The 70,099-nt window shown below is 51.3% G+C and overlaps 2 protein-coding genes, 2 long non-coding RNA genes and 1 pseudogene across 15 annotated transcripts in view; 1 reads left to right on the top strand and 4 right to left on the bottom strand.

The window, feature by feature from the left end:
• Window positions 1-14,819: 14,819 nt before the first annotated feature.
• Window positions 14,820-49,811, top strand: BEAN1 (brain expressed associated with NEDD4 1). 3 transcript variants are annotated; one of them, XM_034638777.1, is made up of 5 exons: window positions 14,820-15,074; window positions 24,717-24,823; window positions 41,395-41,658; window positions 48,314-48,464; window positions 49,396-49,811. In XM_034638777.1, exons 2-5 carry the CDS (start codon window positions 24,799-24,801, stop codon window positions 49,733-49,735), a joined length of 780 nt encoding a protein of 259 aa, XP_034494668.1. In that variant the 5' UTR covers window positions 14,820-15,074; window positions 24,717-24,798; the 3' UTR covers window positions 49,736-49,811. The 3 variants fall into 3 exon arrangements, with proteins under 3 accessions (XP_034494668.1, XP_034494669.1, XP_019654386.1); XM_034638778.1 differs by having other exon boundaries at window positions 41,398-41,658; XM_019798827.2 differs by lacking the exon at window positions 14,820-15,074 and having other exon boundaries at window positions 24,210-24,823.
• LOC117795205 lies at window positions 16,491-20,557 on the bottom strand. 2 transcript variants are annotated; one of them, XR_004619091.1, is made up of 4 exons: window positions 20,489-20,557; window positions 19,627-19,747; window positions 17,745-17,812; window positions 16,491-17,140 (listed from the first exon to the last, which is right to left on the bottom strand). It is a non-coding gene; the product is annotated as an uncharacterized LOC117795205 (long non-coding RNA). The 2 variants fall into 2 exon arrangements; XR_004619090.1 differs by having other exon boundaries at window positions 19,627-20,556.
• On the bottom strand, window positions 32,552-33,608 carry LOC109489501 (annotated as a pseudogene).
• On the bottom strand, window positions 41,621-46,766 carry LOC117795206. Its single transcript, XR_004619092.1, has 3 exons — window positions 46,643-46,766; window positions 45,749-45,881; window positions 41,621-42,711 (listed from the first exon to the last, which is right to left on the bottom strand). It is a non-coding gene; the product is annotated as an uncharacterized LOC117795206 (long non-coding RNA).
• Window positions 49,812-61,327: 11,516 nt separating the features above from the next.
• TK2 (thymidine kinase 2) overlaps window positions 61,328-70,099 on the bottom strand; it is an 87,096-nt gene continuing 78,324 nt past the window's right edge. For 5 of the 9 annotated variants that reach the window (XM_034638773.1, XM_034638772.1, XM_011223888.3 and 2 more), the window contains 2 exons: window positions 69,806-69,886; window positions 61,328-68,643 (listed from right to left, as the gene is read on the bottom strand). In XM_034638773.1, the coding sequence (XP_034494664.1) occupies window positions 68,545-68,643; window positions 69,806-69,886 (180 nt within the window). In that variant the 3' untranslated portion in view covers window positions 61,328-68,544. Of the gene's footprint in view, window positions 69,542-69,805; window positions 69,887-70,099 lie in introns of all 9 variants that reach the window. The other 4 variants (XR_855841.3, XR_004619088.1, XM_034638776.1 and 1 more) reach the window with 4 other exon arrangements.

The following is a 70,099-nucleotide window of genomic DNA, read 5'->3' on the forward strand; positions in this document are numbered from 1 at the left end:
AGACTACATATTTTATGATTCCATTTATACAACATCTGAAAAAAGGCAAAACTAGAGCAACAGAGAACAGATCGGGATTTCCAGGAGTTGGCAAGGAAGAAGGATTTGATTAACAAAGAGAAGGTGCATGAGGGAGATTTTTGGGGTGACAGAACCATTCAGTATCTTATCTGTGGCAGTAGTTAAGAAAGTCTATTTGTCAAAATCATAGAACGCACTCCCCAAAAAAGTGAATACTACTGTATGCAAATAGTAAATTTTTTTAAATCAACATTTTTTTAAAATGGAGAGATATTTCATCAGGGTCTCATTTTATTTTATCTATTTTATTTTATTTTATTTTTTAGAAAGACAGAGTGTACACAAGCAGGTGGGGAGGGGCAAGGGAGCTGGAGAGAGAGAAGCTTAAGCAGGCTCCATGCCCAGCACAGGGCCCAATTCTAGGTTCAATCCCACAACTGTGAGATCATGATCTGAGCCAAAATCAAGAATCAGACACTTAACTGACTGAGCCACCCAGGCGCCCGTGTCTCATTTTAAAAGTGTTTGGTTATTGGTCACATCACTGGCCCACAACACCCAAGGATATGTACTTACTAACTTCTTTATTCTGTCTCTAGAATATCTGTTGAACAATGTGCTAATGAACAAATTCCCTTGATTTTACTCCTTATGTCTCCTGAAACCCTCTCCTCTAAACTGTGTCAGCCTTAATTGGAGCCCTCTTCCTTCTCTACTATGGTATTCCCCAAATTCCCTTATTGCTCTTTCTACCTCTAGCCTCAACTCCCACCAGCCATTTTCCTGCTGTCACTGAAATTATTTGTCTAAAGCGCAAGTAAGATCTTGTACTCCCTTAAACACAACAGAATTTTTCAAACTTTCCATGGCTCTCCACTGTCAGATGACTGAGCCCAAACTCTTCAGCCCACTACCCAAGGCCCTGCATAATCTGGCTTCTCCTTAACATTTTAATCTCTGTATTGAAATATCTGCCTTCATGCCAAACACTCTGTCATATTAAGCTGTTAGCCTTTCCTCAGACAAATGGTAGGTTGTCTTATTGGTCAAAATATGCACTGCCCTTCTCTTGGGAGAATTACACATCTCTAACCCATTGATGTCAAGCTTGGCCAAGTGATTCAGTTCGTTGAATGTGAGTGAAAGAGACACTTGCCACTTTGCAGCAGAAACTTTAAGAATCAGCTCGTGGTTCCACCATCTCTAGTATACTAGTCTGCCACCAGCAATGAACATATTACATGAGTCAAAAATTAACCTTCATTTTTGTGAGCCACTGATATTTGGGGGGTTGCTTGTCACCACAGCATAACTTAGCCTAACCTGACTGAAACACCCCATTAGAATATAGGTTCCATAATTGTTCACTTTGTAACCCCCATACATAGTACAGACACATGGCTGGCACTCAGTACATATTTGCTGAATGAATGGATATAGTCAGTGAATGAATGAACACTTGAGCTCTGGGCCTTTGCACACATTGTTCTCTCAGTAAAGAGTGACCATCTCTGCTTCTTCACTTGCCCAATCCTACTCAGTTCAAACATCAAAGATACCCTCCTCCTTAAGAAATCCTTGTATATTTCTGCTCTCATAATAGCTGTCTGTCTTCTTGCCCTAACTATAAGACCCCTAGGCAAGGCCAGATCCACCTCCCCTTGGGGCCCTGTGCCCAGCACATATGGCCCAGAGCAAATGGGTGGATTAATGAATAAAGGAGTAAAGGAGTAGGGAGCTTTCATTTCCTTCAGGTAATCACAGGCTTTCCCCACTTCAGGCCTTTGCTCATGCTGTTCCCCTGGAAAATCAGTCCCTTCCCCATTTGCTAGCCTAACCCTTCCAAATCTTTTAGGATCACCTGTCCCATCCACTACATATCCCTGTCACAGTTACGGCAGTCACTCCCCCCTGTTCCCACAAACTTAATACATCCCTTCAAGAGAACCCTTATCACATGGCACTGAGGTCTTCTATGGTCTGTCTTTATGAACACTGTGAGGGCAGAGCCCAAGTCTGATTCATCCTTATGTTCCTATACCTAAGACTTAATCACAAAGACAGCAGCAACAAAGACAATAACAAAGATAACAAAGAGGCTATGCTCTGGTTAGATAAACAGATGAATGAATATTTGAGTGAATGAATGAATGTGAATGGGTTCTAGCATGTTCTTCCATTGTCCCTCAGAAAGCCCAGTCTCATCACTAGAGGAGAACTCTCTGAATATTATGGGGGCTGAGCTGGCTGATGCTTTGTTACCCCAGCTGACTGTTCTTCCAGGCCCCTGCTCCTGTATCCAACCTCAGGGGCCACATGACCCCATCAGTGAGTGCAGGACATTGTAAGGATCAGCACACTGTCCCACTTCCCAATCCACCACTGAAATCCCCCCACCCCCCACCCCAACCTGGCAGAGGTGTCCCAGAGCGTGACTCCAGGGAAGTGTGTGTGCCAGGCCAGCCCTGGAGCCTCCTCTAATCTGTCACCAACAGGGGACAAATGGAGAGGGGAGGAATGGAGAAAGAGTTGCCGAAAAGGAGGAACAAGAGGGAATCTACGTCCATTCCAAAGTCAACATGCATGGCTAATTGCGTAACTGACAGCAGATGTGATCAGGAACTCGGAATATGACAGCGAACACCCAAGGTCAAGAAACAATAACCACCTCCACATAATGCTTTCCCTCCTCTAACTGACTCTTGTTCCAGAGAATCCCAAGGGAACCAAGGAGAATGAGAGGGGTGAAAGAAAAAGAAGCACTTATCCAGTACTCATCCTAAAGGCAGACCTCCAGGAACTTCAATCATCTGAAAACCAACTGGGAACCAGAAGCAAGTAAAAAGCTTCCATGTAATTGATCAGTACTCATCAGAAATGTCAGGGTCATGAAAGTAAGGACAGAAGAACTTCTTACAGACTGGAAGAATCTGAGGACAGACAACCACCATGAGCAATGTGGGATTCTGGAGCAGATCCTGAAACAGAAGGACATTTGAGGAAAACTGGTGAAATTCACATAAGGTACAACAATTGCTTTGTACCACTGTTAATTTCCTGGTTTTGATCACTGGACTATGGCTTTGGAAGTTGTTGTCATTAGGGGAAGCTGGATGAAGGATACACATGCACTCTATTTCGGCAATATTTTTAGAAGTCTGGAAAGTATCTTACAATAAAAAGCGTGCTTTGTTTTGCCTTCCGAAGGACTTGTAAGCAGCCATCAGCCTCCTGGTAAGAATGCAGTCACGCTCACCAAACCTGGTTTTGCTGAATTGTCTGTGAATCTAGCTTATTTATTTAGCAGTCATGGATATTATTCTCTCAAGACACCTACAGTTCTTCTGTAAAGCTTTGAAGTATCAAATGGGAGGAGGAGGAGAGCTGAAAGTGATACATTGAGAAGCCGCAGGGAGAGAGAAAGAGCTGCAGTGAATTCATGTGGGGCTGTTTAGCACCGGGGCCAATCTGTCTGGGCACCTGTAGAACCCCAGAGGCAGCCCCCCGACCCGTTCCAGCTCAGTTGCAGGTGTCTTGAGGATCCAATTCCATTTGTGCAGCAAGTGTTTATGGAGCTTTGAGCCAGATCCTGAGATGGGGACACTGGGTTCCTGCTCTCCAAAAGCTCACAAATGGGGAGGCACAAACACAAAAGCAAGCATTACACAATTTCTAGCATTCTGAAATGTAAAGCGCATTAAGGAACCTCAGAGCCCTAATACAGAGCAATTGATTGAACCTCAGAGAAGACATGGTCAGAGAAGCTGCTGAAGAAGGGGGTCTTTGGAAGTTAGAGGTGGCTAGAGCCCAGGGGGTCAGGTGGAGAGTAGTTCCTAGCAAGGTGGGCAGAGACCAGATCAGAACTTGACTGTCATTTCCAGTGTGGACTTGACACTTAGCGAGAGGAAACTACTGAAGATTTTAAGCAAGGACATGGGTTGATTTAAGGAAGCTCCATGGTTGCAGTGTGGAGGGGTGTCCTTTCTTCAAGACTGAATTGAGAATTTATATCAAGGCCACTATGTGCTCTGTTTTAGGGGGCAGAATGCCTGCAGCACGCTGCGTAAGGGTGAAAATGAACAAGGCAATAGTCCAAACAGAGATGCTGAGAAACAGCTCCTTCCCCATAGGGCTGAATTCATACAACTCTGCTGTCCACCGGGCTGCCCTGCCTTTCCCCATGTGTAAAGGCTCAGCTGCTTCATGCTGGGGTGTGAATGGTTCATGCACTGTGCTGCATTCAGATGGAATGGTTACGATACTTCTAGTGGACAAGTTCTCCTGGCAGCATTTCAAATCCATCCCACTCAGCTCAAAATGAATAGCAGCCAGACTGCCTCCTAAGGGGGGGGCAATGGGGGGCCCTATCTCTTTCTGACCATCCAGGCTTCTAGCTGTCTCAGCCCTCCTAAGTCGCCAAGCTGCGGTGCTTACTTAAGAGGGGCAGGTGCAGGTGGCAGCAAAGCCCCCCAGAGCAGTCAAGTAGGCTTAGGATTCTTTGTTCTGAGTCTTGTGGATGTGTGTGGATGATATGGAGATGTTCCTGAGTCCCCAAGAGTCACCAGAACTCTTGACAGAGAGGACCAGGACAGAAAAGGGAGGCAGGGTTAAGAGTTCCCTTCACACTTGCTAGGTGCGCCAGCAGAGGCAGCTATAAGCTGGAGATGCTGGAGACCCAGGTCCCAAGCAGCACCTGCATAAGACCCTTCTGCTGGACCCAGGTACTGAAAGAGCAAACGATTGGCTACAGGAAGCACAGCAGGTAAAGGGCAGAGTGGGAACAGAACCAGGTTTTCTGGCTCCAAACCCAGAGCTCCTGACCCAGTCCAGAGTGAGCTTCTCCGTGCTTTCTGGAACTCAGAGAGAGCAAAGGCCTCACGCAATTCCCTATGTTCCAGCCCTCCCTCCCACTGTCAAATGCCTCACAAATGCACCAGGAACCTACTGTGTGCCAGGCCAGCACCTCCTGAATCCTGTCTCTCCCCTGTAATTATCCTCTAAAACGGGTGGTAGAATTGCCTGACACATAGGTGGGTTTTCTACAAATGTTTTCTGCACCACCGGTTTATTCATACGCCATCTTCTTCCAAAGAGAATCAAAGTCACTTAAAAACACACACATACTATGTATAATGTTTTCTCTAACAAGTGAGTAACTAGGAGCAAAGGAAACATACACACATCTGAATTTTTTTAAATAAGTGAGTGAATCAGGACAAGAGAAACACAGGCGTTACAATTTTTTTAAATAAATTAATGAATTGGGACAAAGGAAAAATAAGGATAAGAAATAAAAGGAAACACTCAGGATGACACTGAAAGACAATCCCTGCATTTGCCAGAGGTGGACCCCAAAAACTGACTCTAAGTAACAACCACTGGAGGGAAGCATCTTCTGTTGCAAAATTCACAATATTCAAGGGATATCCAAAAATAAACAAAAAGAAAAAAATGTCGTTTAGAAGAAGTGAAACTGTATTTGTTACTAAGCACGGAAGGAAAGTTGACTGATGGACTGAATAGGTATTAGCTCCTTCCCTTTGCCTCTCTGCCTGAAATCCAATCTCTCCTCCACCTTCCAGCTGGGAGCCAGCCTGGACTGCCACAACTGGGCAGAGGCACAAAAAAATGGGGCACTCTTTTGCTTTTTTAAGACCTTTTCTCAAAGTATAATATACATACGTTAAAATGCACATCAGTGTACTGTTCAGTGAATTTTCACAAACAAAATATGCCTGTGTACCCAGCACCCAGATCAAGAAACAGCATTAGCAACACACCTAAAGGCCTCCCCCAGCCAATGCCTCACCAAGGGCAAACCGCCCAGACTTCTAACACCATAGATGTGCTTTTCTTATTTTGGAGGATTACATAAATAGAATCATTCAGTGTCTGGCTTCTCTTGCTCCACCCTGTTTGTCAGTTGTCCATACATTTCTTGTAGCTTTCTTCTCATTGCTATATTCCATCATGTGACTACCCACAATCTATTCTCCTGTAGATGGACAGGTTCGTCCATTCTTGGTCAGGAAAATAAAGACAACCGCAGGTTGCACATGGCTATTTTTGACTAAGTTAATTAGTAATTACTTAATAATTTAAGTACTTGAGTTCAGAAGATGCCAATGTTATTTTTCTAAACTTTTAAATTAGACTCAAATGCACCATCTGAAAACTGTCAGTCTGGCAGCTGTCATTATTTTGATCACTGAGATCTATTTTTGTAACCAAAGATGTCTCATTCCTGTGGCCAGGGAGCCAATAAAAACATATAGAAAAGCCATACAATTTTTTTTTTTGCTCTTTTGCAATTAGACATTCAACATGTGTAGGCAACATTTATTGAGACTTCACTATGTGTCAGGAACTGTACTAAACGTTTTGCGTGTATTATTCCTTTCAACTCTGACAACAACCCTGTGGAACAGTTTCACTTTTATTACTCTCATTTTTCAAGCTTTGTCCTCAGCACTTAGTGTAGGATCTAGTACAAACCAGCCACTCAGTAAGTGCTTATTAAGCAAGGCAATGAATGAATGATAACAGCTACCACATATACAGCCCATAGTATATACCAGAAACTGTGTCAAAAGTTTACATTCATTATCTTATTCAATCTTTCAGAAAAAACCCTGAGATAACATAGGAGACACCTTTGGGAGTTTTGTCCAACTCACAAATCCCCCACTTTCTCTGGGAACTACCCACTGCTTATGCACATGTCCACTAGCTGCCACATTTGTGCTATAAGACCCCATCCCTCTGGTCACAGTTGATTGGACCAGAAGTAGACACCTAATGTGGCTCAGCCAATCAGATTCTCTCTTGAGAATGCGGACTTGACATTTTAAGATGGTCAATTAGTTTCACTTGTGGCCAGAAATGAGGTGCAAGGAACTCACCCCCAAGCTGGAGTGTGGACTTTTTATAGAATAATGGACAAAGAAGAGAGAGGTGCAGAGGCAAGAGGTAGAGTCCCGCTGGGTTCTTACCTGCTTCTCTGTTCCCCACTCTAGGACCTCAAAAAGCCCAGATATGGATAGGTAAATATTCTCTTTTGCCTTCCATGTATGAATAAACTGAAGCTCGCAGGAAGTAAAGTGACTTGCCCAGAGTCACAATCCAGTGAAGGGCAGAGCAAAGACTTGAACCCAGGTCAGCCCAAGTCTGCAACCTGAGCTGTTTCCCCTTCCACACACTGGCATTTCTTGGTCCAGATCAGTGGGAACTCCCCTCCCCCAGGTCAATATTTCATCCCTGCTATAAGCTTTTTGAAGGCCAGGGCCACATCTGACTCATTGTAGCATCTCTACCTGTCCTCAACACTGCCAGGTGTCAGTGGCCAGCCACCAGCATGGAGATTCACGGGGCCAAAGGAAACTTCATGGCGTGACTGATGGGAAGTTAATGGGTTTTGTGAATATAAATTATAGAGGCAAAAAGTGGGGCATGGAACTGAGATACTTCCTAATGACCTTGACAGAGAAGCCAGTGAACAAATGATGAAAGCCCATAGCAGCCATAGCAGGAGAGGGACCACCACAGCACTAAAGATGGTGTGAGGGTACAGTATGCCACCCTGGAAAATAGAGAATACCTAATTCCTCCTCGTGCCACAAACCTCAGGCTGCCTGCCTTGAGTTCACCCTTGGCCAAATAAATGAAGTGAGAACTGAGTTTGGGTCCAGGCCAAATGTGGGGGCCAGGCCAACCCCAGGGGCTGAACCCAGAGCACATCATTGGCCAAAGTCTTCATTCTGCAGAGACTGGACGATTTGATCCCCTCTGCACCCACATACTCCACCCCATCTTCCACAAGGTAGCCAGAGAGATCTTCTAAAACATGAAACTGATCAGGTCACCCCCTCCAAAAAACCCTCATATGGTCCCCGAGGCCCTCAGCCTGTCATTCAAAGCCTTTATGACCTGCTGTGGTACAGTGAGAAACAGATTTTGGTCTTTGGCTGGGTTCCTGGCACAAAGCTCCTAAAACCCTTGTAATCTGCAGGGTGTTAAGGGTGATGGGAGCATCTTTTGTTATATTGGGTTTTGTGCAGAGCTCCTGAGATTCTCAGAATTTCCTAAGTAGTAGGAGAATATTTTTTATTCATTACGAGCCCTTTTGATCACACCTAAGTTTATGCGAAGGAGGTGATTTCAGATGGGGCTCTTACATAACCTCAGAATGGGTACAGTCATCAGAAAGACCAAGTGGTGGAACTTTCAGCTCCACCCAATGATCTACAGGAAGAGGAGTCAGGCAGGATGGGGCAGGGTGGCGGTGGGGGGCTGGCTGGAAATTAAGCTACATAAAAACGCTTTAACAATGAGATTGATGAGCTTCCTAGTAGATGGAACATGTCAAAGTGCTGGGAGGGTGATGTTCCCAGACAGAACACAGAAACACCACACACTAAGCCCCCAAAAGCTTGCACTATGTGTCTCTTCCATCCAGCTGTTCCTAAGTTGTATGCTTTGTAATAGACTGATAAATATAAGTAAATAGTCTCCCTGAGTTCTGTGAACTCTTCTAGCAAATTATTGAGCCCAAGGAGGCAATCGAGGGAAACCTTTATTTAGAGCCAGAATTGTAGCCTTGTGACTGGGATCTAGAGTGGTGAGCAGTCTCGTGGTATTGAGCGTGTAAGTTATGGGGTGTCTATGCGAACCTCAGGTAGTTAATATCAGAATTCGGTTGAATTGTTGGACACCCAGTTGGTATATGGGGAGTTGGAGAATTGGTTGTTGGTGTTAGAAAACACCATGGACCTGCCTTTTCAGTCTTTGCTCATAACACACTGCTCACTCACACTCAACTTTACTCCCAATATTCCAAGTTACTGCATCCCTAACAGTTTAAATGAACTTTAAACTCAACTCAAGGAGCACAACCTCAAAACAGCCTATTCTAACCTCCTCAGATTGGGATAATTGTCCTTCCTTAATACACTGCTCTGTGACCATGGTTTACACATCTGTCTCTCCTAACAAATTGTGGGCTCCTTAAGAGCAGGGACTTGGTTTTTCTACATCATTTTTTTTTTTTTTACCAGTACACAGCAGAGTGCTAGTCCTGTAGTAGGCATCAATAAGTGCATCTGGGATGCATGGGTGTATGGATGCAGATGGGGTAGACAGTTGGGTAAATGGGCAGGTAAATGGGAGTATATGGATGGCTAAATGGATAGGAGGAAGAATAAGTGGATGTGTGGGAGGACAGGGAGGTGGATAGATGAGAGGAAAATTAGATGGATGATGGATAGATGGATGGATGGATGGACAGATAGGAAGGTAGAAGAATGGAAAGGTGGGAGGATAGGGAGGTAGATAAATGAGAGGAAGGTTGGATAGATGATGGATGAATGGGTGGACAGGAAGGTAAGAGGAGGAATAGGTGGAAAAGTGAGAGGATAGGAGGGTGGGAGAAAGGACGCATGGATTCATGGGAAGATAGATGGATACATGAAGAGGAAAATAGATGGATGTGTCAATCAATTCCAACGCATGCACGTCTAAGCCTAGAGTTCAGTCCTTAGGTTGTCTTTGTGGCCTAACTCCTCTCAGAGTTCTGCTGCCTGCCAACGACTCCTGAAATTCAGCATGTATAAAATCAAATTCCTATTCGTCTTCCCCAAACTTCCAGTGTTCTGACCCTCAGTAACAGGAAGCACCACTATTCAGCTGCACAACTAGAAATCCAGGGATGATCCTTCACTCTATCCACTCCCTCAACCCCCATACTCAAGACATCACCAAGTCCTGTTGACTTTATCTCTGACAACTCTTGCCAATTGGTCCATATCCTTCCATCTCCGGGCCACCGTCACTTCTCTCCTGGGCCAGGGTGATCACCACCTCCCCGGCCTTCCCGCCTCCATTTTGTCTTGCCCCCCAACCATCTCCACACTGCTAATAAAGCTGTTGTTTCAAAATGCAGGTCTGGTTATGCCACCACCACTCCTCCAATATTGTTTAAATCATTCTAATGCCTTCTATTCCTCTTAGGATCAAAAGCAATCCTGACCTCTGCCCATTTCTCCTGCCTCATCCCACACCCTCACAAGGTCATACCTACCTCCTGTAACCCTCTCTCATGTTTCCTTGTGGCATGTCTCACCACTGCAACTGTACCTCTCTGTCTCTGTGACTCAGTGGTTAATGTCGGTCACCCTCTCTAGGCAGTGAGCCCTACAAAGGAGAGACCATGATTATTTTGGCTTTACTTGTTTTGGGGCAGGCAGGCTTGGGTGCAAAAATCTGAGTTCTACCTCTAACTAGTTGTGTGACATTGAGCAAGTTACTTGACCTCCATAAACCTCTTTGCTGTACACGAAAAATCAGAAAATACTGTCCCCTCTCTACAGAGCATTGGAATGAAATTAAATAATGCATGTAGTGTGGCTAACAGAGAGGCTGGTCTCCATGAAGACATGTCAGGACTAGGCTGCAAGCTGCAGCAGAAAGGTCTGTATGCAGACCCTGCTGGCTCCTCAGCCAGTTTATCCTGAAATAAGCTCTACCCTGAATCTGAATCTTCAGGCAGGCCCAGAATGAAGTCCCCCAGAGGAGGGGCTGCCTTTTCCACTTCAGCACCTGGAGACCTCTCTCAGGGGCCTAGAAGGGGGGGACTTTCCTCCTAAGGGGAGACAGAGAGGAACAGCCCACCCCAACCCCTCCACCCAGGAGGAAAGGTGGTCAAGGCTTATTAAATCCCCAGAAGAGTTTAGGAACCCAGAGACCAGCGTTCTTGATATGCCCATTCCATTAAGTCCCTCCCTCCCTCAGGAGCCTATGGTGGCTCTGTGCCTGCAGCATCAGGCACAGCTTCCTTGACCTGGGATCTCACCTCCATCCCCCTGCTGGCACCTGGTGCCCCACAGCCCACCCTTCATTCAGACCTGCCTCTTTACCAGCCTGCCTACTCCCTCCTGATCCCAGACCCTGCCCTCTGTCCTGGAAAGCCTTCCTCTATAAATCCTTTCCCCTCTCTCAAAGTCCCTCTTCCAGAAAGCTCTCTAGGATTGACCTAGCCTGCACGAATTTCCCTCTCTTCTGAGGGCCCAAGGCCCTGGTGCCTCCAATTAAAGACAAAGTACTGGTGTAAGACCCAGCTGGAGGCAATTCCAAGCTTACTACCAGTAAAAGATACATTTTTTTAAAAGGATAAAATCATAACTATTATACAAATATAAATGAACACTCATCAAAAACTTTAACGCATTAATCAATGAGAGAACCAATAAGATGTTATACACAATTCAAAGGTGAATCCAAAGCACAGCCACGTGTGTAGATTTTAGGCCACCCCTAAGATATCAATTGACCCCACCTGACAATATTCATGTGCATCTCAGTAGCCAAGAATATTCTGCATTTCAATCAGTTTTCTTCAAATAGGTCAGAGACCATGAAAGGCACAAACTCCCATAGAAACAGATAACCTCAGGTGAGGTAACACCTAATATTCAATTAAAAAGATACCTGGTAATCTTTTTTGGCCTATTTTAAAGTGCTTCAGTATCTGGTGTGGCTTAATGAGCTGTGGAACCCTGGAAAGTCACTTGAATTCAGAGCACCTCAGTTTCCTCATCTGTGAAGTGGGGCAACAGTGCAGACTCTGCCAAGCTCTCAGCAGAGCTCAACTCCAGAAGGAGATGCTTCAGGTTTGGCAGATAGCCCCGCACCTCAGTGCCTGCACCTGAGCTTGCCAGCTCCTGAGCCCTAGAAAAGCCCTGCTCCCAGCCCCCGCCCCTCATGGAGCAGGGACCCAGGCCCCTTCCTTCATCTCTCCTAACACCGCCAAGACACAGCCAAGAGGAAACCTTTAACAAGAATCAGAGGGAAAGTGGAAAAGGCTTTGAAAAGCTGGTGGGATAGGTTTCCCTCCCTTCCCACCTTCCCTTTTTAGAGCATGGTGTGCTCTCAACCCCCAAAGCCAAGGCAATCTGGGGAGCAGGGTCCTCTGTAATGTAACTCAAGGCTGGAAAGATGCTTTTGACATAATTCTGTATAAAGGATATACTAGGGACAGGTAAACTTCCCGAAAGTTCTAATGGATTTTCAAACAAATAGCCACCCAGAAGCCAGATAACCCTGATGGACTTTCCCCCTCCCCTCCTCACCCCTAGTATCAGAAGATTTTCCCCAAAAATAGAATTGGTAAGTTGACCATACCCTATGAGCGACAGCAGTAATACAGAGCACACTCTAGGGCAAATCCCCGTAGTCTGGCACTTGAGGGCTCTCGGGCACCTCACTATCACTATGTGACCTCTGGAAGCCTCCCCCTCCAGCCTCCCTACCCTGCCTCCACCCTGCTCTTGGTCAAGCAGCCCCTAAACATCACTGTGCTTCCTTGGTGCCCAGGAAATGCTCCTCCTGCAAGTCTGACCCCATCTAGAAGAAAGCCTCAAAAATCTATGGCCATACCCACTGAAATAAAGAATAATCATGGGCATGCACAAACTTACCCATGAGAGTGTTCATCGCCGTGTTGTCCAGACACGTGAAAAACTAGAAACAAACTAAGCACCCAGCAATAGAGGATTAGCTAAATAACATGCAGTATGACCATGTGATGCAATGCTAGGCAGCCACGAAAAGTGTGATGTGGGGTAGGAGAAGAGAGACAGTGAGCAAACTCACTCCACTTACGGACACTTGTAGAGTTCTACAATGACAAGGAAAGAAAAAGAAACCTCGGCAGTAGAAGTGAGCACTTTTTATGTCCTTCTCTTGCCTTCTGATGTTTCACAAGTGTCCCACATTAATGTGTGTTTGCAGATGGACAGATAGGCAGATGGACACAGTTCAACCCTTCAAAGCTAGACTCCACACCACTAGGACCAGTGGAAACCAGTTCTGGGTTCCAGTGTGAACAATAAGCCAGATTTGTCAGACCACTGATGTTCAAAGGGAGGGTGGAGTTCTCACTCAAAGTGCCACCCCACAAGACACACACAGTCTTGCCAAACTGGACGTCTTACAGGTAAAGCCACTAATGACCAGAATATCCATCCTGCAAGGATCACCTACAAGGTGTCTGCTCAGGGAGGTCAAGGTCATCTTTATTGGTGGTGTGCTGTGGGCACAGCCCTGGTCTGGGAGTCCTGGAGCCTCCAATCCTAGCTTTCTGGCCCTGGCCTGTCCCCTCCTTTCTCTAGTCCTTTATTTAGTCATCAATAAAATAAATGCATGGGGTTGGACAAAGGGACTCTCTGTTCCCCTTTCTTAGGACTCTCAAAGATGTTTCCTTTTATTCTGGTCCCATTCCCCCCATAGCACATATGCCCCCATAATAGCCCCAAATGGAGGTGGAATCCCCAGCCTAGGTCCCACCCTCTCCTTTTGGGGGGTTGGGGGGAGGCAGTAGAGTAGGCAGCACCCAGAATGAACAATTACCAAAGAAGGCTGGGAACTGTCCTCACATTCCAAAGCCCTGGATCATACAGGTGCCTCTGCCCCCACCCCCCAGGGATACACAAGACACAATGAGTGGCAGAACTGGGAGTGAGGTTTGTCTTCTCCGCCAGAGCCTACTCTGTCCCCATCCTCCCGCAGCACCCACAGTGGGGCCTAGCTTCTCTTTGGAGCCATCCCATGCATGGCTCCTGCACTTCTCCAAGTTTATCATAAACATGTATAGCTCTTTGACCTTATGTTTTCTTTTTGAGACTCACTTTCTAGCCTCCATCAACCAAATCAGAATTAGGAGAGAGTCATCAATGAAGTATTTCATCAATTCATTCATCATATTTAGAGGGCAGGCTCGGTGCAGGACCCCAACCAAGGGTTTCCTTCCCAGTCAAGTAAGGGAGACATAAATTAACTGGAGAGCACCACAAGGTAGCAGGGCGGCGATAAACAGGAGCTCTACCGTAATGAAGTAAGGGAGGCCTGGGGAATTCGCTGGACTTGTGCAAGGCCCCAAAGTAGGGTGTGGACAGAGCAGGTCCATTTGTTGGGCTAAGCTCTGTGCCTGGGGTTTGCGGGGAGGAGGGTACAGAGGGCACGGGGTGCAGCAAGGGGTGAAGGAAACGGGCAAGCTGATGGCTCAGGAGAGGAAGGTTTCAGCCGGGCCTAGCTGACCTCCCAGTATGCCCCAGAACTCACCTGCTGGCATCTGGGAGCCGAGGCCCTGCCAGCCTAGGCTACCCCTCCCAGTGGCCGTGACAGGGTTCCCCAACCCCCCAAGTGCCCAGTTTTGCCTATGACCAAACTGCCTGGCTGCCCTTCCCTGCACATATCGTTGTCTACCCTTCTCTGCACACGTCTGTGTGTCTGTCCTTCTCTGCTCCCGCCTGTCTGTATGTCATTCTCTACAAATGCCTGTCCGTCTGGCGCGCTGGGCACCCTGCATCTCTGGGCCTCCCCACCGAGCCCCCCGCGCCTACTGTTGTGTGGGTGTCTGGCTGTGCGCAGAGGGGCGCGGCTCGACCCTCCCCCCCGCGTCCCCCCATCTCAGGGATGACCCCCGCGGCGGCCCAGAGCTGCTGAAGCCTCGAAGCCGCTACACAGCGCTGCTGAAGCCGGGGAGGCGCGCCGCCTAGGGGGGCCCGGGAGCAGACGGCTGTGGCTTGGGCGGAGGCGCAGGGCCGACGGGCAGGCGGGCGGGGCTGCGGCAGGGCCAGGCTGGGACTGGGGCTGAGAAGCCGCCGCCGCCTCTACTGGGGATCGCGGGCAGCAAGTCCGCTCCGCCCGGCCCCGCCTCGCCCGCCCCGCCCCGCCCCTGCGCCGCGGAGCAGGCCGAGGCGGAGCGGCGCGCCCCCCGCGACCCGAGCCCGAGCCCGAGCCCAAGCCGAGCCCGAGCCCGAGCCAGAGCCAGAGCGCAGAGGCATCCAAGCGGGAACCAGAGCGGGAGCAGGAGCAGGAGCGCGAGTGGGAGCGGGAGCCGGAGCCAGAGCCGGAATCGGAGCCGGAGCCAGAGCTGGAGCCAGAGCCGGAGCCAGAGCCGGAGCCGGAGCCGGAGCCGGAGCCAGAGCGGGAAGCCGAGCTGGAGCCGAAGCTGGAGCCGGCACTGCGGCGCGCGGAGCGGAGCGAGTCGGCTAAGCCGAGTAAGGGGCGTTGGGCCGGGGGCGGTGCTGGGGAGGGGCGGGAAGGGGGTCCCGGCCCCCTCCCCCGAGCTCTGCGGCGGCCCCGGCGCACGCACACACCCGGGGCTCTCCGCGCTTAGCCTTGGCGCGCCGGGAGGGCGGACGGGCGGTCCGAAGCCGAACCGCAGCGCGCTCCGAACGGGATCCCCAGATTCCCGCCCCCGGCCCCGCACCTCCGGCCCGGCCAAGGCTGCCCCTGAGTACGCCCTCGGGCCACGGGGAAGGGAAGGTCTCCCGGAGCGTCCACCCCGTGTGGGGGGCATAAGACAGCCTTCCCGGTCCCGCGCCTTCGGTTTCGGGACCCTTGAACAACCCACCTAAGAAGGGGAAACTAAGACGCACTTTCGGCCCGGGTGGAAGAGGGAAGGGGCTCCCGGCTTCGTGGAGTTTGAAGCTAGAACCACCCCCTCCCTTGAGCAGGAAGTTTGACCCTCCGACGGGCGGGTCACCCGGGCCGTGCCCCGGTTTCGGTGCCTGCCGGGCCGGCTTATCTCCGCACCAACCGTGGGAGAGGGGGCGTCCCCGCCGCACCTTCTCTCGCTTTGGGGCAGACTTTGCCTTGCGTGGTAAGTGGGACCCGAGGCTGGGTCCGAGGCCGCTGGTCTGGCTGGCTGCGCAGCGCCTAGCGGCAGAGCCGCCTCTTCCCAAGCGCCCTCGGAGGCTCAGTAGTGCCCACCCCACCCCCGGCTGACTCGCGCAGCCCTTCCTCCTCCTCCCCCATCCCCCCCTCCATCGGCTCCGCGGTCTGGAGGCTGGTGCGCAGAAGACCTAGAGCTGCCCTCTTGATCCCACACCAGTGTCAGCGGGGGTGGCCAAGCGGGGGTGGCAGGAAAGGTGAAGGCTTAAGTGACAGGTGTGAGAGGCAGGGGCTCCAGGAGTTTGATCCTTGGTCTTGATCCACACAGTCCCAGCCGCACCTGCCTTGAGGATGGCTCTCAAGACTCCCTCTTCAAACACCCTGACTTCACCTCTCTGTGCCTCAATTTCCTCCACTAATAAGTAGGCAAGATTCTGTTGTGAACAGAATGTTTAAGGGCTTTGGTACCGCAGGATGGGCCTGATTGACTTCCTAGCTGTGTGACCTTAGACAAGATGCTTAACCTCTCTTGAGCCTTAGTTTCCCCATCTGAAACATGGGGAACGTGTGTGGAAAGGATTAATGAAATGGTGCTTGGGGGGGGGGTGGTACCATGGTGCTTGGCACACAGCCAGGACTCAATTCAGGTTGGCTACAGGTGTCATTTCATGAAGTTTCCAGCATCAGTAGATGCTGAAGCAGAGTGAGTTCCCCTGAGGTGATGGGGACGTGACTCCCACCAAGCCTCCATCAAGGAGGCCTTTGAATTCCCCAAGGTCTTTATGACATCTAATTGTGATTCAAAACTTAGGGCCTGCCCTTTCTCAGATATCCCCTCCTCCCCAGGCTTTCTACTGCCTGGGCCAGCTTTCTCCTCCCTACCACACCACATCCATCCAGGATGGAAAAGACTGTATCTGCTGACTTTTCTTTTTGCCCTTGGCTGATGTCTGTTGCCCTGGTGGAGGGCTTCTCATGCATTTCTCACAATCTGTGCAAGAGAATTCTGCACACCTCTCTCCACTCTGCAGTTTAGGGGTGGGGGTGGGGAGGACTGCTTTCCCGGAGGAGCCATAGCCTATCAGGTGGCTTGGACGTTCCAGTAGTGATGGCTCAGACAGGCACCAGAAAGCAGCAGGGGGAGCTAACATCAGGGCAAGGAGACAGGAGGAGGTCTGAGGGGTTCCAACCATGTTTTCATGCTGACTATGGTGTGTTCATCCAGGCCCCTGAGCCAGGAGGCACCAGAAATGATGAACCTTGGGAGGAAATGGAGCCAGGGGCTGACCAAGAGGTTAGAACTTCAGAGCTGGAAGGTCCCCAGGAAGAGATCTGCCTGTCTGTGCAGCTGGGGCCTCAGACTCAGAGCAGAGCAGGCAAGACCCAGCACCTAGGGGAGGATGCTGGGATCTCTGGGGTGTCATGGAGGGTGTAGCGGGCAGGAGCACTGCTGGAAAGAAAACAGAGATCCATCTTGTGGACACCCATGCTAGTCCTGGCCACCTGTGGCACAGCTGCCCTGAACAGGGGAGGGGTGGGTCTGTCCATGTGCTGCCTGATGGGGACTTGGGGAGATAGGAAGAGTGGGCTGCCTCCTCAGGGCTCCTTCTACACAGAAACCTCCCTCTGTACCCCACACCCCCTTCACCCACTAGGATGTCACATTGTTGCATCTACCATAATCCTCACTCTTCTTCCTAAAGGAGTTAATCAGGAACTAATTAGGAGGTTTGTGTCTCCTGGTCCACATAAGTTTCTAGAACACAGACCACTGAGAATGTGATGGGGATATGGGCATTACCTTCAGTCTTTGGGAATAATCAGACACATTCTGGCCTTTTACCCGAAGCCTTTGCCTTGGAAGTACTCAGAGCACAGGGTAAGGGCCAGGAAAATCCCAATCTCTCTCAGCCTCCTAGAAGTAGAAACTGAGTCCAGGAGGGCTTCTGGAGCCCCTTGGCAAGTGAGCACAAAATAAAGCTGTGGCTCAGAGCACGGCTACTGGGAGCCAACCGCCTGGGTTTATAGCATATGATTCTGGGAAGGAGATTTACCTTTCAGAGCCTCAATTTCCTCTTGAAGGTGGGAACAAGTATTACACACCTCCAGAACAGTTGTGAGTCTAGAAGAATAGATAGGAAACATCAGGCAATGTCAAATGGACCTCTCCTGGTGGCCTTGCCATGTTTCCATTATTAACATTCTTTAAACACATGCTGTTTTCCAAGCATTTCTCTTTGAATTCTGACAATAGTCCTCTGATTTAGGTACTGAAATTGTCCCCATTTTACAGATCAGAACACTGAGGCTTAGGAAGATTAAGGGCTATCTAACTTTGCCAGGTATAGAACACTTAAAACATCCCCATGACTCATCATAATTTTATGAGTTTGTAAAATTGATAATTAGCACATTGTATCTTAAATGATGTATAATTAGTTATTGGAATGCTTCCCCCAGGAATATCTTCAATCATTTTATACCTCTATGTTAATTGTCTATGGGCTAGAGAATTTTTAGAGACACCTTCACTATTCAAACCGTAATCAAACTGATTGAAAAGAGCAACACACCCCCCATTTATTCCCTATCCCTCTTCTCTCCATTTTTTTTCATAGCACTTATCACCCCCAACATCTCTATATCATATTCATTTGTTTATTATCTGCCCTCATCGGTATAAACTCCCCAAAGGCAGGGACTTTTAACCATTTTGTTCATGATGATATCTCCTATATTCAGAGCCTAGAACAGTACCCAGCATTTAGTATACTTTGCAAATTATGAACTGTTTTACAAACATAAGGTTTATTGTTATTATTTTTGCCAAGTATATAGCTTGCCTGAAAATAAAACATTAAGGTTCATGGCAGAAACCATTCCCTCAAAAATTTGGCAAATAGGACTTGCTCAAGTGCCAGGGAAATTTTGATGAAGGTTAAAAACAATGGAATTATTTTCCTAACATTTTAATAAAGCCCCTTATCAGTAAGTTCAAAGACAAGTTATTTTTGTAAATCTTTACAATAACAAATGGCATGTTCAAAGGCAATTAAGTTAGCTTTAAAATTTTTCAATGAGTTAACTATCACTGACTTATTCACTTAATTACTCTTTGTTAGCGTGAAAGGTTTTTTCAAATTTTCATTTTACTGATTTTTCACATTATAAAAGTAATACATGTTCAGTGTAGAAAATTTAGAAAATCATAAAAAATGTAAAAAACAAAAATCCTCCTTAACCTCACTACTGCCCACAGAGCACAATGACTGTGAATATTTCATCTACTTCCTCTCTAATCTTTTTCTATATATGAATACTTTCTCTAGGTTTTTTTTTTCTTTCACAAAATAAGGATCACATTGTATGCAGAGTTCTATAACCTGCTTTTTAAAAAAATATAACCTGGGGGTTTTTTCCTCTTAACATTATACTGAAAGTCTTTACCTATGTTATTAAAACTTCTTTAAAAATATGATTTCATGGCTATATATTATTCCATTATAATTTGCTCAGCCTATCCTCTTATTGGACGGTGGGGTTTTCCCCCATGTTTCACTGCCATAAATAATGCTCGTTTTTGTCCTCTTTGTGGTGTTTCTTGAGCCTTAAATCAGGCTTCTCTACCCACTTGGTCAGACCTATTTGCCAGTTGGTAGATGGACTGGTTTATGCAGTTAGACCGTAAATCAAGCCTTAGAGGTTGGGCCTTGGTGGCAGTGAAGAAGGAGGTGGCAGTTGATCCTATAGAACGCTACTTGCCAAGGAATGTACTTCTCCACTGGGGAAGACACCAGCTGGGTCCTGGCCTCCCATAAAGACCTTCCTACAGAGGAGAAAGGTTTCTGCCACCTGGGGAACTCTACCTGCAGCCCCAGAAGTTAGCCCCTTGCCTGATGAGGTAGATGCAACCCTTTTAAGATTAGAGTGTCTCACCAAAGTCCAGAATCTCTGACTTTCTTCTGGTTCTGGGCAATGACATGCACACCCACAGCTTCAGGGAACCCCTGTGGGATGGCTTCATCCATTCATTCAGTAAATAGTCCCTGAGCATTTACTGTGGGAAGGACAGAGAGAACCAGTAGTTATCTGAGCTGTCTAGACCTAGAGTCTCCACAGTACCCATCTCTGGAAGGTTCTCCATTTCTCTACCATCCCCCAGTCACCCAAGCAGACACAGGGAATCATCTTTAACCGCTCCCTGTTCCTCACACTCTACATCTGATCTCTGTCCTGATTCTTAACTATCCCCTACACAGTCTGCCCTGTTCCTCAAATCCCCCCAGCATGCTCCTGCCTAGGGGCCTTTCCACTTGTCTGCTCCCTCCACCTGGAGTCCTCCTCTCCCAGATATCCACCCCGCTATTCACCCAGCTAGCTCCCTTCCTCTAGTCTTTGCTTACAGGTCACCCTCTCACTAAGGCCTTCTGCAGTTCAGTCTCCACCTACACACTGCCTCTGTCTTTCCCTTATTGTTATCTAACAAACCCCACCATTATGTTTGTGTCTCCTCTGCTAGCAAGAAGCTCGGTGAGGACAGGTATAGTCAGTGTTCCCTTCACTTCTCTATCCCCGTTCAACCAATGGATGCAGCCTCTCTTTTTTCCATTCACTGTCGCCTTCATTTAGACCCATCATCTCCTGCCACAGCCTCCCTGCTCCCCTGCCACCTGCCTCCCACCCCCTGGTCCACCCTCTACACGGAGCCCGGGGAGACCGTCCTAAAAGGAGACCGTGTCGCTTCCCTGCTTAAAATCCTCCAAAGGGCAGTCTTGGGGCCGGGAGCTCATTATCTCACCCAGCCCCCTTCAATTCTCTGAATCTCAGTGTTGACATCTGCAAAATGGGGGGTTTGTTTTGCGATCCCCTGCGCCGACAACACGTGACTGCGGTAGAGCAGGCGCCGCAGCGGCGTCACGGCGTCACGTGGTCTCCTCCACAGGCCAGCCCACTCCTGCGGCCCCTCGCTGTCCGCCGTCTACCGCGGTGCGGCAGAACCCTCCCGGGTCCGACTGCCGCGCATGCGCCGTGCCGCCCCTGCACACTGCGCCAGCCCGGCTCCGCCAGCCAGCCTCTGCCCGCCAGGGGCGCGGCACCACCCCCCTCAACCACATACGCATTTGCCCAGGTCTGAGTGTCGCAGTGGGCCCCAGACGAGGTATTCTGGGAGCGGGGACGTGAGGCGGAATGGGAGTGACGTGGACTTGCCGCACACCATTAAGCCACTTCAGAGCATGGAGTGCCGCCGCCGCCGCCCGCCCTCCGATTCCTAGCCAGACAATACAGTCGCAGATGAGTCACAGGCAGGAACGCGCCTCGCCTCGGATGCTGGGCTCCGAGACAGGCGGGCAGGGGGAGACGTGACCTGAGTGTGGGTCCAATCCCAACCCCCCACTCCCGCAGTGCCCGCTTCGGAACTCGTCGCCCAGCAAAGCACAATCTCAGCCCATCCGTGCCAGACCTGGCCAGCCACCACCCCCACCCTACAGTGTCCTCACAGCCGCTCTGGTCACATGTGGGGAGAGCAGGGTGGGCACTTGCGTACACAGACACCTGACATCCAGCTCCTTTGTCTCGATGACCCCAACCAAAGCTCCACCCAAGCAGAGGATCTGATGCTACTATGAAATGGTTTCCTGTAGGTCCTCATGTTGAAATCCAAGTGGGGGAGGGGAGAAGAACACAATGAGATCGAGATTGCCGTTTTAGGACCCCCAAAGCCCCTCCTTTTGTTTTCCAAAGGTTTGGTGTGACACACTCTAGGTGCTTGATAAATATTTGAATAAACTGATGCGAGCCAGAGATCCTGGGGGAAGGCAGCAAGAAGAGGGTGTGAGGTGCAGATTGAGTTACATGCTGCAGGGAATGGTACCCTAGCTAACGTCAGCATCATTCTCACCCACGATGTTGGGGACCATCTCGGCTCCTTACATGGGCGTCCTTCTCTTCAGGAAGTTGAGCATCATTAAAAGGCAGCCTCAACACTACAGTCCTATGCTGACATCAGGCCAAGGGGGATTTTTCTAGAATCTGTGTACTTTTGAATGTCCCATCAGTGTCCAGCCTGAGTGAGTTCCCAGAGGCCACATTGGCCCTCCACACCCTCAAGAAGCTAATAATCTAGAACAGGTTAGAACCAGAGTTGTCCTGGAAGGATGTCCAGGTGCTCTGGAGGCACAGCCAAAGTGACCATTCTGTCTCCAGCCGTCAAAGAGGACTTCACTGAAGAGGTTTCTTGAGCTGAATGTTGACAGCTAAATGGGAGTTTGCCAGGTGGAGAGGAAGGGAATGACATGCCAGGGAGAGGAAATAGCCTGGAGTTATAAAAGGCCCTGGGAAGGTCCAGGAAGCTGGCCAGCCAGAGCACCAAGGGTGTCAGATCTTTGTGGGGTGTCTCTGGTGTAATTGGGGAGCACTGGGGGACAGGACCCTGCCCTGCACAGCTCTTCCTCCATCTGTTCTCTGTGACCTTTGATGGGCCAAGTCACTGAGCCTCAGTTTTCTCATCTGCAAACTGAAAATGATGTTACCTACATCAGGGGACCTGTTGCAATAATGTTGGTGCCATTACCTGGCACATGCAGGTGTTTGGTGAATGCAGGTCACACCTAAAAGCTCAAGTCCCAGAAGGCTTCCATATACATACATGTCTACCTGACCCAACCCCCTGCCAGCCTCCTGAGCCATTTGGAAACTTAATTATCCACTAAACACCCAGACTGACCACAAAATATGCAATCCAAGGGTTCTTGGTGCCCCCTGCCCTAGGCAGCCCATTTCCCACCTCCCCACACCCCCTGCAGCCTCAGTCTTCATCTGAGAGTCACAGGGCCCAGAGGGAGGAAGGTGGGGGTACAGGTGGCCTTTAGGAGAAGTAAGACCTTGGGGGGACAACCGCTTGGAGTTTCGGAGGTGGTCAGCACCCTCCATAGCATCAGGAGCCGCCAGCGTGGCCCTGTAGGAAGGATATTTTCAGCAAATTTTTATTAGCACTTACATTATGCCAGTTCACTAGAGAGGTGAGCAGAGCCCCAGGGCTATGGAGGTAATGGTAGAAGCCAGGTCATTCTCCTAAGGACACTGGGGAGTTATGGAAGAGTTTTCAGCAAGAGAGCGACATAATCCATTTTGCCTTTAAGAAAGACCTCTGGAAGCAGCACGAGAGATGACCTGTTAGCCCACTTAAGTCCTCCTCCAGACACACGGTCGCAGTGCACACGGGCACACCCACAGACGTGAACACAGACCCATGTACACACATGTATTTTTAGAAAGTGTAGATCCCAGGCCCTGAGATTCTTCATGAATTTTCTGGTGTGAAATCACAGCTCCCCAAGCAGCCTGCCACACCAGAGACACTTCTCTACCAGGCCTCAGGAGATCACATCCTACCCTCACTTCCCCCTTCAGAACTCTTGTTGGTTTCTGTGAGGACTGGGAGTGGGCATCAGACCAGCCTGGGGTTCACACCCAGAAAGCTGAGCTGGAAGGAGCCATGTAGAAAGAGGGATTCCAGGGTCAGCAGGAGCAATGGCTCCCTCTTTCCCACTCCCTCGGACAGCAGAATGAACATGACGTACCTACCCCTCATCCTTGAAGCCAGTGACGGGCCTGACCCTGTTTTCCCCCTGAGGACGCTGCAGCTCAGAGAGGTGAAGTGCTTTGCCCAAAGTCACACTCCAGGATGTGGCAGAGTTGATACCAGGACTCTGGGATTGGACTTCTGAGCTCAGGCTCTCCAAAGATAAGCCTTTCAATCATTTATTAAACAGAAAAAATGGTATTAATCAGTGCAATTTGGCCAGTGGTCTCCATCAAAACGTGGTTCCCATTTGGAGGGGAAATATATATATAATAAAAAGGATGTCTGTGGGAGATAAGGATGGGAACCTCTGGACCTATTCTTACACAAAAGTTCTGTCCACAGAGTCATCCCCAGGATCAGGGAGGTCAGCTGCCTCTGGGGACCTGGAGGGGACAGGCTCTTTGACTGTTGGCTTTTGGCTACAAGCTTTCCCCTGCAAGAGCCCACTGAGCTCTACATCCAGGGTCCCTGCTCAGCAACCCCTAAAGGCACAGTTTGGTTTCTGCAAGTCTAGTGACCACACTCCCTAGAAAAGACCACACTCATATCTCCCTGCTTCATACATCTTCATGTTATTTGGAGCTCAGGAGAGACTGAACCAATTCAGACCTTTAGCAGCATGGGAGGCTGGGTTACTTTTTTAAGATGTTTCCTCTCTTGCAAATGGGTTCTCTCTTGCTGCACAGACATTCAGGTATCACACCAAGTTCCCATGGGGGACAGGGAGATAGGGGAAGAGACATTTTCATTCTCTTGGCCTTTATTAAGTGCCTTCTAAGTGATGTGCCGGCTGACAATGGGGTCTTTGGAGTCCAGCAGACCTAGGTTCTAGTCCCAGCCTGTAATTAGAAGCTGTGTGACCTTAGACAAGCTACATTACCTCTCTCTGAGCCTCAACTTCCTTATTTATAAAATGAGAATGAAAAAAGCATCATCCCCTTAAAGGTGTTGGTATAACAGTAATAATAATAAGGTTTCAGTTAAGCAACTCTAAACACCCTTCCAAAGCCAGCTCTGGGACCTTGAACTAGTTCCTCACCCTTTGCAGATCTGTTCCCCTTCTGTGATACGAGGACCTTGGGCTGGTCTTTAAAGGTCCTTCTAGTTATAAGATGCTCAGAATGCCATAGTCCCTTGCAGTTGTCTCAAGCAGTGGGATCTCACAGGTTCATGAGACAGGAGAACTCCAAGGGATCTCTCATTCCTGTTCAGGGGTCCACCCAGAGGACCCACCACTGAGACCCCAACACACTTTTTGCCCCACCCCGGCCCCAGAACCCCCATACCCCGCAGCCCAGAGTTCCCCCAGTCTGGACACATGCTGTCAAAGTCCTCACCTTTTCCCCAGAGGTGGACAGCCCAGGGACATGAGTGTCCAGCTTGCAGGGTCAGGGGGTGCTGTATGGGCATCCCCATCATCTCCTTGTTTGTGTCTCTGCAGGTGAGCGGCGGGTCCTCCTTTACACGAAGTCAGGACTCTGCACGTGGGCAGGCTGGCTCCGCTGTTCTGCTCCAAGGATTACATGTCCTTCAAACGTCCCTGTCCCTGTAAGTCTCCTCCCCACATCCTCCGTGGCTCGGGGCCAGGCAAGGGCCAGGCTTGGAGGAAGGGTTGCAGAGAATGTTTCTAGGATGTTTGGCCAGAGACCTCCAAGGGTCTGATGAGGGGCTGGTGTGTTATAATGGGCGGGGGGAAGACAGAAGACCCCTGACATCTGCAAGAGACATCCCCCTTTTACCGATCCCTCCATATCAGCACTTCCCAAAGTGTGGGGTGGGGTTCCTCAGGGATATTAATGGGATTACTTTTTTGTTTTTTTTAATTCCATGGCCAAATGAATGTGGGAAATGCTGAGTGAGACAAGTTAAGTAGCTTCTGTGACCACAGGACTTTTCAGAGCCTTTAATGTGGTGATGTGTGTTGTGAGGCTGCCATAGAAAAAAAAGCCCCGTGGCCTTCCCAAATTTAATTGACCACAAGGAATGTCTCCCAGAATTGGTGCTCCACAGAACATACTCGTCAGAGTTCACTGTCCTGAGGAAACCCTCCCTGCAGCATCCCCACCATGAAGCCCCTTATTTACTAATTCATTTCATCTAATGAAGGCTTGAGATGATTTTGCCCGTAACATTCTTCTCATGGGTCCCTGATGTCCATAAACCCAGGTGATGGGCTCAATCAGGTGTACCCCTGGGGCTCAAGGCTACAGCCCCCTTTGGCTTACTCCCCTAGTCTCCACCAGCCCCACCCTCACCCTGAGGTCCCCTTCTCCTGTCCCCATGGCAGCCACCTGCTTTCTCTCATTGTGTCCCCTGTGCCCCCAAAACCACCATCACTTAGTGCAGTTTGGGAGGATATCCCTTCTCCTAGATGACTCAGGACTACGAGTCTGTGTGAAATCAAGGACCCCACCTTAGCCCCCCCTTATCTATTTGTCATCTCCCCTCCCCCATGCTCACTCTAGCGAATCCCTCACCCCCACTCACCAATGTCTTTCAAACGTGTACCACTGGTTACATGTCACTCATCTTGGAGTCAGGGTCCTCTCTTCCAAATAGTCGAAACCTCAGCTGTTAAATCTTTGAACATCAAGGGACAGCTGCTGTGGGTGGGTAGAGGAAACTGGCGTATCCGGTCTGGGTGGGACCATCACCAGGCATGCCCCGCAACATATGGTGACAATGGGATTCACTGTCCCCAGAGCGGTGTTCAGGGGGAGCCAGGTAAGTTATTGTTATTGTTGTCACTGCTGCTACGGCATAATCAGGAAATTGAAGCTTGGAGTCCCAGGCCAGGTGAAAAGGCTGCCATCCAGGGACACTTGCCCCACAGAGGGCTGGAATGATCTCTTCACCCCCTCGACCAGCTGGGAAGGGAGGAGGCTGGTAAAAGGTAAAACTGGGCTGCTCAGTGTAGAGGGCTTTCCAGAACTTTCTACACACATAGAGGCCATCAGCACAGGACAGCCCTCTGCATACCCACTCCCTGAGGATCACAGGATGTGGTCGTGGATATTCTGCGCTGTTCAGAAGTGGTTCCTACACCCCTCTTCAATCGCACCTCCCCCTACAGGCCCAGTGCCTGGCATGCAGTGAGCACTCAATAAATGTTTGTTGAATGAATAAATGTATAGTCAAACACTCTGGATGAGGAGCTGGAGGCAGTAGATGGGGGAGAAGCTGCAGCTCCTGACTCTGCCACCAGACTGTCTCTGTGGCTTCAGGCAGCCAGGCCTCCTCTCTCAGATGAAGGGGTGGTCTGAGACCAGGGGGTTCCAGGAGCTCAGGGCTGCTGGGAGGCTCCAGGGAAGGCAAGGGGGGGCATAGGAGGGCACAACCCTTGGCCCCTCACTGCCCACTGCTTCAGCCAGAGAAGCTGTGCTTATGCCTATATGTTGGTGGGGATCTGCTCAGATTTCATTGGAGAAGTGGTCCCTCGCAATGGCAGACCAAGCGCCGTGGGGCTGTCCAGACCCACCCCTTCCTCCATCCTCCCTCTCCTCCTCTGCCAGATTCTTCTCACCTTTTCCAATCCGACTCCTTCCCTTTTCTCTGAACATGTCTAAGAAGTATTCACTGTCCCGCCTTTCAGCAACCCCAGCCTACTTCGATCTGGCTTCTGCACCCCCACCCCATATCCCATCCACTTCTGTGTCACTAAATCCAGCCCATAGCTTCGGTTTTCCTTATTGGTCACTTCAGCTTTCTTGAGGACTCCTCCTGTGGGTTCACTGAGCCCTCTGGGTTCTCCTCCGGCCCCTCTGGGCATCTGGTCCTCTGACTATCCATGGGTGGTGTCCCTTAGAAGTGGGGGAAGATGGATCCTTGCCACACCTGCCCTGGGATGCTGGGGTCCCCAGGGCTCAAACCCCACCCTGGCTTTCCCCCTCCGAACCCTCTAGACCTCATCCTCTCTGCTTTCACCTTCAGCTTCTAGGCCAACAGCTTCCAAGGATCACTGTTCCCCCAGTTTCTGCCTGCCTTCAGATTCCTTCTTCTGTCTTCTGCTGTCTGTCTTCCTGGGCAGCCCACACCCCTGCACCTCAAATTCAGCCTGTCCCAGACACAGCTCTTCATTCCAAGCTGGCTTGGCTTGATTTTGCTCTTTGCTTTAGGGCACTACCACTGACTCAGTCCCTCAGACCCAAAATCTGGAAGGAACCCTCAGTTCCCCTCCAGCACATCCATCAACTGCCCGAGGAGACCCAGGGGTTTCCAAACTGGGTCATTAGATTGCCATCCAGGCTTTGCCCCCGTCTGGGCCACCCTTCAGGCTCAACCTGGAAATCACTGCCTCAGTAAATGTGTATTGAACAACTGGACAAGTAAACGAATCAAGACAAAACAGATGCCTTGTGGGTGGCCTCCTCAGCTTACAGACCAGAGACCCTCACACAAGTTATACAAGGGATGCAGAACCATGGAGCTCCAGACATCCTAAAAACACCTGACACAGGAACATTCTAAGGAATGAAACCAGAAATTCCAGGAGGGCCTTGACATGGACACACACCCTCTTTTTTTTTTTTTTAAAACACCTCTTTTCCTGTGCTGTAAATTTAGGCATCTAAAGAAATTGCTTTAACCTTCTTAGCTCACAAAATTATCTATCCCAGTACATAGGAAGATACCAAAGTCCATTAAAACCTGGAAAACTTGGGGTAGGAGCCATAGCTTGTTCGCATTGGGTATCTACACCCCTACCCCCTGCCAATTGAGAAAGGAGGGAAAAAAGTCCCCAAGAGAAAAAACAAGCCCCACATTTCCCACGCAAGACCCCACTTCTAGGAGTCAGAGCTCAGGAGGCCAGGGAGAGTGAGCAGGGAAGAGTAGCCGGTATAGGGGGAGAGCCTGGCAATGGGCAGGGATCTGCCTGATTTCCACAGTTTCAGACACTGGGTGAGGCAGGACTGTCCCCTGGCTTCTTTTTTTTTTTTTTTAAAGATTTTATTTATTTATTTGACAGAGATAGAGACAGCCAGCGAGAGAGGGAACACCAAGCAGGGGGAGTGGGAGAGGAAGAAGCAGGCTCATAGCAGAGGAGCCCGATGTGGGGCTCGATCCCATAACGCCGGGATCACACCCTGAGCCGAAGGCAGACGCTTAACCACTGTGCCACCCAGGCGCCCCTGTCCCCTGGCTTCTTGAGAGTCACTCAGGCATTAACCATACCAGGCTGGGCCGACTCCTCCCAGGCAGCCCCCAAACCCATCTCACCTTTCAGGCCCTGCAGCTTATCCCTGCCCCCCAGAGACAGCCCCTCCCCTGAGTTCTGCCGGTGAGACGACTGAAGGCAGAGGGTGGAGGCAAGAACAGGGAAGGGGAAGCCCAGAGGTTTTTGGCCACTCCAAGTGGGAAGTCGGGTCTTCTGCCTGCAAGTGCCAGGCCGGTGAGCCATTTTCCAGCCTTAAGCCACTGAGGGAGGTGGAGGAGGACCAGCCTGGCTCCTTGGGAAAGCCTGTAGCGTGGGAGCCTTCTCCATCTGGCCCCAGCTGGGCAGCGTGGCCCAGGATTCCCCCAGAACCCAGGCTCCAAGAACAGATGCTTCCTAACCTCTTCTTAGCCACTGGCAGATGGCGGTTCCATGGAGCTCCCTGTGACATGGGGGTGGCCTGCCTTCCTCTGGCCGTGGGGGACAGATCTGGGGGAGGAGGGGCTTCGGGAACCCAAGAGAGACTAAGCCTGTCTCAAAGCAGGAAGGAGGCAGGGAAGATAGCATCCACCAATCCACAGAGAAGTCAGCTGGGGTTTGTCTCTGCTAAGCTCTTAAGGCTGCCCAGAGGCTGGCGGGAAATACAGTCTGGCAGAGCCTCTGGGCAGGCTTGGGTCTCCCTCGCTCAGAATCAGTGTTACGTGCTTGGGTTCGTGTACAGCCTGGTGCTGACACTTACCAGCTGTGCTATTGGGAGCAAGCTATTTCACATCTCAAAGTTCCAATTTGCTCCTCTATAAAATGGAAACAGTCATAGCAGCCTTTTGGTGTGATGTTCAGATTGAAAGTGCTCCACAAGGAGAATCTAAGTTGGTGCCAAGCACTGAGAAGATCCTCAAGAAGCTTGAAAGTCCCATCCTTTTGCCCACCTCCTCACTACACAGCTTCGTATTACCCACATCTTCAGTGACAGAGCAGAGTCTGTCTGCTCTGGAGACACACAGGGACTTTGGAGGGAAATCTGGGGTCCAGACCAGATACTACTGTTTTCTGTTCTGCTCGCTCTAACAGTGACCTCTGCAGAGACTTGGCTACCAACAGAAGGAAGGACTTGAGGGCGAGGAACATAAATGATGGGACACGCTCAGCATCTGCCACTCCTGTGCCCAGAGCAGACATTGTTAATCAATTGCAGCACCCCTTCCTACCGAGCCTCCAAGCAATCTCAGGCTCTCTGAAACACAAGCAAGCACAACCCAAGGATCACTGGCCTGTGGAATGAAACCCCTGTCCATTCCTTGCTATTGTCTGACTCTGGAGCAGGCAAGGGAATAGAACAAGTGACTTCAGCTAGACATTTCTCTCCGAGTTTCAGTTTTCTCATCTGTAAAATGGGGATTAATAAAAGGCTCTACCTCAGAGGACTGCTGTAAGGATCCAGTGAGCTGTCCCAGGTCAAGGGCTTACAAGGCCTTATGACCATCTCTTCACATGGCTTCCTTAAAGCAGCCCTACAAGAGAAGGGTGAGTGTGCCCATTCCACCCATGAAAAAGCTGAGTCTAAAGGACATGCAGGAACTAGTCTAGGTGACACAGTGAGAAAAGGATGGGGCCAGATACACCCCAGGTGAGTCTTTCCAGGACTCAATTTTAGCTAAACCACAGATGGCCAAAAGGACAAGGGTGAAGTCAAGTCCGCGCCTTCATGCCCGCCCCTTGGATGGAGAGTCTACTCTGCAGCAGGATTTCATGGCCGCACCAATGTCCTGGCTGCCCGTCCTCAGAGCTCTCTGGTCTAGCAGAGTCTGATGACAGTGGGTGCTTGGCATCTGCTCGCCAATCTTACTTTTAAACGCACATTTTCTATTAAAGCCCCTGGCAGGAAGGTATGCGCTTCAGCTTGAACGCCTAATGTGGTAATACTGTAGGTATTCCCCACTTTTTGACCGTTTGAGTTACGTCACTTCGCTTTTACAAAAGACCCATGTTAGTACCTCTTTTCCCTAACCAAAAGAAATTGGAAGACAGTTTTGCTTTTCCAAAAAGTAAAGACTGTTCAGCATTTGTTTCAAAGCAAGCCATTATAATAGAGGCAGCTGACACCCCAGGCAGCAAGAGCGGCCCCACCAAGCTCCTTCCCCAAAACCACACCCAGCAGCGTCTCTACATCCAGCCACCAGAGCTTAGAACTGTGTCTGTGAGCATCTGTGCCTTATCTCAGTTAATTCTGTGCATCCGTTAGCAAGATGTAGCCTAAGGTATCAGAAAAGCCTAAGAGAGGTTATTTTTGGGGTCTGGAAATGCTAGAACTTTATTCCAAATAAATGACTGATAATCGCTTCTTCATTTTACACCATTTTGGCTTACAAAAGGTTTCACGGGAATGCTCTATATTCAGATAGCAGGGGAAACCTGTAATGGCAGCAGTACCCCCCAGCTTTTGCAGAGCACTCCCGGCTCGCAGGGGTCTTGCATTTCACTGCCCACCCCCTCACCCAGCAGTGAGCTCCCGGGGCAATGTCGTCCAGCTCCAGACTCTCCCTGAGCGCCAGACTCATACAGCCAATCATCTGCCCCAGTCAGATGTATGTCCACTCAGGGTCTCTAGAACATCTCAGATGTAACATGGCAAGACCTTACATCTTGACTCGCGGTCCCCCACCACTGCCCATCCTCCTCCCCATCTCATTAAGTGACAGCTCAGTCCTTCCTGGCGCTCAGGCCCTGAATGTTGTCAGTTTTCACTGCTCTCCATCTCATCCACTGCCAACCCCATTTAACAGATTCACCTTCAGATCCGACTCCATCTTGTCCCCTGGACCAAGACACCGTCGTTATCACTTGGACCACTGTCCGGCCTCTTCTGCCACAACCAGGGAGTGTGGGAAAAGGAAAAATCTAGAAACTGAGCCTTGGGTTGGTGGAAGGGAAAATGGTTTCTGTATCTAGAAATCTTGCCAAGGAAAGCACGATCCTGAGTTGTCACCTGTTGGCATCCCAAAGCCAAGTACACTGGGAGGAGAGGAGATGGATTTTCCTACAAGCAGGAATGTGTAAGGACATTGACGTTTCTCTGCCAAGAGCTACGCTAGATTAGCTCCCCTGAAAATCAGCTCTGCCGGCACCTGGAACTGTGCCCAGGGTGACTGGGAAAAACTGGACGTCCTCTTTGACGTCACTGCAGAAGTGTGCAGGCCTGCTTGCTTTCCAGAGAGAAGAGAGAGGCCCCAGTAGAGAGAAGTCACACGCCCAGGGTCCCGCCAGAGGAGGAGACTAGATTCAAAAGCAGGGCTTCTGGATCTAAGCCCAGGGCACTGGCCACACTGACCCCTCTGGGAGTTCGAGTACATTTCAACTCCCAGAGTCCTCTCTATTTGCTTCTCTCTGCTTTTAAACACTGTGTCCTCCATCAGTCCCTCAACAGTCAGCTTCTAGGGGCTGCTCCCTCTGCCCACCGGACCATACCTGGACTCCATGTCTGTCGGTGATCGCTAGGCCTTGCTAGAGACAGTCATTCCAGAGCTTCTCTGCCCATACCTCAGGCTCTTCAGCCCCTGGATAATACTTGTCTCCCCTAGGAATGGGAATAAGGGTGAAGATTGGGGATGGTGCAATAAAAACATCGAGAATAAAATTTTATAAACATAAAAGTCAAGGTGGGCCCCTCCTACGTTGGATGGCAGCCTTATTAAAGAGTATCTATTTTTGAAATTTCAGGTTTTCAGTTCAATGAAATGAAAAGAGTTGCTCATGACATAATTTAAACTTTTTTCAAAAATCTTTTTTTTTTTTTGAGATAAAAAGTTGCCTCCAACATTTTAAAATATTGACAGTGGTCCCAACAGTTTCAGGACTCTGGTTACAGCTCAGGCGGCTATGGTCTGTGCTCCGTGTGTCCCCGCCACCCCCTAAGGGCTGGGAACCACAGCCCGGGGCACCCCCACGGCCCCCTCAGGAGGGAGCGGGATGATCAATGACAGCTGCGCAAACAGGCACGCTGGCGCATCTACTGAGCGTAAAATCCAATTATCTAAAACAACATGACTATCAAATTCTCAGACACTATGTAATTTACAACAGGATTTGTATATTCAGAAACCTGTGGAGTGTTCTTTGAATGCTTTTGAAATATAAATTATATTGAGTATTAAATAAAAACACTGAACTAAATAGAGTCACCACAGTTGGGGTGGAAGTTCAGCGTAGGGTTTAATGAACGTTTACCCATCATTTCGATCTTAATTCCTGCTCGGTCCTAGCACATCCAGCATTTCTCTCGCAGTAGGATTTATTTTTAAGCGCACAAGAACAAGAGGCCCAGCTCTGCACCATTGTCTTCTTACGAGAGGCACGGGGATGGCAAGGTGACAAACACATGTAAGAGGAAAAAGGTGCACACAGTGTTTTCTCTTTGTTCAGCACTGGCTTTGACGGAGAACAGAAAGCAAAAACATATCATAAAAACAGAACAAGGGTCTGTTTGTAAATTTGATTCAGTACCCAAGGACCGTCATTCTGCTGCAGAAACCGTTGCAGGATGGAGGTACTAAAGGGACACGAACATTGAAACATAGGTAATGAGAGGCGCCTAAGGGACCGGTCATGTGAGTCATCCTCAAAAGACAGGCCGGGAAAATATCGCACATTTCCTGTCAGCTGCTGCTAAGACTTGCATTTTTCCAACCGAAAAGGAATCCTGCGGGGCTTTTTACTTATCACTTGTTTGAAGAAAGGCTGTTTTAGGTCCCCTCATTGAACACGAGGCCTAGGTTGCAAAAGTAGTTTTCCTGTATCATCACAAGATAAATGATACTCCGTTAATACTGTTTGACATTGAACTGTCATAACTGATGGCGCTGCTTCTCTCTTGGGTATCTGGCAAAGAACTAACCCATTAAAGGGAAACAGCTAATTGTGGAAAAGTGGATTGTTCCACAAAGATGTGAAGAAGGACCCCTTTGTGTCTTGGGATCTCTTAACCACTTCCAGGCACCTCTACAGACAGGAACCTCCATGGGAAGCATTCTCCAATGTCCTGGGGCAGGTTGCAAACGAATGTATTAAGAAAGTCTTTCAAAACCTTCTGCTTGCTCCAGCCATGGCCTTGACCCTCTGCACATCTCAGGCCTGTTAGTTCCTTGGCCCCCTGCCCACCTCAAAGCCCAAATTCCTACCAAAGATCTTTCTTTTAATATAGGTAAACTTATCAGTTTTTTAATGGTATTTTTGTATCTGCTTAAGAAACCCAGGGTCATGAAGACATTCTACAGTGCTCTCCTCTTGAAGGTTTACTGGTTTGCCTTTCACATTTAGATCTATGTCTAGGGGTTATCTTTATGATTTGAGGTTTCATTGTCGTATATTGAGCGCACACTGTGTGTGAGCATCCTGCTGGGCAGTGTGCTTTGAATAGTTCATAGCAGAGATTGCTGTTTCCATTTTATAGATGAAGTGATAGAGGTTCAGAGGGGTGAAGTACTCAGAGGGCCCTGCCTGCAAGAAGCAGAGCCAGGCTTTGAATCCAGGACCGTCTGTGTCTTACTTAGCCAGAGCCTAGGACAAGACGCACTGGCAGAGGAGCTCTAGGCTTCCCCCCAAGGAAGGTGGCTGAGGAGTGACCCTTCTCAAATATTGGTGAATAAAGAGCCTGGTACTGAGGCTGGTTTGGCTCCAAAGACCGCTAAGGGCTACAAAGCAATCTTGGGGGTTCAGGGGATAAAACATCTTATATTTCTAGGAATTCATGTTCCACGAGCCACATGCTGAGAAATGATTCCAAAGCTCCGTGGCTCAGTGTGCCGTTAACAGTCAGTTAAGATCACCAGGATTTATCATGGCCAAGAGGTCTCTGGCTTTGCCTCGTCTACTAGTTTTTCTCATCCTACCTACGGAAGTGACATATTAATAGATTTCCTGGTCTTAAACCATTCTTGCATTCCCAGAATAAGCTTTCTTTACTTCTGGGATGTTATTTTTAATACACTGTTGCCCTGGTGGTTTCCCAGATGGCCTCATAAATTCTGGGAGCTGAGGGAACCTCTGTGGAGCAGGGGACAAAGTCCCATCACCTCTAACATTTTCCAGAATCAGAACCCACGAAAGCAAAAAGCCAAAAAGCAAAACCCGAGGACGAGAATACTGTGGCCCAAGTACACGGCTTGAGCCTGGACCAGCTTGTGGTGGGATAGCTGAGGACAGTTTGCAGCATTCATAAATTTAACATGTTACATATCAATTATTCATGAACTTCCTGGAAAGTCCATGTTGTAGTAAATGGTCATTTTTCCAAGCCATGATTTTGAGTCTTGTAATGCAAGCTGGAATGTGGGAGCTAATCCCCCCCACTGATGGGTGGGCCAAGCCAGCCCCCCAGATCTGCTTCCCCAACACAATTACATGACTTCCTACTCATTGAGCATTGACCGTGACTCAGCCGGTGTTATAAAAACCTGTGTTCTTTGTGGAAAACAGCCTAAGAGCCAACTTTAGGTGTTGACAAAAGAGGAGAGAAAATGAGGAGGTAGGGGCCTGTGATGATTCTAGCAAGAAAATGAGAGTTTGGTGGGGGTTCAAGTGGAAAGCCTAATTCTGTCATGGCTTTGTTTCTCTAATGTCGGCCAGTTCACCATTCGCTCTGTAGAAATAGGGAAAAGTGGTTTGTGACACATTACAGTGAATTTGTCAGCCAATATATAAATTATCCATCAAACCAGAGATCCAGCTTTAGCGAATAATAACAAGACAGTAAGCTTACAGAATTTAGATGTGTAGAAGTGATAGTACATATGAGTTAATTTTGGTGAGTTTATTTAAGTGGTATCTTAATAGTGGAATAAATCACTTTCATCTTATATTTATGCAAGCATGAAAGGCCTGTGGGTAGTCACTTAGATTTTCCAGTTATATTTTAATGTAGTGGCTGAGAATCTTCTAGGCAGTGGAGCACTCTCCTGTTAAGCCTGATCGGTAAACAGTTGGAAGCAGAGCCACTCTGTGTGAAGGGAAAGTAGTGAGCTCCATCATGTCCCAAGCTTCTCCTCTCGGCACTGGGGCACCTGTGTGGGACCTCTTGCTTCCCACGGTTTGAGAGGTTCATTTTGGTCTGATTCATATCGTGTTCGCAGTGTCTAGCACATGTCCAGACACGGAATATGCACTTAATGAGTATTGGTGAGTGGATGGAAGGATGGACGGATGGCTGAATATATGGATGGATGAATGATCAAGTGAACATTGAGTAGATGCCCAGGTAGATAAATACATGGGAGGGTGGATGACTGGTTGGCTGAATTTATAGAGGATTGATGGTAGATGACTTCACATTCCAATCCTCCTTTCCACTCTAATATACCCCACTTATAATGTGACAAATGGCCAAGTTAAAGGTTTCAGAACCTTGACATGACATTAGCTGACTTCTTGTAGAGACGCATTCCCATTGTAAGAATCCTGAACACCAAGTTGCTGTTTCCTCACCTCCGTAATCCCAATGTTCAGCTGCCATCAAGGTGAACTCCTACAGCCTCACCCCCGGCTCACCTCCTCCTGTCCTGAGGTCTGTTGGGACCTCACCCCTCTGTGCTCTTTCCTCCCTTCTCTGATATTGTTCTTCTGGTCTGTCCTCCAAGACCCAGCCCCACCGTGTAGACATCCCCCCAGCACTCTGACATCTCTCCATCATGGACACCTGGCAACCAGAGGACGGGTATTGGCAAGTGGGCTGAGAGGCTACCCTAAAAAAGCAGAGAAGGAGACCCAGAAACACACAAGCAAGTGAGCCTGCCCTGCCATGTCCCCTGCCCCAGCCCCTCTTCACATCCCTGCCAGGGGGCTGGGACCACCCAACAGCAAGCAGAGGGAAGATGGTGCCTGAATCCTCTTCCCCATTTTCCCTCCAGCAACCTCACTAGCCTCATCCTGGCAGCCTCAGCAGTGTAGGAAGAAGTGAGCTAAGGCCAGACCTGCCAGGGAAGTGGACGTATGACAAATGTCCTTAGAGTTTCCTGCGACAGGAGCCATCAGTCAGATTTGAGTTGACGGCCTCCCTTTTCCTTCTAGCCAGCCTCTCCGAGGGAGTGGGCAGGACTAGAGGTCTAAAGATGTTGGTTCAGCACCTCCAGTATCTCAGTGCCCTTCCCTTGTCAGTGCTCCTCAGGTAGCTTCAGGCTGCAAAGACTGCTTCCCTGTACCCAGACAGATGGACTGGAGAGCTGCCTGTGTGCTACACTCAGCGAGGGCTTGGTAGTGATCACCTGCCTCAGTTTCCCTGCCCTGCACGTTCCCCAGATTGGAGCCAGCCCTGACCCCATCTCCCTGACACGGGACTGGATCTTGTCACCTCCCCTCACACTCACTGTGCTCACCCGGCTGCCACCCCCTCCCCACCCCTCTCAGACCCATTCACCTACCCTGGAGGGAGGAACGTTCAAGAATAAGCATCTCTTAAGGGGCGCCTGGGTGGCACAGTGGTTGGGCGTCTGCCTTCGGCTCAGGGCGTGATCCCGGCGTTATGGGATCGAGCCCCACATCAGGCTCCTCTGCTATGAGCCTGCTTCTTCCTCTCCCACTCCCCCTGCTTGTGTTCCCTCTCTCGCTGTGTCTCTATCTCTGTCGAATAAATAAATAAAATCTTTAAAAAAAAAAAAAAAAAAAGAATAAGCATCTCTTTGCACAGAGTGCAAGCAGGTCCAGAGAGCAGGGGCGTGCCGAAGGTCACACAGCAAGTGAGTGATAGAAACAGAAACAGAACCCAGCTCTCCTGTCCCCACCCCCACCGCATCCTGTTCTCTTCCCCTGCTCGGTGCCACTATTTGATGAATTATCAGACACGCCTAGGTTCAAATCCCAGATCTACCACAAAACTATGGCAAATCTTCAGCTCACCAAGACCCAGCATCCTCATCTATAAATGAGGGTGACAGTGGTATCTGCATGGAGAAGAAGCAAGGCCCAGACCCCGCCCCACATGCAGGCCTGGGGCACATAGAGCCTTCCGACTCAGTTGTGGCTTCCAGTCCCAGCACTGGACCAGAAGTCTGGAGGCAGAGACTTCTGCCTGGCATAGCAAGGGCCCATAGCCCTGACTACCACCCAGCCCCAAAGGGGGCCTTGGGACCCTATCTGCAGAGTAGGGAAGCATCAGGGCAGTCCCTGAGGCCTGCTCAGAGCACATCAAATCAGAGGCAGAGGAACTCTGCAGTGGCCTTATACCCGTGAAGTGCGTTCACCTGAGTCCAGCTCTGTTCTCAGCACTGCACAGTGTGGGCCCATGGCCTCAGCCTCCTCCACCCCAGCTCCAAGCTCACGTGGACCCTGGCAGCAGCCTCCTCCCTAGTTCCCCACTTCCCACCCTGCCCCCCAGTTTGCAGTCAGAGGGCTCTCCTAAAACCCTCTGACCACACTCCTTCACCCCTGTCTCCTCTTTGCCCTGGAGATAAAGGACGGTCTCTTGATTCGATGATTGAGACCCCTCATGGTCTGGCCACTGCCAGCCCCTCCAACCTTAGCCTCCACCTCTCTCATGATTCCTCTGGCGCCAAGGTTCTCCTATGATGGAATTTGCCAGGCTGATTTCCCATCGATCTGGAGCCCACCCCAGACCCAAACTCCTCAGTTAAGACCTGATCTACTCCCCTAGACAATAACATGTCTTCCATTCCAACAATCTGCCAGTGCTTGTAAACATCTGCAGATCCTGCGTTTGGGCTGGATGGTGGGGTGAGGGATGAGCAGAAGGAAGTGGCAGTGGGTGAGTGAGAATGACGGAGGGCAGCTCACACAGCCTGCCCCCACGCACCCAAGCACACAGAGCAACCAACCCCTGACTTCCCTCTTTAGGATTCAAATGGCTCTCGAGCTCCCTTTCTGTGCGGGCCTTGCCCAAGGCACTGGAGAAACCCAGGGACAAGACAGAGAGGACACAAGTCTTGCCCTCCAGGGGCTCTCCTCCTGTGTGGAACCAGAGAGAGTGAGTGTAGGTTCGGGAATTGCTTGGAGCAAGCTGGATCTAAGTTCTGGCTCCACCCCTTTTACCACCTCTCTGCCTCAGCTTCCTCATCTGTAAAATGTGAGGGAAAGACAACACCCACCTCTCAGGTTGCTGTGATGATTAAATGAGATCATGGTGCTTATAAAGGGTGTAGCGCCGGACCAGGGCTGGTCAATGCTCACTGAGAGCTACCTTGTATTCACATTGCTTCTCTGTGGAGAAATTGCCCCAGGGCCCCTTCCTACAGTCCCAGCCACATCTCTGGAACAGATACACAGAAGAGGGGCCCCTCCCCCAGCCCCGGATTGTTTGCCCCTCGGCCATGAATACCTACTTGCTAGATCTGTCTCTTCCTGACACACACCGGCTCCCTTCTCTGCAATGTTCAGCTGTTGATACGCCTTCACCCTGCATAAGCTGTAGGTCACGGCCTGCTTTGAATACAATAAAGTGATCCAGAAGAAACCAAGCATCGTTTTAGAGATAGGAACATTTTAATTTATCAAGATCCAAAAAAACATGAGCTCTCAAAGCCCAATGCCTGGTAGCCGCAGAATAGCAGCTTGGCTAAGAGCGTGGGGCTGAGGCTGCCCATTGACCCTGCTCCCACTCTGTGGGCTACGTGACCTTGGGCAAGTTACTTCACCTGTCTGGGGCTAAGTGTCTCCACCTCTTAAATTAGGCATCCCATCTCAGGCCATCATGAGGTATAAGTGTGTGAGAAGGACCAAGCCTGGTGTGGGACACAGAGTAGGTGTTTCAGAGATGGTAGCTACTGATGCTGGTCTGTGGAGGGAGGGCGGCCTCTCAGGGGAGAGCTGGTACTTCGAGGCACAACGTCCTCTTGACCATGGGTACCTTTGTAGAAGCAGCTTGGGAAGAAAGTCTGGGATAGAGGCTAAGCTTGATTTATCCTCTGTCCTTGGCGCAGCTGGTGTAGGGGGACAGGGAGGCAGAAGGGTGGGAAGGAGGGCTGTCACCATGTTATTTCTCTGCAGTCATATATATCTTGTTGATAAAATGGGCCCTGCATTTAGAAATTGGAAGAGTTTCCCTCATAATTTAAAGCAGCACCTACCTCTGCCGGTCACGGTGACTGGAAGATTGATTCCTTGACCGGCCATGCAGGTGGATGCTGGCGCCAACTGGCTCCATCTGCAGGCACGGGTGATGCCATCTCTGCGCCCAGCTGATGAGACTGGCACTGCCGGGGGGCGAGGCTGTCGTCTGCTGCTGAGGTGGTGGAGGGCGGGGTGGCTTCAAGGTGACACTGAGGGGCCGGCACCTCAGCAGCGCGTTCTGCGTGCCCAGCAGAACAGGCACACACGCTTACGTCCAGCTGTAGGTGTTCATGCTGGGCACCCATAGCCTGGATGGGCCAGCTCTCCAGGAGCACGTCTGCCTTGAGTCGTGGATGACCAGTGTGACCCAAGTCATTGCAGCAGCGGGGACACACTGAACGGGACAGTCTGGAGCCCTGATGGCAGTGTGGACCCCACACACGCCTACCTTCTCCGAGGAGAGCTGATGTCCCTGACACTCCCCAGCCCTGCCCTTGGCTTCCAAAGTGAGAGGCTACCTGCTGAGGAGGAAGAGGGTGACATCAGTTGGACAGCTGGCTAGCCTGGACTTTCCAGTAGCAGCGTGACCATGGCTCAGCTCCAGGCCCAGCCAAAGCCCTGGCCACTGGCTCCGGAGCAGTAGCACGGGGCACTGTGGTCACACTAGACAAGCGGGGTAAAAGCTCCACTTCCTGACCAGGTGCAATCACCGCGCGGAGCGCTGTTGGAAAGGATGCCGAGGCTGCCTCCTAGACCAAACAGGAGAGAGAACCATTGTCACTTAGTAACGTCTGCCACCCACCTCGACTGAGAAAGAGCGGCAGGCGTGCTCCATGTCCACAGCCAAGGGCTCTAGTCCTAAACTGAGGTCAGACTGGACAATTTAAACGGATCTCTTTTGCCTGAGAGAAAGATAAGGAGGAGAGCCTCACTTTGCCACCTTTCGTCTGTGGGTCTTGAGGAAAAATGGACAGCCTGAGCTGAGAGTACCTAGCTGACAGCCACGGGAACTGAAATAAGAATCGGGCACTTCCTCAAAAACCCAAGCAGTCACAGCCGGTCAAAAGCAGAGATGAAACAGAATCCCGTACCTTGTTGAAGTCTCCAGCTGTTACTGCCGCATCGTTGGTTTCTCCCTTCAGTGCGTCAGCCTTTGCTCCCTGCATCTTAGGGCCATGTTCTCAGGTGCATATAGGTTTATAATTGTTATAACTTTGTGATAGATTCCCCCTTTTGTCATTATAAAATGTCCCTTTTATCTCTAATGACATTTTTTTGTTTTAAAGTTTATATTTTCTAATTATTAGTATAGCCACTCTGAGAAGCCTTCTCTGCTCTGATCCAATCCCCTGATATGTCTCAGCTACCATCTGATTTCCCCGGAACCCCCTGGGTAGGTTTCACCCCAAGGCCGGAGGCCAGTGTTGGAGGCCAACAGAGTTGGTCCTCATACTTTGATGCCCCGCCCCCCCGCCCCAGTCCATCAACCACCCCTTTCCAAGATCTTGGTAAAGTTGCCCTTCCAACCTCAAGTCTTGATGGAGTAGAGTCCCTGTCTAGTACTGAGTCTTGAGTTCAAGCCTCAGCTCTGCCACTGATTTGCTGTGTGACCTTGGGCAAGTCTATTGCCCTTTCTGAGTTTCTCTTTTCCTATCTGTGAGTTAGTTGAGCTCTCAGGCCAGGGCTGGAGAGGAGGGAAGGGGAGGCCAAGCCCCAGTAGCAGAGGCTCCTATAGGCAGTAGAGCAAAGCGCTCCTCCCTTCCTGCCTCACACAGGCAGCCAGGACACAGGCCATGGGGCTGAACCTAGACTATCCTCCATTTATTTAGGGACAAATAATTCACAGGGAAGCGGGGCTGGAGGAGGAAGTGTGGCAGAGCCTGTGCCCCAATTCAGTGTCCTCTCTCTCTGTTCGCAGTAGCTCGGTATAACCGCACCAGCTACTTCTATCCCACGTTCTCAGAGAGCTCGGAGCACAGCCACCTGCTCGTGTCTCCTGTATTGGTGGCAAGTGCAGTCATAGGTGTGGTCATCATCCTCTCCTGCATCACCATCATCGTGGGCAGTATCCGCAGGGACCGGCAGGCCCGGCTCCAGCGTCACCGCCACCGCCACCGCCGCCACCATCACCACCACCATCGCCACCGCCGCCATCACCATCGAGAGTACGAGCAAGGATACGGTGAGTTGCCATTCACCCCGGGGCCCAGCCTCCTGTCTGATTGTGACTGCCACCCAGGAGACATGCAGGAGGTGGCAGCTCTCTCATGGGTGGGGCAGGGTGGTCAGGAAGAGATCAGAGGCACTCACCAGAACACTCTCAGGGGCCTGAGAGGTCCAGTAGTCTGCCGAGGGTGACACTGAAGGTCAAAGGGAGGGTGTGGTGTTACTCCCCAGCCTTGGCCAATGTGGGTCCAGCTGTATTGACAGCTGGTCCAGCTGGTGCCCGGATGCAGGGATGGAGGGAGAGAGGGATGGGTGAGCGGGATAGGAGGACAGACGAGTAGGGGGATGAGGAGATTGAGAGGTGGGGTGGACCGGGCGGGGCAGGTGAGTGGACGGACCAATGGCTGAAGGGAAAGATGGATGAGTGGGTGGGATGGGAGAGAGATGGCTCAATGGGTGGATGGAAGGACACATGAAGAGAGGGTGAATGGCTGCAGGGGTGGGTACAGGCGTGGATTAGGTGGGCTGTGTGAGCGCGTGGGTAGATGGGATGGGTGGATGGACGGATGGAAAGATGGATAGATAGGAAAGTGGAGGGATGGATAGGTGGGGGCTGGGATGGGTATATGAATAAGTGGATGGATAAATGATGGTGTAAATGATGAGTGAATGAATCTACCCCCAGAGGGCCTGCAAAGTGCACACAGAACTGACTGTAGAGTTTCCCAATTAGGGGGATCTCCCTTACACAGAGGTGGTCTAATTCTTGGGCCGACCAGCCCCGAAAGTGTCCATCTGGCCAGAAGGCCTAAATCTTTTACAGAATGCAGACACCTGACACTGTCTTACACTTGGAAGGGGCCCATTTTCCAAAAGCAGCAAGAAGGAGCCCATTCAATTCCTGAATGGTTGTCAAGAGCAGGAGAAAGCCTCCCCTGAAGCCTGATGGGGCCTCTGCCGGGAGCTGGGGGGCTGTAGAGAGGCCACACCACACTGCAGGCGAAGCAGTCTGAAGGCTCCGGAGCCATGGCAGGGCCCGGGAATCTTTCCTCCTCTGGGACAGGCAGAGCTTGAGAGAAAGAAAGAAAAAAAATTTAAAAACTAGTTAGGTTGGATCTCATCCTCCTGGACCTTGGGAGGCCTGAAATCCACAGCCCCCTCCCAACACGCCCTGATTAACCAGCAGCTTTGTGCCCCAGCAACCAGCAGCTAACTGGTTGAGGAAGGGGCCACCTTTTAACAATTAGCCCCCCCCCAAGCCACTGGGGAACTGAAGCAGGAGGGAACTGAGCAGTGGGCGCTCACTGTGTGCTGGGCACTTTTCACGCATCATCTCATTTAATCCTTACCATGGTCCTGGAGGTAGGACTACTTTTTATTACCCTCCCAATCCACAGATAAGGAAGTTGAGGTTGGGGCGTTCCGGCTGCTATAAAAAACATACAAGAAATGGAGTGGCTTTGTAAACAAAAGAACTTTACTTCTCCGTGCTGGAGGCAGGGGGGCTCCCAAGATCAAGGCCCCTTGCAGATTTGGTATCTGGTGAGGGCCCACATCCTTCTCACTGTGTCCTCAAAGGGGCGAGCTAGCTCTCTGGGGTCTCTTTTATGAGCCACTGATCCCTATTATGAGGGCTCCACCCTCATGGCCTCATCATCTCCCAAAGGCCCTACCTTGTAATAGCAACACCTTGGGGGTTCAGATTTCAATATATGAATTGGGGGGCAGGGGGGACACGAACATTCAGACCATTGCAGGGTGCCGAAATAAACTACCTAGGGCCACCCAGCTGGGTGGACCCAGATTGGAGCCCAGGTAGCCCGACCTGGGTTCCTGCAGGCTCCCCACTGCACAGAGCTGCCTCAGAAGGGCCGATGCCCGCATCCCTGAGGGAGGCTGAAGGTGTGCGGGAAACAGCAGCAGGGGCCCCGTGTGGGCCCAGGGCCCTATCTGGCGGATGCACTCAACCTGGGGGCCCTGCAGACCGGGATGTTGCTCCTCTAGCAATGAGCAGAGGAGCAGGAAGCGGGCCCTCTAACACGATACAGAGGGATATCACATGGCAGAGGACAAGTGGCCGCGTGGAGGAAGGTGCAGCAGCTCAGTGGCTCTCCCTCACTGCCCAACAAGGGAAGCTAAAGAGAAGAGTCAGCATGAATCAGGCGGGTGCTGAAAGCCCAGCCAGCCCAGTCCCCTCTAGTGTCCCCAGAAGCCGAGGATCCCCGGAAGACAAGCCAGGAGCACTGCCCAGACCCAGCCTGGCCTGCTCCTACGCTTGCAGCACCAGCCTGACTCTTGAGGAGTACAAGGCTCCTGCCCGGGCATGCCCATCCAACAAGAGGCCGGGGGGACCCCACTCTCCACCCCGGCCCCCTGCGCTGCAGGGTGCCATGGGTCAGACCCAACACAGCCAGCCTGCCTGCCTCCCATGGCCCGACCCTTGCCTGCCCCTCCTCCAGCTTGTCGCCAAGCACCTCCTTCATGCTCCTCCCCACCCCCACACCTTTGCACATGCTCTTCCTAGACCCACAATGCCATTCCCCATACTTCCCCCAACTGACAAAAGCCTACTCGTAGTTCCAAGCCCAGCTCACATGCCACTTTCTTTTGGGAGCTGCTCTGACCCTCTCATCCCGCCCAGGCAGGGCTGACTTGCCCTTCCCTGTACTTGCTTGATGTTTACCCACACTTCCACCAATGCCCCTGTCATGGGATGGCTGGGCTGCATCAGGAAAAGCAGGGCCCATCGCCCAGAGTAGGATCTCACCCAGAGAAGATGCTCCGTGGGCCAGGGAAGGAATCACCCCATTTCCTCCTCACTGCAAGAGCTGTGCTCGCCCATTTTATTTTGGTTTTTTAGTATTTTTTTAAAGTCATCTCTATACTCAACATGGGGCTCAAACTCACAGCCCCACGATCAAGAGTTGCATGTTCCACCGACTGAGCCAGCTGGGCGCCCCCGACCCATTTTAAAGACTGGGAAACTAAAGCACCTTCTTGAACAGCCTGAAAGTCCCAGACCTAAGCCTGGTACTTAGAGCATGGGAGAGGGGCCCACAGTAAACCCCAAGCTGAGGTTTGAGAGGTCAACCGTGGCCTGGAGGAGAGAGATGGGCCTGGAGGCCACAGGGCAAGGCCCTGGCCCTGATCTCTGGAGTGGGGGGGTGACCGCAGGTCACAGCCCAGCCACATCCAGCATCAGGCTTTGCTGCCCATGATGACTGGCAGCGCCCCAGCATCCCTGTCCCCATGGGTACTCATTTGTGGGGTTCCCATCTCCCTGCCCCACTTATGCCCCAGCTCTTGCTTTGGCGCCTCCCTGGGGCCTCAGTGGGGAGCCCAGAGGCACTGATGCGCCCCTCCCCCAGCTTCCTCCAGCCTCCTGGAGGGTGCGCGGGGCTGCCTGGAGCCTGGGAAAGAGGCCAGAGAGAAGAAGGTACACTGTGCATAGCTGTGGGGAGAACGACACAGCAGCGCGCCGACAAGCACCCGCCTGGTGGCACTGCGGACCCTCTGTCCTCCAGACACCGCCTCCCCTGGCTACACTGACTCAGGCTCTGCTGGCCTACCTTCTGCAGCTCTGCGGCCTCTGTCCAGACTCCTTCGTAGATTCCTCGTCTCTGAGGAGAGGACTCTCAAGGTCCCTCAGAGCCCAAGCCTTGGCCCCGGGTCTTGTCTCTGCACCCACTCCCGACTCCATCGCAGCCACCGGCCAGTTTCAGGCACCACCTGTCACCTTTGACCAGGGATCCCCCAGACATCTCTCCTCAAGGTCTCACAGGCCCCTCAGAACCAGGGATCCAAAACGGCCTTCATCTTCCACGTCTTACTGTGCGGCCTGGGGAAGGTGGTCTCACCACTGTGTACCTCAAGGGAGTCACCAGCACAAGGAGTACATGGGGACCCCCCGCTAAAGGTTACTGTGAGGGAATCAGCACAGTACCTGGCTTGTGGGTGTGTGCTCAATACATGTTAACTCATTTCATTCTTTTTCCCCCAAGAAAACCTGAGCCAGGGCCACGTCAGTGACACTGGCCACCACCCCTTGCCAGCCGCCAAACTGGCAGCTGCCAGGCATTCTCCACAAGGCTAACAAAGTGACTGACCTGGGAACACTTCCATCCTCTGCTCAACGCCCTTCAGTGGCTCCCCATTGCCCTCAGGACAAAATTGGCCCTCCTCCGCCTGCCCATGGAGCCCTTCTGCAGTCTAGCCAGGCTCAGAGAGAGGAGCCAACACCTGTTTGAGAATGAATGAATGAACGGATGAATGAAATTCTATTTCTATAAGATGGAAAGATCTTCAGCTTTAGGAAACAGTTTTGGTCTCTCACTTGCTGGGGCTTTAGAGCAAGTGGCCTCACCTCTCAGTTTCCACATCAGAGAGGAGGTAGCCACAGTGCCTCTCCCAGGTGTGAGGGTGAACGTGGCCATGAGGCTAGAACACAGTAGGTGCCCATAGATGGAAATTCCTGCCCCCCACTCCCAGGCTCATCAAGGGGTGTTAACCTCGGATTTGAGTTAAATCATGAGCTGAGGTGTTTCTTGATTTTGGTAAGAAGGGGATAGGGAGATCTCACTCCCCATGAGGTGGCTAGAGGGACTTGCAGAGGCCTGGGCCATCGGGGTCTGTGCTGATGGGGAGGTAGGGAAAGGAGAGGAGATAAGAAAAGAATTTGGGGAGCTGAAATGAAGAGCCGGGGGAGTCTTTCCAGCTGTTCCTCAGGAGCTCTGTCTGGACTGAGCTGGGTCCACGCAGGATTGGGGTCTGAGCTAGGTGAGTGCCTCAGGGCAGCCCCAGTTTCCCGAAGCTGCTCAGCCTCTGGGCCCAGGGAGAGAGGGGAACGGCAGAGTGGCTCACCTCTGTTAGCCCTCAGGCACCCCGGTCCAGGACACAGCCTTAGCTTTCCCGAGGTCTAGACAAGCCACAACCTCCTGCATGGTGGATGGGCCCCTCCCGGCCCTGGAGCCCAGAGGCCCATGTCCCATTTCTGTCCTCACCCTCTTTCATGCTTTCTTCTTTCCTGAGTTTCTTCCTCAAGTTCTTCCAGAAATTCTCACCCTTCAGCTGGTGCCCTAAAGGGAAACAAATCTCATCAGCTCCTTTTTATAGCATGCGTTATTGGGTACCTTTTTCCTAGTAGAAAAGTAATACATGTTCACCGTGGAAAACCTTTAAAATACAGAAAATATAAAGAAGAAAATAAGGGTCACGATCCTGTCATCAAGACAGAGCCACTGTTGACGTGTCCGGAATATTTTCTTCCGAGAGCTTTCTCGATGTCCATAGATAACCATGGGATTATACCTGCAGATAGAGTTTCACAGCCAGATTTTTCTATTCACCGTTGTATGAGGACTGGGGAAAAGAGATTAGGGGAGTGGAAAGAACGGTTTTTACAGTTACACAGACTGTGCATGGATTCCAACTCTGTGACCCGGAGCCTCGCCTTGTAGAATGCAGAATGGGGACAGACATCCTCAGTCTATAAAATGGGGATGGACAGTGTTGCTGACCTCAAAGAAAGGTCATGAGCCCCACCCCAGACAGATAAGCCCCACTCCTGATGCTGAGTCCTGCTCTCTGAGAGGAAGAGCCCGAGGAGAGCCCATTGTGGGTGGGGAGACCTCATGACTCAGCCATCTTTGCAGCTGCCACTGTCCTGTAGCCTCTACTAGAACTGTCGGAATCTGGGAGGTGGAGAGCTTCATAGAGTGAGGAGGAGGATATCCAGCTGCCCTCTGGTCCTACCAGTAATTTGTTGTATGGCCTCTGGCAAGTCACTGAGTCTCTCTGAACCACACTGGTGCTGAATGAATGTGCTCTATCAGCACCTCGTAAGCAGTGTTCCTAGATCTAAGAAAAGAAGATTCTGTGGTCAGATGCTGCACAAACGCAGTCAAACGTAATTCTCAGCTGCAGGACTTTTCAGAGCCTTTAATGTGCTAATATGTGGTAAACATACAAACAAAACAGAAGTGAATACAGTATATGGAGTGACCAGAATTAATTACAGAAATGCCCTTTCTTCTGGGATAACTAAGGGAATAATGTGTGGTTGGGTGCGGGGAGTAGGGAGGCCTGACCCCAGAGACCTCTGCAGCCCTCATTCCCTGGCTCCCCAGTTTTCATGCCCCACCCCAGTTTTCATGCCCCAGCCCTTCTCCTCAGTTTCAAAGCTTCCTTTTCACACCACACTCCTCTTTCTAATCTCCTTCCTTGGCTCAAGCTGTTCTGTTCCTTCTGCCCCGTCTGTCGCTCTTCTCTTGGCTAATTCCTAGATAAGACTCAGCTTTAGGAGCCCCTCCTCCGGGAAGGCCTCCCTGACCTCCAGGCTGGGACAGCTCAACACTGTTCCCACAGGGCCAGTACCGTATCTGTCAAATCTCATCACACACTGCTCAGTAACCGGCTGTCCCCAGGACAGGCTGCTCACCACCAGGGGAGCCCCACCAGGGAAGAGCCAGCTCTGCTTCCTCTCTGAGACCCCACGCCCAGCACAGCATTGGTGCTCACATTCTGGGACTAGCTGAGAGAATGACGGGCAGCTGGGCTTGGTGAGGGACCAGATGGCGAGTTGGAGAAAACAGGTTCTCAGTGGCCTCAGGTAGACACGTAGGCACCTCCCTGCTTCCGATCTAAAGCCCAGACTGAATGTCTGTCCCCTGCAGTGTCTGATGGGCACACATACAGCCGCTCGGGCCACAGGATACGCTACACCTGCAGCCCTGCTGAGGATTGGTCCCCACCGTTGGACCTCAGTTCTGATGGGGACATGGATGCCACAGTGCTTCGAGAGCTGTACCCAGATTCTCCACCAGGGTAAGGAGGCTGCGTGGGGGAGGAGGGCATGAAGGAGAGGGGCACTGGGTGTGAATCCCCACCCCCCGTGGGAAATAGCAACATCACCCCCAAATGGTGTAAATGCAGAAAATCTCTGGGTGTGGCCATCTCCTGACCAAGCAGGTCCCAGTGAGGCAGGGCGTGACACAACAGATGTCACTAGAGAAGGAAAAGCTCAGCTCATTCAGGCTGGGGCTGGGGTGGAGGGTCCAGGCCCCAGCTCCTTAGTATGCACCTCAAAACCCAAATCACATGCACTGTGTCCACACTGCACTCATGGCCATCAGGTGGCCTGGTCCCATTGGGGAATTCTTCTCTGGGGGGCCTGTGGGTTCTCCCTGGCACCCTCAGGCAGATCACCAATGGGTTAGTAGTTGGAAAAAGGAGAGGTCAGGGCCTCCATCGCTTCCCTACCTGGAGAACCTGCTGGCCCCACAAAGAGCCATACCCCCGTCACCCTTTACCCCCTGCCCCCTGGGGGCAACAGGTGCTCTCTTGCCTTGCAGCTATGGGTTTCTGAGGAGCCCTAGGTTCTCCTTCCTAAGCCTGGAAGGGCCACCAAGGAGTGTCAGACAGCCCAAGGTTGCCGCCCCCAGCACCACCCACACTCAGTGCCAGCCAGGGAGCCGCTCCATCGGCAGCGGCCACTGTCCTGAGCCATCTGAGACCCAGAGTTCAGTGACTTGCTCACACAAGTTCACACAGAACACAGGCTGAGTTGGGACCCGAATCCAGTCTCAATGGTTCTGGGGTGCCTTTCCTGGGGGGAGCTGAGGGGTTTCATTAGAGCCGGCAGGACAAACTACAGGGCAGCTGTCACTGCAGATCGGGTCCCAGCCCTCGGGAAAGACCTCCACGCCTGCCCCTAAGGCCAGGTTCCAGAGCCTTGAGGGAGCCTCTTCTCTTGTAGTTATGAGGAGTGTGTGGGGCCAGGGGCCACTCAGCTGTACATCCCCACGGATGCACCACCGCCCTACTCGCTGACCGACTCCTACCCCATGCTGGATAGCGTCACGAGCGCGGGCAGCGGCCACAGCCACGGCCGACACCAGCAGGCACAGAGGATCCTGGGCCAGGGTGGCCTCCGCACTGTCTCCATGGATACCCTGCCCCCTTATGAGGCTGTGTGTGGAGTCAGCCCTCCGTCAGGTCTGCTGCCGCTGCCGGGACCAGAACCAGGGCCAAGGAGCTCCCAGGGCTCCCCCACCCCAACCCGGGCCCCAGCTTCTGGTCCAGAAAGGATTCTGTGAGTGACCCAGCCAGCCAGGTCCTGCCGGTCCCTCGGGCTGAGCCACAAGGGCGTGCACACACACGGACACACACACAGGCTCACAAGGGCATGCGCTCACACACACACACACACAGATATGCACACACAGCACTCCCACGTGCACACACATATAGTTTGTACACCTACACACATACACACACGTGCACACACACTTCCACATACATAGTTTGTACACACACACACTAACACACCCATGTGCACACACACATCCAGATATGCACCACACATGTACAGACATGTGAATACACACAGGCCCCCCACATCCACACAAACCTATCTGCTAAGGTTTCATTAAAAATGAAGCTCTCTTGACCTCCCGTCTCCTCCCCAGCCTGTTGGTTATGCCTCTGCAGACAATGCTGGGAGAAGACAGGTGGAGAGGGACAGGGCCTTGCTCCTCCCTCTCCCTGGCCTGTTTGCCTCTGCCCCCACCTGGCAGGCTGTGCCCAAACTCCGATTCTGCCTCCAGAAACTGCTCAACCATCCCAGGTCGGCCGCCTGCCCCCCGCACCCCAGGGCGGCGTGCCCTCCTGGTCGGTGGGACAGGCTTCAGTGAGGTTCAGCTACACACTGTACCTCTCCCTCGATTCCAGGGCAGCCACAATATCACCACCCTGCCACTTATGGGGTGAGGGACATGGGTCTGGGGGCTCAGGCACAACCTGGGGGCCCTCATCACCCACCCTGCCCCCTCCCTAACCCAGTGCCCCCAGCCTCATGGCGCTGGCGGAGTTATTTTGGAGGCCCCCACCCCACGCGACAGGTGATGAGCAGGGTTCTTGGCGGGCATGTGATAACGGCGGTGGTGGTGGGTTATAGCTGTCCCCGTGTCAGTCCAACCATGGCCCAGGGCTGAGGGTCTTCAAAGAAGAGAAGGGTGGCCTGGGCACAGCTCTGAGGCAGAGACGTGGCCCCTTGCTAAGTGTGTGCCCAGCTGACCATCATGGCCCGAGTTTGGGCTGCCCCCTCCCCCACCCCGGGTGGCAGCCCCTAGTTGGGAATTGTGAGCCCATGTGTTCTGGCCCTGCGCTCCAGGGTGTTTGCAGAGATGAAATAGAGGGGAAGTGGGCCCCCTAAATACTAGCATGCCACCACGAGAGGTTGGATCTGGGCGTCACTGCCCGGGGGCACCCCAGAAGTGTGTCTGCTTAGAGAGTGGCCCACAAATCCCAGCAATTTCCATCAGAGACCATGCAAGTAACAGAGCTGATTTCTGAAGACCCAGCCTGCCAGAGGGTGGCAGCCCGAACATCTTTGCAGAGTGTCCCGCCAGCATTGCCAGCGGCAGGAAGTGGAATCCTCAAGTCCACCCTGCCTCCCCCCACCCCCACCCAGCCTCTACCCCCCATTTCCATTCCTCTAATGAAGGGCTAAGACATTTCAGTAATCCCTTTCTTGAGAAGAAGGGTGACAAGGATGGCAATCGTGAATTTTATTTTCTGTAGAAATAGGATTTCTTCTGGTGCAGCACGGAAAGGAATCCGTCCAGAGGTTCTGGCATCCCGGAGCACCCGACTCCACCAGGAAAGGGACCTTGTTTACAAGCAGTTCTGTCCGCCTCTGTGGTGTACTGTTTTCTAGGCAAAAAATATCTGTCTGTTGTACTGTATAGCCTTTAAATGCACTCCAGGGATGAGACTCTTTTAAGAAATGCATCCTGCTTCTGCAACCCTAGAGAGTACAAGGGGAAAAAAGATAAAAATCCCTAAGTACTCACCAGTGTTTGAGGGATGGAGCTAAACAGCTTTTCTTGTTCCTGGATTAAGCGCTAAATAAGCAACAATGTATCTTTTCTGTGTTCAAAATAAATATATCGTATCAATAAAAATGTTGCAAAAATAACATTCTTGAAGAGTGCATGGGGTGAGGGGCTTGCGCCTTCGCCATCGGACACTTGTGAGGAAAGTTAACATAAATAGCAGCAAACCCAAAATACCTTCCTTCTCTCAAGATGAGCAACCCCCAAATCCTTGTCACTTCCCTGTTGACAGGGCTATTGCGGTAGTCAGGGACTTCCACTGTTCGCTTTTTTTCTTAAGCTCCCTGAAACAGGGCATCATCTCTCTGAGCTATGGCCAGTGTCAGGGTCACCAACACGGGCCATCAGGTTGTGGCCCTGACTCCAGGAACACCAGGGGCTGCACATTTTCCTAGCCCAGCAGTTGACTCTCAGAACCCTGATGGTTTCGACTACCAGGAAGGTGGGGGTGGGGGAGGACTGTAATTAAACAGAAATGAATTGTTTTCGTCCCCTTGCAGAAATTCTTTTCTGTGTTCTCCAAAAGACCTCAGCACAGCTTGTTGATCCCTTGGCTGACAGAGGCTGGTTCTCCTCCTCTGTCACCCTTCCCTCCCACTTGAACTCGAGTGGCATCCACCATTAGGGTCCTAGACCCTGGAGTGCCCTGAAAGTGGGGTTCAGTCCTGGAGAAATGTGAAGAGCCAGTCCCAGGTCCCAGCCTTCCAGCACCCACTCCAAGCCCACACTGCCACCTGCTGGCCACCTGCTGCCACTGTTCAAAGCAAACAGCCTCTGAAGAGCATGAGCTTCCCTTCTCTCACTTCCCAAAGCTACTTGGTGTTTCCTGCCTCCCCCATCCATAACACACCCTGTGTCCACATACGGTGCCACATGCAAGGTCCTTCGGCACACTCCTACAAGGAGACTGGCGTCCTCTTTGCCAGGGTTTGAGGGGTGGGGCCGAGGATCACAACCCAGGCAACGGGGCTCAGGCCGGGGCTCACTAGGACCCCAACGAGATGGGAGGTAACAATTCTCAGGATAGTGGGAACGGGGGGAGGGGCAGGGCCAGACCCTGCGACAGGAGGAGGGTGCAAGGCAGGTGACCCAGGGAGCACCCAGAGGGAGTGGACAGTGAAACAAGGAAGGAAAGGAAGCCAATTCAGGGTGCTATGGTCACACAGGTCCCCCTCTGAGGAGGATGGAGACAGTGGAGAGCACACCTCAAAGTGAGCCACACGACAGGAAAGGGGATAGAGCACTCACACTTGCTCGCAGACTCCCAAGGGCCCGTGTTTGAGGATGCCCTTCGGAGAACATTCTCCCTGTCCCTGCTGCAGCCAAGCAGGCTTCTCTCGCCAAAGAAAGTCTTTAGATGGGGGGGGGGCTGCTGCTGGCAGGTAAAGCCACCATGGTCAGCAGGATCCTCTACCGGGCCAGTATGCGCGGGCACGGCACACTCCAAGGTCTGGGACAGGGCACCACCACCGTCTGCCACACATGAGCAGCCAAAATTGCCCGAGAGAGGCAGGGGAGTTGGTACAAAGTATGGCCGCCCACAGCCACCCCTCGGAACATCAGCTGGCTCGAAATAGCTCAGCAACCCCCCCACGTGCACACAGGGGTCTCTCATGCCAAGTTCCTTGTGACACCTCACATACACACCCATGTGTAGCACCACTCAGCTCACACCACCTGTGGTTGTGCACACACCTGCATAGCTGGCTTTGGTGAGCACACACCAGTCCCCCCACACTCAGAGCTCACATGCTCAGGGGTCCCACATGCATACTCCAAGGCCACCCACTCCTACTCAGGTGTCACCGTTGGTGTCCACTTGATGACTGACCAGGTTGTGGGCTCAAGCAGTGGCAGGACAGGCAGCTTCAGTGTCCGAGAGAGCGAATCTTCGGTCTGGGCTCTGCTCTGCTTGACCTCACGTTGAACCTCCCAAGTCAGGTGAACTCTCTCAATCAGAGCCAATTACCTGGGTCGGGCCTGGTATTTTGGGGCTGTGGGCTGGGCATGCCCTTGCCCCCAGGGTCGCAGCCCAGCTGTGCCTGCTCAGCATCTCGGCCAGGAATCCCAGGGCTCCAGGTACCCAGGCCCTGTCGTCACAGCCCCAGCCTCACCACACTGCCTCCTCTCCAGCCTAACTCCTGAGGTCCTGGGGCTGGCCAGCCTTCTGCCCCACAGCTGGAAGCTGCCTGGTCCGTGACCCATGACAAAACGGCACCACCTGGACTATAACTTTTGAAAGGGGAACCCTCCATCCCCTAGCAGGTCTGAGGCCCATTACCCACCCCCATGACTCAGTTGCAAGAGACAGAAACCCAACTGGAACCTTCCTAGGCAAGAAAGGATATTTATGGACTCATGTAACTAAATTGTCCAGGTGATAATTCTGTCTTCAGGCTTGGCTGGATCCAGGAGGTCCAAGAACATAGGCAGGTGTATTGCCTCTCTTGGCTCTGCTGCTCACCATGTCACCTTCATTCTCCCACAGGAGCAATGGCTGTGGATGCCCCAAGTCTATGCTGGCTGGCTCATGACCCAGCCCCAAGGCCTATCTCACTGCTGGGCTCCGACATATCGTCCTCTTCCCTGTCCTTCCATTCCTGGACTGTCCCTGGGTGTTTGAACCATCCCTGTCAGACTGGGGGCCCAGGGGCAGGACTCAAGCTGGTTCTTCTCTGGGTGGTGAACCCTGGGGATGGGGGGGGGGCTTGTAGAGTGGACAACTGGCAAGAGCATTCAGTTCAACTATGATGGAAACAAATTCCTCTCTGTATGTTATGGCCTTGAAGATATTAAGTGCAGAGTCCCAGGCTTGGGAGCCCCTGACCAGGCAGCACCCACTTCTGGAGTCCCTGTGGCCTCTGAGCTCCTAAAATTTGCAGGGCACCTGGGAGCCTTTGGGCAGTAGGGACAACTGTGAGGGAAGCCTAGGTGCTGGGACAGGTGCTTGGCTGTCCCTGCTTCTGTCATCAGTTCACCGTGACTTAGAGCCAGATCCCTTCCTTCTCTGGGCCTCGGGACCCCCTCCCCGCAAGCCCCCACCGCAGCTCCTGCATATCTCCAGTGCCCCCCTCACGTCCCCCCGTCTCCTGCATAGTCACCAAGTTAGTCAGCCTGGTAGGCGGAGAAAGGTTCTCACTAAGCCAATCACTCACCCGAGGGTCCAGACAGTGTAACACCATGCAAGTAACACCAAATCCGGCAGTTCAAGAGGTCACAGAGGTCCAGTGGGAGGGAAGATAGCCCTGGAGAAGCTGAGCTGACTCCAGCACCAGAGGAAAGAGAGGGGAATGATTCCAGGCACGTAGCCCAGGCTTCCCCACCATGCTCTTGGGCCACCCTAGAGAGACAACTTACAGGCATGATGGGCTCCCCAAAGCTGAGTGAAGTGGTTACATCAGTAAGTAACTAAAAGTAATAGAAGAATCACATGGGATGGAGGGTGAGGGTGGAGATTAAATTGTGTGTACCCAATTGTTAAACTTTGGCTATTAAGAGAAAAAAAGGGGCCCCTGGGTGGCTCAGTCGGTTAAGCATCTGCCTTCGGCTCAGGTCATGGTCCCAGGGTCCTGGGATGGAGACCCAAGTCGGGCTCCTTGCTCAGCAGGGAGCCTGCTTCTCCCTCTGCCTGCCGCCCCCCTTCTTGTGGTCACTCTTTCTCTGTCAAGTAAATAAAATCTTTTTTTAAAAATAGGGAAAAAAATACCGGCCACTCCAGCCCTCTCCTCAATGAGCAAATCTCAAATCCCATCAAAAATGGCCAAAGGAGAGAGACAGAAACAGAGAGAGAGAGATAAAGAGACAATGAGAATTAAGGCCCTTCTGTTTTAGACACACGCACACCTCATGACCACCACCTCCCTTGGCCTGGCGACTGTCTCTTCAGCACAGCTCTGTGGCCTGGAACTCTGCATGACCGCTCGTCCAAATCCACCATTCCCCTTCAGTGCTCTTATAAATCTTTGGCATCAAGGAAAAAGCATAGCTCTGGGCTCATGTAGCTTTGGCCCAGTGAACTGAATAATGGCCTCCAAAGATATCCAGGTCCAAATTCCCAGAACCCGTGACTATGTTAGCTTCCATGGTGAAGGCACTCTGCAAATGTGATTAAGGACCTTGAGAGGAGGCAATTAACCTGGGTCATCCAGGTGGACCCAATATGATCACAAGGGTCCTCTCCAGAGGGAGGCCTCAGGGTCAAAGTAAGAGAAGACATGCCAGACTGAAGCGGCAGAAAGAGAGAAGTGAGAGATTTACACCGGCTACGCTCCAGAACAGCCTCAGGAGGAGAGCTGTTGCTCCCCGGGGACCCATTTTCAAGTAATAGGAAGTGACTTTCCAACCACAGGGACAGAAATTGCCCTGGCCTCGGGGCTCAAGAGAGGTTGCAGGAGGCAGGGGGCTAGGGGCAGGGAACAGAGAGCCCCCAGATGTGTTGAGGCCAGGTCTGAGGCAGCTCCAAGGCCAAGCACCTTGGGCTGATGACCTGCCTCGTGACTGGAGGGCCCGGAGGCCAGCACAGTGTCACAGAAAGCTGGTGATCAAGAATCCTGGAATGTGTTACTACAAAGTCACACTACCCCCTCAGTGGGGCTCTCTGGGCTGTGAGCCACCCAAAGGCTGGGCCTTTATCTTGTTGGCTTCTGAAGCCCCCAGGCTGGCATGGATGGGGCCACAGGCTGGCTGCTCAAGGACAGCACTTCCCCAAACAGCACAGGACGACACGAAAGGGGACCCAGCATCTGAGAAGTTGGGAAATAGTGCATGTGCTGCCCCATCCCAGAAATTCACGCCCCTATACACCTGCTCCATGAGAAGTCCTGAAGCTGAGGAGCCTGGGGACCTTCATTAGCCCAGCAGAATTTATTTGGCCACAGGAAACTCTTACATAAGACTGATTATGAACCCTCAACAAGGGCTCCCTGTGGAGCACACTTTGAGAAATGCTGACCTGCATGGAAGGAGTGAGTCACTGAGTGGCTGAATGAGTGAATCATGACTTAATTAAGTACTGGGTGAATGAATGGAAGGAAAGAAGGAAGGAAGGATAAAGGAAGGCAGGCAGGAAGGAAGCCCAGCTCCGAATACTGACCCCCACCCATATCTCCCCAAATGCACCTTGCCCCACCACGTGGTAAGGGGCTCAGACAGTGGGGGTGAATCCGGACCCTAATGGTGCTGCCCTATTTCTACCTGGGTTTGTATGAAAAGGGAAAATCTCCTCTGTTGTCATCTTAATCAACTTCCTCCTGAGGGAAGGCTGGGCTATGGTAAGATTCTAGGATGTTCCCCGCCGTTCCAGGGCCATAGGGCATACTTCGAATCTCAAGTCTGAGAATACACCACTGAACTGTAAAACAAAAACAAAAACGGATGGCAGAAGGCGGGGTGGGAGGGAGATGGTAAGTGGACAGAGGAAGGGGCAAGGGTTGAGAGTACATTGGACTCTGTTACCCCAAAAGCAGTCCAAGGATTTGTGTACATTTTCTTCGGGAGGTGATCGCAGGAAGCACAAGAGGGGTAGGGAATGAGGACAAGGGAGGGAGGAGAACCAAAAGAGCATGCCTTCGTGAGCGGGTTATTGCCGAGGTGTGGACAAGGCACCTCAGACCTGTCCTGCCAAGGCCAGGAAGCAAGGGCCTCCGTGCACTCACCCTCCTTGGTTGGCCGAGGGTTGGCCCTGCGTGTTAACACCCTGGCCCTTGCAGTTGCTCCCCACACCAGCAGAGCACATTCTGCAGCCAGAGAACATTCTCCAGCGTGAGCAGAAGAACCTGGGCTGGCGACATGCGGAGTGGGCTGAGGGCTACAGCCGGTGCAGCAGCACCTACTGCCCGGGGTGCAGACGGATGTGGGTGTCTGCTTTCCCATTTATTTGGGGACAGGGCGAGGACGGAGCCAGACCTCAGCTCTGCTGCACCGGGAGGAGATGGCACAGCCCCAGCCAGCCTCAGGTCGGAGCCGCCCCGGAGGGACAGGCCGTGGCGGGACAGGCGGCACGTAGCTCTCTCTCCGGCTCGCACACTTTCTCCTCACCTTCCTAACTCAGCGCTGGGGCGGGCCCGAGGCGCGCCAGCCTGGGCCTGGCCTGGGGAGGCCCACACAGCTCTCCTCGGCACCAGCCCCTCGGAGCCACCATGAGCCAGCTCCGGCCCCCCGGCCTCGGCGAGGCTGCTCCTGAGACCCTCCCGGCTGACCTCATCAGCTACTACCAAGAGGAGGCAGGAGTGGGCCGGCTCCGGGTCTGCAGGCAAGCAGCCCTCACCCACAGGACCCAGCAGCTCTTAGACACGGGAGCCCCCCCTCAGTTCTATCTGCCTGAGCTTCCGGTCCCTGGTCTGGGGACCACTCACTCCTGGGGGGCACCCGGCCCTCCCCAGCACATCTGCCACAAACTGGTGCAGGCACTATAGTTCCTGGAGCTTATATCTGTCAACCTACTTCTGTTTCCCTGGAGGAAGGAAATCAGGTCCCTAAAGGTAGGCACCACCATGCCTCTGAGCAAGGGGGTCTCAGGTAGGGGCCAGAGCTCTGCCTCTGGAGGGAACAGCATATCCAACCTGCCCACTGACTCTGGTCCCATTTTACAGTTGGAGAAACTGAGAGCTGAAGAGGTTACTGCAACTTATCTCTGGTCACCAGCTAATGAGTAGCACAGATAGGCCCTAAACTCAGGCAGTGCAGCCTGCAGCCCTAGACCATACTGCCTCCCAGAAGAGGAGGGACCGAGGAGCTCATAATACACAAGGGAGGAGTCTGGCTCTGGAAAGCTTTCCTCTCTTCTGGCCCCAGGCCAGGGCTGCTGGGTTGGGAGCCAGTTTATTGGGGCCTCACCCCAGCTCAGTCATTCTCTTGCTACGTGACTTGAGAGCAGGTCCTGTCCAGTCTTTAGACCTCAGTGTGACCTTCTGTAAAATGGGACAGAGGGTAATCTGATCATGGACCAGATTTCCATTCTGGCCAAATGCTCCAGCCCAACTGCTCTCAGGAGCCTCCAGTGCTCCCGGGGCCTCAGCCCTTGGTCCTGCCTGGCCACTCAGCCACTCCGCTGGGTTGTGTCCAATCTCTAACAAATACCCCTGTTTGTTCCAGACATACACTGGGAGCTTCGCCTACCAGGTGCAGCCTGTGCTTTCCGAACACACGCTGTACACGTTTCTGGGCAGGCTGGGCTATGCGGCCACCTCCAAGGCAGGGTTTTCGCTGGTCCAGGCCATCAGCAAGGACGACGCCAAGCAGATGGTGTTTGAGATCTTCCTGGTGAGAGTTGCATGTGGGGCCATTCTGGAAATCTCGAGCAGGCGGGTCCTGGGACTGGGCAGAGAGAAACTGGCTAGGCCCCACTTAAGGCACAGCTCAGGGAGAAGGCTGGTGAAGGCCCACAACTGCCCTAAGGGTGCCCAGCCTGGTCCAGGGCTCCCAGGAGGGCTGGGGTCTGAGAGGGCCCTGGCCAAGGGCCCTGACCCTCAGAGAGCTGTGCCAGTGGCCCTGAGTCTTCCTGAGGTCTCGACATTCCCCTGCGCCCCCCTTGCTGGCCCTCTGCTCCTCTGTCCAGGGTTGTGAGATTGAGCCCTACGTCGGGCTCCATGCTCAGCATGGAGTCTGCTTGTCCCTCTCCCTCTGTTCCTCCCCCGCTTGCACTCTTCTCTCTAATAAATTGATAAAATCTTTTAAAAAAATAAGAAAAAAATACAAATGAATATGAAAACAAAAGCAGAAGTTACCATAATATCCACCACAGGGAGATACTTAATGTTACGGTGTTAGTGTAATTCCTTTTAGCATGGAACTCAGGGCTCGAACTCACGATTCCAAGACCCAAGCTCATATCAAGAGTCAGACGCCCAACCGACTGAGCCACCCTGTCTCCCCTTGGTTCTTTTTTTATAAATGTAGGATTGTAGTATTTACAGTGTTGTGTTCTGCTTTTATTTCCCAGGAAGAGAGTTATTTTAACTAATTTTAGATTTAGAGAAAAGTTGTAAAATAATGCAAGGAATTCCCTTACAGTCCTCCCCCCCTGCTCCCCCTGAAACTGACATCTTACATAACCATAGCATGATTGTCAAGAAAGGAAATTAATACAGATACAGTATTTACAAAACCACAAACCTTTTTTAAAATTTCACCAGTTTTCCAATTACTGCCCTTTCTCCATTCCAGGATCCTATCCAGGATCCCACGTTGCATTTGTTACTTGTCTTTCATCTCTGGTCTGTAACACTGTCTCAGCCTTTTCTTTGTCTTTCACGATCTTGATGCTTTTGGTCAAAACTTAATACTGATCAGTTTTATTTCACTGAGTGTCCCTCAATTTGGGTTTGTCTGGTGTGGGTTTCTTTTAAGGCTGGAGTGAAGTTATGCATTTCTGGCAAAACACCATGAAAAGCTGATGCTATGTCCTTGGTGCCTCTTATCCAAGAGTTCATGACGTCAATACACCTTTTTACTGGTGATATTTACCTGCTGCATCCCTGGAATAAAGCCCTTGTCTGAGGAGCCCTGGTTCCTTTTACTGGAGATCCAGGGGCCTGGTGCGCTCACTGTTACTGGCTGTCACTGTTTCCAAGCCTATTCAGGGGACAGTCAGGAAACCTACAGATGTGTACTAACGCACGCGTGTACACATGCTCTCATTCCAAATCTACACGGAATTTCAAAACCATGAGTTTCTGCTGCTATCTCTGCTTCTATTTCACCACCACAGGGTTTAGTCTACCTGTCCCCTTTTACCTCTAACTTCTTCCTCTAGAAGAGAATGAACCCAGCTCTCTTAATCTAGTCTACTTATTTGTTCAAGTCTATTACTATAGTTCCACAATTGCTAACCATACCTCCATGAGAAACACTTTTAAAACTACAGGACAGCATTTACGAAGGGTGATTTTTGCCTCGACTCTTCTGGTTGACATCCGGTCCACAGACTGTTTTCCAATTACTCAGCTCCTTCTTTATCTCCCCACCCCTCCCGTGTGGCCGTTTTGCACTGGGCATGCTGTCAGGGTCAGCTGTGTTTGTATTCTGTGTTCCATTCCCCCTACATCCTAGCTGACCTTGTGTATTGACGGGGTAATGTGCCACATTTCCTACAGTTCTAAGAGCCAGTTACACAAAAAGACACATTCACACAAGAATCATTCCCTTCTCCCTGCAACCCCATCCCATCCTTCCCTCTCTCCAGCCTTTGCTCACCAGTCTCTTTGGTGTCTGGGTTATCCTTCCTGCATCTTCTCTGTATCTGTGTCTGTGTTTAGGTCTCTCCTTTCTTTTTATATAAAGGGTAGTGTGCCGTACATACTCCTTTGGATATTGCTTTTTTCACTCAACATTGCTTTATATCCTGGAAATCACACCTGTTCAGAGACAGCCTCCTTCTTTTTTCTACTCCACTGTGTGGCTTAACCATAGTTTATTTTGCCACTCTGTTATGTAAGATCTTTAGGTTGTTTCCAATTATTTTGCAGTTAAAACCAATGCTCCAATAAATAAGCTGGTGCATAGACATTTTCATGTGGAGGAAGTTTATATTAGACCCCAGAAGTAGGACTGCTGGGTTGCTACCTAAGTGTGGATGTAGTCTGTTAGGTGTTGTCAAACTTCTCTCCAGAAGGGTTGTACAAACTTATACTCCCACCAGTAATGAGAGTACTTGCGTCCCCACAGCCTCACCAAAAGAATGTGTTTGTTTCGGTTTGGTTCGCCAGTCTGGTAGGTGAGAAATGGTATGTCACTGTTGTTTTAATTTGCTTAGTCCATTTGGGCTTTTATAACAAAAGACCGCACACTGGTGACTTATACACAACAGAAATTTATTTTTCAAGTTCTGGAGGCTGGAAGTCCAACGTGGTGCCAGGATGGTCCAGTTCTGGCAAAGGCTCTTGGCCAGTTTGCAGACTGCTGACTTCTTGCTGCGTCTTTACATAGTAGAAGAGGCCTGGGAGCTCTGTGAGGTCATTTTACAACAGCACTGAGTCCATTCATGAGGGGTCCACCCTCACGGCTTAATCCCCTCCTGAAGGTCCTCCTAAATACCATTGCCTTGGGCAGTATGTTTTCAACATGTGCATTTGATGGGGGGGGGGAGGCAGGGAGGGGACACAAATATTCAGACCATAGCATTTACATTTCTGAGTGAACCTGGGTGTTTTTCACATGTTTACAGGCCATTTTTACATCTTTTTTGTAAGTTGTCTTTCACATCTTTTTCTCACTTTTCTATTTGATGTTTGGTCCTCTGTCCTTCATTTTTAAAGAATTCTTCATGGGTAGTTAGGAATAGTCACCCTTTGTCTGTTACATAGTTATGTTGCATTTTCTCCCAGTTTCTGGTCTTTTGGATTTGTTCATGATGGGTTTTATCACACAATTTAAAAATTTTTTTATTTAGTCAAATTGATTGACCTTTAGTTGCCCCTGGATTTTGAGTCATAGTTAGGAAGCTTTCCTTAAATCGAGGTACTTGCCTGGTCCCAATTTGTATATTTAGATCCCTAATCACTTGGAGTTTATTCTTGGGTATGGTGTGAGACGTGAATCTATCTCTTTCTCCAAAGGATCATCTCAGCACCATTTGCTGAAAAGTCCATCTTTACTCCAATGATTGGAGAGGACATCTTGATCATGTACTAAATTTCCACGTGTGCTTAGGTCTATTTCCGGGCTATTCAATTCCACTGCTCTGTCTATTCTCGCAGCAGCTGCCACACTGTTTTAATACCAGAGGTTTTAGAGTATGTTGGAATGTCTGGTAAGGCTAGACCTCCATCAACGTTTTTCTTTTTCAGTGGCTTCCTGGTTATTCCTGAATGTTTGCTTTTCTGTATGAACTTTAGAATAATGTGTAGAATTCCATAAAATAGACTGCGGTGTTTCCACTGAGGTTGTATTAAATTTGTAATTTAACTTTGGCAGAACTGACATCTTTATGTTGAGTCCTCCTATCCAAGAATGGGATGTCTTTACATTTGTTCAAGTTTTATTTGCTGTCTTTGAGGAGAGTTTTTTGCATTTTTCTTCTATGTTTTGTACGTATCTTGTTAAATTTATTCCAAAGTATTTAACCTTCTTTGTTGCCATTGTAAATGGGATTTTCACTACCATTACCACCGCTGTTTATTGTTTGCATATGCTAATTTTGTATCCTGTACTTCACTAAAATGTTATTGTTTGTGTTAGTTTTACCACTGATTCTTTGGGCTATATTATGGTGTTAATTCTTGACCCCAGCAGAAGGGAATGCTGAGGCTGCTGGTGCCCTCCCACCATGTGGGTTTTCTCAGGGATATTTCAGGACGAGGGCATCTATGAGGAGCTAAACTACATGCTTCATGAGTGGAGGGGCCATGTCTGTCCTGTTCACCAGTGTGCACCTGTCACCCAGCACAGGGCCTGGCACAGGGCTGATGCATGGGAAGTGCTGTCGAAAGACAGGGACAGAACAGATGCCTGCTTACAGATGGCCTGAGGACTCCAGGCTGAGCAAATGGCTGGCGAAGACGCTGAAATACTAGCTCCCCCACAGCCCTGATGAAGAAGCAGGTCTTAACAATGAGAACGCAGCATCTCCACAATCCTGGCTTGGAGCAGCCCACCAACAGCTTCCCCCTCCAGGAAGGTGCAAGAAAGTCTGGTCTCTTCTCCGGCCAACTACAGAGAGTTGAAACGGGTTTGAAGGAGCAGGGAGTAGCCTGGCACCGCTCCAGACCCTCTGTGCCCATCCCTCATTTAACTTACCCCTTCGGAGTCTGTGCAGACTCTCTCCTCATGAGGAAGAAAACAGAACCCCAGCGTCCAGGGGAGAAAGAAACAGGACCAAAGAAGTGAGGTGACCTGCCCAAGGTCTTGCACCCAATAAAGAAGGGAACTGGGATCCCAGATCATATTCTGACCCCAAAGCCCAAGTCCCACCCACAAAGCCAAATGGATCCCAAAAGGTAAAATTCACTTAAAACTTAACCAGCCATTGCCCATTTTTTTTCTGGGCATTTCCTAAGATGAGCCTGGAGCTGCCAACATCTACCCGTCCCAGGCTACAAACAAATCTGCTCTGCCTTTAGGGAAAGGACGAGTGAGAGGTCACCTGAGCCCATTGAGAAGGAGATCTCCAAGAAGACAGACAGACTAGAAAACCATCAGTTTATTGTGTAAGGAATCCAGGGCCTTGCTGGTACAAGGAGTGTCTGTTCCCTTGGCCTGAGAAGCAGCTATGTCTCTCCAGGCCTCTCTCTCGTGCCACAGGATGCAAGGTGCCGATCCAGAGTCCCCATGAGAAGCAGGAACATTTTTAAAAAGAAAAGAAAGGCCCATTGCCTGCCCCAGGCTCTGTTATTCCAGAAAGGCCATGAGGCACTTTTCAGAGGTATGGTCCCGAAGGTCAGCCTCAACCAGGCCTGTGACCTGTACCAACTGAAGAGATTAGTCAAGGCGGCCCGATTAACTGGTGACAGCACGCATCCACGCCACTCTGATGGAAAGTGCCAGTCACTGCAGCTGCTGCCATTACTCAGCCAAGTAACCGCATTATGGCCCCGTTTTCTGGGCCACATCAGATGAACGAACATTTACAGGGATGCTTGCTGCATACCGGGCCCTGGTCCAGATCCCTTCCATGAGCCAAGTCCTGAGTAGTGAGCAATTCTCTCAACTGACAGACAGGGTACCCAACACTCACAAGACGTCCAACAACCAACAAGGTGCCAAGTCTTCTTGGAACTCCGGGATGTCCAATTCTAGAAAGTATCAATCTAGAGAGGTGGCTGTCAAAGGGTGGTCCCTGGTCTACAGCCTCATCGTCACCTGGAACGGTGTTAGAGAACAGATCCTTGGGCACACCCCAGACGTGCTCAGTTGGAAACGCTGAGGGTGGGCCTCGTGATCCATGTTTAACATGCCCTCCTGGGGACTCAGGTGTGCTGACGTTGCAGAACCAGGAGCTAGAGACTCCCAAAGGACACAAGAGCCAAGAGTCAGCAGCAGCTGCAGGTCCCCTAAAACAGTGCTCTTCCCAATGTGCATTCCGAGGAACAGCAGCACACGTGCAGACTGTTAATGGCTATTCCCAGTGAGGGGTTCTACTGTCAATGAGTTTGAGAGTCCCTGATAAATAAAGTTGAGAGGTGTTTCTCTCCCAGGACTGCTTGAGTGTAACTAAACTACTGTACCTTGGGTGTCTCAGAGAAAGTACCCAGGTGGCGCTTCCCAAATTTCCCGGACTACGGAACCCTCCTGTCTCAGAAAACCTATTATTATCTCCCAGGACACCTGTGTTCCACAGACCCCAGCCTTGAAGAAGAAAAAGCCAAGAAATGCAGAAATTCAGGAAGACGGCAGTAAATGCGGATACCCACTCTGGACTCCACAAGACTGGCTCTCTCTTGGCTTCTGTTTAATGACAGCCTTTGGCAAGCTCACTATCTTATGTAAACTAGAGGAACACAGAGTTCACTCGGCCTTAGGGGAGCTGCCGGGTTGAGGTTATGAGGGAAAAAAAGTCCCGTGCCAGTGACCCTGGGGCCCCGGGTGAGTAATCCACTGTCAAAGCCCAGAGGCACCAGGCGGGGTATTATTGTTATTAGATTTTCAACAGGGAGGGCTGACATTTCCAGGAGCTAGTCAATTACTTTAATAACTGTAAATCTTCATGGTGGTGAGGCCACAGGGATGAATGTTACTCATTCCACAGATGGGAGCATTTGAAGTGAGCGCCCCCAACCGGCCCCAGAGCTCTAGGAAAACAAGACGGCATAGATTCAATAGCACCCAGGGGTAGACAGGTTCTAGAAACATCTACCTGCTCTCAGAGTTGTAAATGCTTCAATCCTTCCCCAGGTCTGGTGGTGGGAGTCTGCGGGAGGCCCTGGAAGGGTCTCTGACTGAGGTATTCCACAGGCAGGGAGAGGGGCACTTCGCATCTATGTAAGGGGCTCAGGAGGAAATGAAAAGGGGGTAGGAAGAGAAACGGAAAGGTGACATTTCTCAGGGTCCACGGTTAGGGAGGGCCTCCTGAAAGCCACGCTGTGGGAGTACGTCGGACCAGGTGGTCTGTGCCCTCACCAGGCTCCACTCGATGCAGTATGCAGGTTGAGCCAAGGACATCATAGCACCAGGCAAGGAGGGAGATGTGATGTGAAGGCAAGAGGGAAGGACAGGTGGGGCCAGAGGGCACCACAGCCCTGACGCCGACCTGTGGTCCAACCTGTGGGTCCTGACTTCCCTCGTGCCTTTGCCCCACCTCCAAGGCCTCTGGCAAAATCCTGTTAGGACCTTCTAGCTTATCTCAGTTGTGCCTTGCAAAGGTCATCATCCACATTAGAATTAACATGCAAGCGGGGGACAGTATGTCCTGATGCCAACAGTAGACAGATAAGGAGCTCTGGCACCATCTTGGACAGGGAAGTCCCTGAAGGAAGGAAGCCACGCACCAGGAAGTTGAACTGGGAACAGAAAGCCAGAAAAAGCCTGGGACCCTGACAGCCTCAGAGCCACCACACCAGCCCTGAATCACCCACCTCCGCATTTTCATGTGAAACAGAAATACACTTCGATCTCATTTTTTTTTAATCACCAGGTACATGAAATATTTCGGAATTATTCTAATCATGTCTCTTGCATATAAAATTAAAAAGCTGACATGTAAATTAGAATTATTTCACTGAAAATACTGACTAAAAGAAAACCTATGTGCTATTCCAAAAAATTTTGTAACTACCAAGAGTCAAAGCAGCTGCAGCCGTTCTGGGGTGTGCTCCCCTAATGTCCAACGGAATCCCACCTCGGGGTAAAAATGGGGCAACACCAGCAAATCAAGGATGTCATTGCCCTGGCTTGCTCTGTTGGCAATTTAGAGACACCAGCCCCTGCCATGCTCCTCCCAGCCATTCCCGAGATTCCCTGCGGTGTGGCTCCCTCTGCTCTAAACACTAGGCCCTGTGCCTACCATGTGCCATCTGACCTTTTTCTGCCCTGATTTCTATAACTGCTCCGCGACCCCTGAGGCCACCAGCCCTGCCTGCCACACGGGGAAAGCAACCCTCGTCCATGCAAGCTGGGCACCAGCCGATTCATGGGACACAGCTGGGCTGAGAGATCTCGGCCCCTGCCCTGGCCGCTGCAGATACGTGGCATCCGCTCCGCGATGCCAAAGCAAGAGGATGGTGAGTGCTCCGGCACCCACACATCCCACGTTGGGAAAGATGGGGCTTAAAAAATGAAAACACATTATCCTACTGGCAAAAGGATGCTGCTGCCGGGAGCTCAAGTCACTGGCCTAGGCAGCACGCCAAGATTAACACCAGGTTTTAGGGGAAGGATTTACTGGCTACCACGGGGCAACACTTTACTTTTTTTAAAATCACATTTCTCCCAAAACAGATGCTCAAATTGAGCTGTGGGGAAAATACTGGGCTGTTCGCTTATAAATTCCCAAAGACTGCCCTGGCTCATCAACACACCTGGTGCACCGGCACTTGCCTCCTCTGGACTTCTGGTCAACCCCTGACATTTGGGAGACACGTCCCCGCTGGGCTCCTGCCCCTCACCCTGCCCATGGCGCCCAAGAACTGGTCCAGGAGTCACAGTGCTTGCCTCCCTCTGGGACAGGACCACCAGGCCTCCAGTCACCCACGTTGAGTCAGAGAGCTGCACGCACAGGTGCCACACGCACGCAGAGGCCAGGATGAGGCCTTCTGACCTTCGTCGATGCCAACCGCTGCTCAGGAAAGGCCGAGGCCAGTTTCCCCAAAGTCACAACTGACCCTTCCCCATGTTTACGACCAGTCTTCTCAAAGCTCTCTCCACCCACCTCCAAAATATCAGGAGCACCAGTGCTCCAAGAGCCTTTGCTTGCAAGCCCTGATCTTCCTGTCCAGACTGCCCCCGAGAGAATGTTCTTTCTTTCTCTTACTTCCCACTTGACTCAAGAGACAGCTGTGGCTTTGACGCATTGTTGCAGCTGATTGAAGCTAAGATATTCTCTGAACCAATAAAGATGATTTCATGCTCTGTGGTCCAAAGTGTCTCCTTGGATGGAAAAACATTTCAAAAAGACTTAAGGCCACTTGTGTCTCTTCCCTGGGCCCCAAACTCTCAGTAATTCCAAGGGCAAAGCTCTTCACACAAGGCCAGGACAAAGTACGGAGGCCTCAGAAGGCAGGACTGGTGGCTCCTTGTCCCAGCTTGGCCCTGGGCAAACCACCCAGGCACCAGAGCCATTTCCCTGACATAGAACTGGCAGCAGCTCAGGCGAGGCTTGCGTCACCAAGGAGACCAAGCACAGTCAGGAGCCGACGCATGATTCTCCTAAGGATGTGGAAGTCCAGATGCCGAGGTGGTAAATGCCACAGCAGCCTCACGCTGGGAAACCACTGAACAATGAGCTCAAGCCACACCCAGCACAATTTTGTGAAAGTCTAAGAACACTGACTGTCCTCGCGAACTGCTCAGATAAACAGAAAATGATGATACTGGCTCCAGGCCCTGCTGGCTCTCCCCACACAGATGTGTGATCTCTAGCAAGGGAAGACGGGCTTTCGGGATGAGGCAGAGAGTGCTTTAAAGTCACCCAAAGTCTGAATTGTGCCAACGCCACTATCACCGGCTGTGTGACCCTGGGGGAGTCCCTTAGCCTCTCTGAACTTCAACTTCTTCCCTGGGAGATGAGGCCACTACCTCACCCTCCTGGGTAGCTGGAAGGGTTCGAGACCCTAAGGCCAGCATAACTTCAGGAGGTTCTTCCCTTAATCACGGGGACCCGGCAGTGGGAAACCACGAGAAGAGGTGCTGGGGGAATGAAGGCTGCAAACACCAAAGGGCATGACAAACCCATTGGTCCCATTTGTCATTTACCCTCAAGGGCCAGAGACCCAGGATGAAGACACTGGCAAAGAGGAAAAGACCATCAGGAAAACAAATGTGGCCAGATACAAAACACTCCCGAGAGTGGCTCTTTCCAAATTGTTCCTAACAGCTAACTCGGCAGCAGTGGGCATTTGTGTGGCATGATCTTTCCCATCCTATGAACCACGTTTCTGATTCTCTGGAGTTAATATTCGGTCCCGGTTTTGTTCAAAGAGTTTTAACATTTTCTGCATGTCGTGGTCAGCCTCAATCACCTGGAAATTAAACACACAAGTCACAGGACTGCACGTGACATCAACATCATCCTCCCTTCACAGATGAAGAGGGATGAGGCGGGAGAGAGATGGAGGCAGGCAGGAGGAGGCGAGGAGGCAGAGAAGTCCAAGGTCACAGGCAGATAAAAAGGAGGGTTAGAGCAGAACAGCACCAGGGTCTAGGTCAATTCACATTCTGAACTATGTTTCCACTTACGAAACCACTACGGTTGCCCCTGTAGCCAGCCCATGAATGATTTTTTTCCCCATCATTTTATATCATCCAATAATGACGGGGGGGAAATAGATTTTACTTCCTTAAAAATCCAGTACAGTAATATCTCACTTTCCAGCAACCTCATGGCCTGGAGGCACCATGAGTAGAAGTGTCCGAGCAGCCCACACAGATGTCCCCCATAGAAGTTTGTGCGTGGCTCTCCCTCAGATCCCACACTGGGCGCACATCTCCAACCATCTCGGGATCCATCTGCCTGCCTGAAGAAATTCAGCAGCAGCGAATCGGGAAAGGAGGGGCGAGGGAAGCAGGGAAAGGCGAGGCAGGGTGGGAACGGCACGCAGTTAGAAGTGGCGAGTGTCGGCAGGAGAAGCTGCTACACGAAGCCAACAGAGGACTCAAAGACATGAGTGGTCTGGGGCAAACCATCCTACACACCTCAGCACCTCCTAAGGGCGCCACTGTGTAACAGCCCAGGACAGCAACTGGTGCTCCTTCAGATGCCCTGGGTCACCGAGGAGAGGGGCAACGAGGCTCCATGGCTGCCATCCACTGAAGAAGGGATGGTTGCATCAGAGAGATCACCATCCCAACGGGTTAAAGCCAAAACCCACGTCTAGAGGCTTCGGCCATCTGGAACACTCCCTCACTGAACTGACGATGCTGGGTAAGAGAGATGCTACTGTGGCCACTGGTGTAATGACACGGGGACAGGTCACCTTCTCTCGGGTCTGTCCAACGGACCCAGAGACTCAGTCTAGAATGGGGACCAGGAGAGAGAAAGGGCCCCTTCTACCCTCCCTGCTTCCTTCCTCTTGATCCTCCAGCTCTGAAGGACCTGGCCCTTCCCCAGACTGCAGAGTGGCTGACCTGCCCTGGGTCACTCCTTCTTCCAGAAAAGTCTCCAGCCCTGCCAGGGGGACTTACCAGAACAGGGGCTGTCACAGGGAAAAGGGCCCCTTTAATGAGCCACTCCTCATAGAGGTGGTGAATAGCATTCAGGTATTCCTGCCGGGAAACACACACACACACACATATGCACATAGGCCGTCAGGAGTGGGGAGGGGAGCAAACCTCTCCACCAAGGATCTCGGTCAGGGGCGTGAATGTTCATGACCACGGGGAGTGGCTTGGACAAAGAGGTCTGCAACCACCAACCTGGCTCAGGTGGACAGCCACAAATGCAGCCCCTCCCTGCACCACCCAGCCTGGGCACGGAGG

Source organism: Ailuropoda melanoleuca, chromosome 12, assembly GCF_002007445.2.
Source record: "Ailuropoda melanoleuca isolate Jingjing chromosome 12, ASM200744v2, whole genome shotgun sequence".
Lineage (NCBI taxonomy): Eukaryota > Metazoa > Chordata > Mammalia > Carnivora > Ursidae > Ailuropoda > Ailuropoda melanoleuca.

Coding starts and splice junctions, on each gene's coding strand:
- BEAN1 (XM_034638777.1), top strand. CDS start 24,799: ATGTCCTTCAAACGTCCCTGTCCCT. Junction 41,659..48,313: donor AGAGTACGAGCAAGGATACG/GTGAGTTGCCAT, acceptor TGTCCCCTGCAG/TGTCTGATGGGCACACATAC. Junction 48,465..49,395: donor TACCCAGATTCTCCACCAGG/GTAAGGAGGCTG, acceptor CTTCTCTTGTAG/TTATGAGGAGTGTGTGGGGC.